The 72,089-nt window shown below is 39.0% G+C and overlaps 1 protein-coding gene across 1 annotated transcript; it reads left to right on the top strand.

Annotated features, from left to right (window-relative positions):
- The first annotated feature begins 32,902 nt into the window (after window positions 1-32,902).
- On the top strand, window positions 32,903-33,292 carry LOC138885388 (uncharacterized). The gene has a single exon (XM_070166333.1). The coding sequence runs from the start codon at window positions 32,903-32,905 to the stop codon at window positions 33,290-33,292; it is 390 nt and encodes a 129-aa protein (XP_070022434.1).
- The last annotated feature ends 38,797 nt before the right edge of the window (window positions 33,293-72,089 follow it).

Here is a 72,089-nt window from a genome sequence, read left to right on the forward strand (position 1 = left end):
TGTGTACAAGAACTCTTCATCATTAGTGTTCATGCTCGCTTTGCATACATTGTCGGAGCTAAAATATGTTCTTCCTTCGCTTGGTATCATTTTCAGAATTCTATCGCTCAACTCATGTACCATATCATTTTTTGGCGAGTATTATTTTTTCTTTCAGATATACTGGGTGATTATGATTTTTTAGGAGATGTAAATTGCTTCAACAATCGATCCGATTGGGTCGTTAGATTTTTTTTAAATACCCCACGATGGGAGCAGATTTCATTACCATGGAAAATAGAGTTTACAACATAGGTCATTTGCCTACAAAAAATGGACCGGAGGATCTATTACCTTCCCGTTAGACTATACCAATTTACATTAACCCACAAAAAAGTTAGCTTTATGGTGTCTAATTCTAACACTAGAAAGCTGCCACAAGTCTAGCTGGAAAGGTCATTTTGCCATCCTTGGAAGCTACTGCTAGTTATAGAGTGAGGTTCTGTGCTATCGGTTGCATGTTTTGCCAAGCCATCATCCACCTGATTGGCTTCCCTATAGCAATATGTTATTGTGCAATTCACTCGGTGTAAGGTCTGAGAAGTATCTTCAATTGCTTCCTTCAACTTAAGGAATCCAATTCAAGAATGCAATCCCAATATCCATGTTGCATACATTCTAACCCAAACTTGGCTACATAAGCTTCTGTCAGATTATTGTTATTGCATTCAACTAGAATTGAGAAAGCCATGCTCATGTTTCCACCAGTGTCTCTAACATTGCCCCCAATTCCTGCTTTATCCTAATAGTAACTCCCATCAGTATTTATCTTAACCTATTGCAAAGGATGTTTAAGCCATTATATTAGATGACTTCATATATACATCAGGAGGCAATTTTTATGAGCTCCTTGTTAATATCATTGTAAAGGATCCATTTCCAACCTGTAACAACCATTTGTCAAAAGTATCAATTTTAGTAGCCTCGTAATCACTTACTTTTCCATTGCAGAGTCGCATATTTTGCTTCAATTCACATACTGTGAAAAATGGCTACAAATAAGAGGAGATTAGTGATGCATCAACAATATCAGCTCGAGTACCCTTTTGAATAACACGTAATATTTGATGAAAATTACCATCACATACGACTGTAAGGCCTCCAAAAGGTTTGTCAGAGCTATTTTCATACCGGACTTTAAGGATATCTCTCAACGTCTTATCTAAGGCTTCAAAACAGAACTTATTCGCCATTGGGGCTTCATCCCAAATGATTAAAGAAGTGTTATTGAGAATACAGCTAACTGGGCGCCTTGTTTTATTTCACAAGTGGACTCTGCAGTAACGTCCAAAGGAATATGGAAGCGTGAATGAGCCGTCCTACCATTTGATAATAACAAAGCTAATATTCCAGAAGTATCAACGAGAAGAACTATTTTTGATTTTGATATGATTTTTGGAATTATTATATTCCATAGAAATTTCTTGCCAGTACCACCATGTCAATTTATAAAAAATAATCGTCCTTGTTCATTCTCAACTGATATTATTATTGCATCATAAGCTGACTTTTGGCAATTATTTAAGACGGAAAATGATTTGTCATGCATTATCTTTAGCTCCTCTTCGTCATAGTCTAGCTCCTCATTGAGCAGACGATTTCCCAGCTTATCAATCTTCCTGGTCTTGGAGTTTAACTCGGTGTTTTTAATCTTGGATTGGAGATTATCATTTTCAGCTTTCATAATGCTAATTTTGGAATCAAGCTCAATGTTGGTGGTCGAGTGAAGTTGATTATGCTTCATGACCCTTTTGAGCCTTTCTTCCATTCTTTCTCTCTTCTCTTTGGCAACATTTGACTTCCTCGGGTTTGGAGGATAAGTTAGCCTTCCAAGTTATTAACTTGCTCCTGAAAGCAGACTCGTGCTCGACAACAGTAGTCACGGTGTCATGCAGTTCAACCTACTTAGCCTTTGTATCTTTAAGGACTTCATGCAACTGAGCGGCCTCTTGATTGTGGGCCATTCTATCTTGCTCGGATTGCTACAAGCAAGCCTCGAGATCATCCACTTGAGTAATTTTTGCTTACAACACCAGGAGGCGCTCGACAAGCTAACTTCGTTCAGCTATAAGTTGATCTCGTTCTGTAGTAAGTGTTTGTTTATCCAAGATTAACTTTTGCAGGCCTTCAGAAGCAAGAAGGTTAGCTTGAAGAGGTTAAAGCTAAGGTTATTAATTCAAAATATAACAAATGAACAATGATTGGAGATACTTATATTGATACCTATGCTGACCAGTGCATGCTGTTGTTTAACTGACACTCCGTAGAAAGAGAGTCCATTTTTCTCCAATCTTTTTCTGTGGCTAGCGGCTTCAGATATTGGCAAGTTCCACCGGCTTGGAAAGTATATAACACTCATTCGAAACCAAAAGGATGACGTTTCGTTTTCCATTAGGGTCTTGAGTGGGTGCCAAGTACGTGTATTTCCTAATTTTTCATGGTCGGGTGACCATGAGGAAGAAGCATCTTCCATTTATTCGAATTGGCACCGGTGGAGAGGTAGCTGGTATAGAAGGAGAAGCAGTTGTTATCGACTCAAAATTTGGTGGTGAAGAAAGGTTAGGGATGGAACTCCTTTGACCAGAGGCGTGACAGGAGTCGGAAAACTGGAATCGGCATTTTCAATCAAATTCATTTTTGTAAAGAGTCTCTGAACTTCCCCCGGTGGTGGTGTTCGATGTCTCCGAGATGAGCAACCAGTTGAACTGATGAAGGTCTTTTTCTTCTTTGAATGGAAATCACTTCATCATCGGTCTCTTCGTCATCAAGGACAGTCTGGTTGGTGTTTCTTTCATTTTCTTCTCCCGAGTCCCAACTGAGGAGGTATGTTTCCTCTTTGGTTTCTAGTTTTTGGGATCATTCACTAGAAGTGAGAGCATATTCACGAGCTCTCCGCCGGTTAAAGATATTTTGCAGTACCCGTTCGGCTTCCACCAGGTCATTGAGAGCCTCGATGTAGGGGCAAACAACAGATCCCTTCGGAAGTATTGTGTGGTACAAAAGGATAGTTAGTAAATTAATTATAAGTTATGTTGAAAGATTAAAGAAAAGGGAGGAAGAACTTTCGTTTACCATAGCTTTTGGCTTTCCGCCCAAGTTTGGGGGTCATTTTTTCTCACCTTCGGAATTTCGGTATAGAGATATTCAAATTTTTTTTACCTACTAGGCCAGGTCTTGAACCCCGGGTGGTTTTCAATGAATATCTAAAATAAGAAAAATGCAAAGTTAACAAAGGAGAAAAATCATTCTAATTATGAAAAGGAAAGGATATCCAATAACTTACGAAAAAGGTTCCAAGATTCAGGAATAGTAGGTGTTGTTGTCGGTTGGATGTCCTTGGTAGAAATAACAACGAACCGTTCCATCTACCCACGGTCCTTGTCGTCATCAACACTGATAAGGAGGGCATGATGATTGCGTATGCTAAGTTTTAGCACACCCCCAACGGAAATTCTTTGGGGAGTAGAGATTCATCATGTGTGCAAGAGTTAAGGTTTCCCCTATCTCAGAGCACAATTGACAGAGGCAAGCCAGCGTGCACCACACTAATGGGCATGCTTGTACCAAACAGATTTGGTACCGATGACAAAATTTTAAAATTACTGGGTCGATTCCTTTACCTACTCCCAAAGTGAAAGGGTATATATAAGCAAACATGAACCTTGGTTTGGAGAAGGTGACCCTCTCTACTTCACCAGGGGCGAGAATTTCAATATTATTCCATTCGCAATCCTCCTTCACAATAGAGATGCTAGAAAAATGAATGAAAGAAGGATACTTATTAACAGGCCAATGTCTGTCACTTTTGGGATTCGTGGGTTCCTTTTGTTCTTGAGGTCAGATTTGGTATTAAGTTGAAGGGGTATAATTGAGTTCATGGTAGGAGGTTCAGACTCGACATCGTCTTCCTTTGTTTTGTTCTTCTTTGGGCTTCCACCGAAGAGAATGTCAGAGTTTCCGAGGGCAGAGTTGTTAGAAGACATGGTGGTAAGAAATTTTGTGAAGAAAGATTTTTACTGAAAAAATTGATGTTTGCAGTAGGTTTATAAGGTAAATCAGAGAATAAGAAGAAGTTATAAGAGTAGAGAGTAAAAGTAATAGGTAGTGAAGAAGTTTACATGCGCTAAAATTTTGGTCATGATCACCTCGAAAATTAGCAAAAATATTTGTCAAATCATGTGATAACACGTGTTTGGGTCATTAAATGCAAAAAGACGTGCGTCCTTTCAAGTGTCAGAAATTGTTCAGAAACTTGCCCGCTAAGGAAAGAGGTTTTCTCTATTCCCCGGTAATGCTAAAGTATTTTCACCGAAAAGTAGGAGGACTATCTATATGCGGTGAAATTGATTAGTGACAGTCGGACAAATAAGAAGGTGACACGTGAAACTGAAGACATGTAAGATGTGAGTCAGCAAATAGTCGATACCGATTGCAAGCGTGTGATCGGTGGTGGATGAATCCCGAAGGCATGGTAATAGATAACAAAGTTTTGAAGAATTGATGTCGGATATCATTCAATGAGAAGTCGTTACAAGAATATATGTATTCACTACTGGAAAATAGGCCTATGGCAACGATAGGTAAACCGTTGCAATTGATAGACCTACCCTTGCCATAGCTGTATTGAAATGGTTCAGGGACCGTGACATCCGCTCGCGTGCCAATAGATCTACAACAACGGTTATGGCAACGGTTGACCACACCGTTGCTATAGATCAAGCTATCGTAACGGTTTTCCTTCTGTCTGAAGCAACGAGTGTTCATTTCAACTGCAACGATTGAAAACAGTTACCATATAGTTTATGCAACGGTTGTAAACTGTTACCATATTTTTTACTACAATGGTTGGAAACTGTTACAATATAGTTTATTACAACGGTTATGTATGCTATCGCAACGTTTATTTACAGCTATTGTAACGGTTTCATTGCGCTACCGTAACAGTTTTGTTTCTATTGCATCAGTTTCAATTGCCAATTGCATCGGTTTGTCACACTTTATGGAACGGTTTGCAAGACCTATCGGAACAGTTTAGAATGTCTATGGCAACGACATTTGTGCTTATTGCAACGGTTTTATTAGGCTATTTTAAACGTTTAATTGACATTACTACCTGAAAATATTTGTAATTATAACCTGGAAATTATATAAATAAAAATATAAAACACTTCATAATCTTTCGTATCCAATAAGCTAAGAATAACGATAATAGCAAAATATTTTAACCCAATTACATAAGTTTTACAGTTCAACACTTCAAAAGTTAAAGTTTCAAATGTTATAACAAAAGACTCCAAGAATATTGAGAACTCAAAGTTCTTCTTAAGTAAGGTCTATCTTCACTATCTCCATCTTCCCTTTCTTCAGTTGCTCCACCTTCTCCATCTTCCCTTTCTTCAGTTTCTCCACCTACAAAAGAGAATAAATAAAGTCATTAAATAAGAATGGGTTATAGTACAATTTTCTCTAATTGTAACTTTGTAAGTAGAGAATGGGTTGGTCTCCTGTCACATCAAAGGTGAGGATGAAGATGGTGTACGAGAGCTCAAAAGACAGATTCAAGAGAGAATTAGATGGAATTCAAGTTGAATTACAAGCAACGGATCCTAGCGAAATGAGCCTTGAAATTATAAAGTCACGAGCACTTTGAATCTCATCATATATGTTGCAGCCTCCCCTCATTAATGTTAGCTGTTGTATTTTAGTGTTTTTAATTTCCTGTGTTGTTTGATTATGTTCAAGTCATACAGTAAACTTGTGATGGCTTACTAAATTACCTTGCTATGTAATTTGTATGTATGCTCCAACAGCTCAATGTAACTTGTGTCAATTTCATATTTTCAGCAGCCTGATCATCTCTGAATATCATATTCAACTTCTCAATCAAATTTTACTACACTAGAAATGTATCCTGGACTTTTGTTTCTGTCTTTCTTTTTTTGGGTTATAAATGAAGTACTAGTTCTTGGTACCAACCATATACTAGCAACAAACTGCTGCTGCAAAATAAATGCTTGAAATTAAGATACTCCCACCCAGGGAAGAGAATAAGGTTCAAAGATCATTAGATCTACTAAACTAGTTTGTACAACCACCAGGGTGCAACTACTAACGTGCAGCAGGCATTCTTTCAAGTTCTATTGAATAAAAGTACAAGAAGAGCTCCAAAAAATAACCACAAAAATTAGGGTCCCCTTATAGCATAAAGATTTAGTTTTGGGGTAGAACTAATCTATTGATCACGCCCAATTATGCCTTTTAAAAAAGGACTAAGCGTTGCAAATATAATCTAATTTACAAGTCCGAAATCGAATCCCAAGGGAATTAACCTACTAATCACGCCAACTAGTTTCACAAGAATTCAAGTAATCAAGTTGGAGAATATTAAAACATAGTATTCTTTCCATTTCCAGGCCATTGCACAACCAAACACTCTGCCCATGCACCAAGAAAAACTAAAAGATCTCAAATTTAACCACATTGGCTGAACATTATAATAAAAGAATTTAGCCAACACCACAGCAGGCTACACAGAAAAACTAAAAGGCTCTCAAATTTAGCCACATTGGATAATATTAAATCAGGAAAAATAATGAGCACTTAGCCTCACAACAAAATTGTATAGAATAATGCAATACTTTCACCAAAAAAAAAGAACAAGAAATTTCATCAACTAGCTCGGTTAAAAGCCTTATCAGAGAGAGCAGTGGCAGAAAAGCAACAGAAGGAGAAGAAGAAGAAGGAGGAGGAAGAGAAGAAAAGTACGTACTGACCTCGATTATTACTCTCAGTGGACAAACGATTGATTAGTTGCACAGCAGCTTGTTGTGCAGAGGAAGCATCTCCAGAGAAAGCATCTCCAAGTGAACGAGCATTGAAAGCTAGCATGCTGGGATCAACCTGTAAGTCTGGATTGAGACGCTTAAGTTGTGAAATGATGTTAACTACAACTTGTAGTTCCATGGCATCTTTTTGTGCATTGAACTTTTCATGCATTCTTTGTTGCATCCTTTCTTCCATTTCCACCATTTTTTTTTCCAGCATCTCATTGGTAGAACTTGAAGAGGTTCCAATATCTCCCACTTTTCTTTTTAAGGAAGTCTTGGTAACCCTACATCCGTACAATCTTAGGCGTCCTGGATACTCAGGTCCCATGACGGATGCAAACGCGTCAACTGATTGACTGTCATCTTCAGTTTCTTGTGTTGATTGTATTCTATCCATTTCAGCCTACAAGACCAAATTGAGTCAATTTTAGATTAGAAAGTATGTAAAATTGAGTCAATAACTAATAACAGACAAATGATATCTACAAATTTTAAATTAGTAACTCGTACAATTTTATTAAGAGTATCTGCATACGAGGCCTTGTATACTGGATCGGGCTTTCTTTTTCTTGTAGCCACAAATATGTCCTTACTTGATAGAGGTTCAGAAGTTTCTTTTTTTTTTCCTGGTTACATAAAAAGTGATATAAAATTGTTCAGATTATGCCTAGCAAGTTCATATTTAAAAGAATAATAAGAAAAAAATATCAAACCTCGCATATTCTAGCAAAACTTTTTTTGCCAGCAGTGTGTGGATATCACAACTTTTTGCGATTCTCAGTGTTGGTTTCTTTCATTTTCTGCAACAAAAAAGAAACATTGAGGATACTATCGAATATACACTGTAAGTGTCTAGCCAACACTATGATGAGATGATGCTATCATGCACGTACTGTCAAATATACACTCAGAGTGCTATCATGCACATTCTGGCGCAAACACTATGATGAGATGATGCGCATTATTTCTTTTCCTATTCATAGTGACAACTTGATTGATACACTAAGTCAGCATCAATTAAAGCACAAAATGAGAAAGGCAATAAGAACTAAGAATAATATATAACTGGGCAGAATCTGGGCAGAATTTGGGCAGAAACGGGGCAGAATTTTTCTGAAAAAAATTCGCCAACATTCTGCACTTTTTGGACGTTTAGAAAGAAGAAGAAGAAGAAGAAGAAAAAGAAGAAGAAGAAGAAGAAGAAGAATGAAAATAAAAACATACCTGTCGAAACTTGAAAGTTGTTTTTGAGGAAGAAAAGGCTGGTTTAGAACCCTAGTTTGCTGCTGAAGAAGTGTCTAAAACAGAAGACTTAACGATTTGGGTCTTATAATTGAAAAAGACTCATTTTTCAATAATTAAGCTGAAGAGCAACTATATTTCTCGCCTAAGAACATGCTTTCTAAATAAACAAAAATCAAACATTTTAAACAAATCATGGAACAATATTCAGATTTATCTTGTAGGTATCAGAGTTCCAATATCTAAGAAGTTCCCTAAATTGAGAATCCGGAACATTAACCGGCCTATTCTCCATTCGAAGCTCGTCATTCTCATAGGGTTCAAAATAGTTTTTATATAACTGATTTTTTACTTTCTCCAAGCATTTGAAATTGATTGAAGAACCCATTTTTTTGCACCTTCATGAATGTCATATTTTCCCTACAAATTTAGAGCAGTTAGGTTGGTGTAAACAATATGAAATATCCACACACACCTATTGAATATTGCCAATTTCAAACCTTGACATATTTCAACATATCTTCTTTTGTCTCAAGTTTCCTCCAATTAAACACATTAATAGGACAAAAGGTTGCACTCCTTGCCAATGTACCAAGGAAGCTACCCAACTCATTTACATCATCATTAGTAGGACCTATATGGGTTGATTGTTCTCATTTAGCACAATTTGCTTGCGCTCTTTCCTACCATGAACACTTTGCATCTGAGTTTTTCCCCTTTTTCGTTTTTCGGCAGAAGGACCTACATTAATATGAAGTAAGAATAATCACCAAAAGTCACTACGTTATTGAATTTGATGATTGAAATCTATATGTTCTTGACTTGTTCCTCGGATTGCTCGTTTGTTTCATGATTGGAAGAATCTTCAACTTGTTCTTGTACCGTTTGTGAAGTATGAGGGGTGGAATCCAATGGTAGTTGTTGCAATTGTTTACGTACTGCTTGTGATGCAAGAGAGGGAGAGTTCAGTGGAATTTGTTGCACTTGCTCATGTATTGTTTGTGCTGGTGCAGAAGTAGAATGCAGAGGCAGCGATCCACCTGTAGAAGTAGAATGCTGCAATTGTTCACGCACTGCTTATGATGCAGAAGATGTAGAGTTCAGTGGCATTTGTTGCACTTGCTCTTGTACTGTTTGTGTTGGTGTAGAAGTAGAATGCAGAGGCAGTGACCTTGTAGCTTTAATAACTCTGTTTGTTTTCAATGACGAAACCTTTAGGTTTCTCAAAGATGCAAGTGATCCAGCTGCAATGCATTTTGTTAATTTTTTATTTTTACTTGAGCGCCCTTCCTGATTCATGATCCGCTTTCCTCTGTTCAAAATTAGATACACATGAGAGCCAAGAAGTATTTGAACACAAACAATAGAATCAATTGATCATTAAAATGTTTTTCTTTCCTAATCTGCAGCCTTAAATGCTATTCCTAGTCGCGCCCGTTTTCAAATAATTAAAAGGAACAGAAAAATGTGAAGGCATAGAAGCTTTGGTCAAAGACAAATGACAGGTCTTTATCTTTTAAAGTGAGGCCAACATACTAGTAAAAATCGTTACTGAGGACCAAGACCACAGAAAGCTCAAATGCAAAAGCTATCCAATTTAACGTATTAACAGGTTTTCAAGAAGAAATGAAAGCAAATAAAGCAGGTAATCACATAGCACACAAGCATGAAATATACTGAACTTATAACTAGAGCCTAGGAAATTAACTAAACTTCAAACTTTGGCAGACTCCTCATAGACTCTTATGAGCTTTCCTAATCCCCCTGTTACCCAAACTCAGGCTTGAAGAGTTGAACTTTGGGCAAAACTATCAGGTCTAGGCCCCTGCAACCGAACAGAAGCAACAAACACACCAAGAAAGCAGACAACTTGGACTATTTTCCAAAGAATTTTTTTTGCTATTATTAGTTAAATCATTATCTTCTAAACACATAATGTATAGGTGAATATGTCCAAGTTAAAGCAAGTCAAGGAGAGAAACAACAATAGAAACTTCAGATTTGTAACAGAAGAATGAATGAATGGCGTAGGTCCTAAAAATATGGTATTTAAGTGATTGAATTGAACTCAAACATCCCAGCTTGTAGTATTCAACAGCAAGTAAATTCTATTAAGTATAAAGTCATGATATCTAAATGACTAAAATCCTAATAGTTGGACCTAAGAGGTGACTTCTAATGTACAGCGAATCGGGGATCCATATGAGGGGCACAACACATAGGGGTTAAGTGACGTACCTTGGTTATTATATTGGCATAATCTCAATAGAGTGCCGCATGGCACTCAGCATCTCGTCATGGCCAATAGTTTTATAGAATACAAAACTAAAGAGAGGGACTAGTCTATTCTAACAACAACCAACACGTTAAGGAATCATAATGCGTCGTTCAGGAAACTAACCGGTTTGTGGAGTACCAAATTCATAAAAGAAACCAAACTTTTCTTTGGCTTGCAACAAGCAAAGAAGTAGCCGAAGAGCAATGAATACAACATATCACAGTAAAAGAAAAGTTATGGTAGCGATGAAGAGCAATGATCAAAAGTCCCCCTTTTAGCTCAAAATTTACAAGTATTTATACTTGTAGAAAGTTAGCACTCAAGTAAATTAGTAGAATATAATTTAAGGCTGCAGATTAGGAAAGAATAGTGTCTACTAAATTGGATCATTAAAATGCTTTAGGTTGAGGAATTTGAGAGCAAACACTTGAATACTGATCTCAAATTAGAAGTATTATAACACGATAAGAATGTAACACGACAAGTGTTATAAATGTTATTAGTACCTCAATTATCTATCAATTCAAGCCTCGACCGGTTGCTATCAACAAGTGCAACAATATCACAAGATCCAGATCCAAAAATCCTGCAAAATTGAAGCATCAGAATAAAATGCTAAAGGAAAAAATAAATACAAATATATTAAAAAGAGCAGTATTAGAAACAAAAGTAATTATAAAATATTGGTAAAAAATATTATCACTCACTCAAACTAGAATATATTTAAAAGAATTTCAGAATTTCCCTCTTTAATCATTTGATTCCATCCAGTCCCAATCAGTATCGTCAAACTCATCCTCCTCTTTCGATGTTTCTATAATTGTATCATTTGAATGTTGTGCATTAGATGGAATATCAACGACATCAACGGATACGTTGTCTCTAGACCATCTAACGTCAGCATCATCTAATCCACTTAAGGAACCAATGTCATCATTAGGCTCTCTCCAAAATGCGTCTTCAATATTAGGGCAATTCTCTTCTTTTAAATCATACAAATCAACAGGGACTTTATTCCTTGCATAATAAACATCTTTCTCAACTGGATCCTCCACATAAAAAACTTGATAAACTTGTGATGCCAACACAAAAGGGTTATCTGTACTACATAATTTGTTAAAGTATACACGAGTTAACCTATATTCATCTATTTTGTTACGAAACCAATCACATCTAAATAGTACAACGCTAAAACAACCCCAATAATCAATCTCAATGATATCCTAAATAGCTCCATAATAGATAACCTCACCATCGATGGGATTTTGGTCCCTAGAGCTAGCAAAGCTATTGGTTGTTGCCGATAAAGTCACTACACTATTTTGAGTCTTGCATCGGGAATCCCATTCTATGGTATGAAATCGGTATCCATTAATAAAATATGCAATATATCTTTTGGCGATCGTATTAGGCCCTTTAGCTAGCCATCTTAAATAATCGGGTTCTTCAATATTTTTAACTTTTTCTGCAAATCAATTGTTGAATTCCCAACTATGCTGCCTTGCCCTTTCCCATGCATTTGATCTACTGTGACTACCAATTAAATTCTTATGTTCCCTGTAATCATGAATTTTATAAAATCAATCATATCATAAAAAAAAGGAAACATAGAAATTAAATAATCTAATATAATTTATCTTATTCGATAAACTTTTCCACTTGTTCATCTCTAGTATTGAACAAAGTATACCGATGGGCTTCATAACTGTGGATCCATGAGAAAGATATTTTTCTTCTTACTTCCAATTGAATGTCCTATCATAGGGAATATAGGTGACAAACTTTGAGGGCATTAATCATCCACAGTTGTGTATCTACTGAATCTTGTCTTCACGCCATCATGTAGGTATCTCGAACAAAAATTCAAGCACTCTTCCGCCAAAAATCCCTCTGCTATTGATGCTTCTGGACAAGATCGATTACGAACAAATGCCTTGTAATTACATAGGTTCCTCTTAATGTAATACATCCAACGAAGATGAGCCGAACCCCCAAGCTTAATTTCATTCACCAAATGAATAGGCAAATGTGGCATTATGTCAAAAAATGTTGGATGAAAAATCTTTTCAAGCTCACAAGTTATTTCAACAATTTCAGACTGCATTTTTTCAAGATCTCTTCGCCTTATGACCTTACTACATATGGCTCTAAAGAAATTGCCCAACCTAATCAAGGCCAACGAGACGTTCTTAGGCAACGCCTTTCTAACAACAACCTGGAGCAATTAATGCATTATAAATGAGCACCATGACTCTTGTACCCTGATATTTTCATCTCCTTCACTTGCACGCGATTTGAAATATTCGAAGCACACCCTTTTGGTAACTTGGCATTTTTCATAATGGTGCAAAACAAATTTTTCTGTTCTGGTTTCATGTAGAAACAAGCTTTAGCCAAACTCACACTACCATCATCATCTTCTCTTGGTTGTAGCTCCTTTCGTATCCCCATTTCTTGTAAGTCATGGCAAGAATTTACATGATCCTTTGACTTTTTTTCTAATTCCAATAAAGTCCCAAGTAAATTGTCACATATGTTTTTCTCGATGTGCATCACATCAAGATTGTACCTCAATTTATTATGTGCCCAATATGGCAAGTAAAAAAAAATAGATCTTTTTTTCCACGGACCCTTGTTATCCCGAGGTCTTTTCCTTTTTCCCTTTCCAAAGACATTGTTGAATTCACGGAGCTCTTCAAACACTTCCACACCCGACAAAGGAGTAGGTGCATGTCTATGCTCCTCATTACCATCAAATGACTTCTTATCTTTTCTCGATGGATGATCAAGAGGCAAAAATCTTCGATGACCCAAGTAACACATCTTATGACTATGTTTGAGATATCGTGAGCATGTGTCGTAATTACAAGTGGGGCATGCCAATCTACCCTTGGTGCTCCAGCCTGAAAGCATTGCTAAGGCTGGAAAATCAATAGGGGTTGCAAAAAAAGTTTTTTATTTAATATGTATATTATTAAAATTATTAAAAAATAAAATGAATAGGGGTTGTTTTGGCGGGTTTAATAAAATTCACGAGGGAGGGGGGGGGGATAACCATTCCAATAGAAATTTTTACAACGAAAGCGTTCCCGTAAAAAGTTTTACTGGGACGGTTCATATAACCGTTGCACCAGATGAATCTATAGCAACAGTTGTTTTACAATTGCAACGATTCTATAGTTAAAGTGTGCTGATATCACCTAAATGCTACTGTAACGGTTATAACCGTTACCATACAGGTTCTATGGCAACGGTTGTTGAACCGTTGCTAAAATAACTGTTGCCATAGGCACATTTTCTGGCAGTGATTTATAGCCAACCGTTATGCAGCCATCAATGACGATTTTATTCTCATTCAAGAGGAGCTTGATTTGGGGATCTTATCTCCCTAAATATAGTTATAAATATGAGAATTTATATCTATTGTAGGACATGAAATATTCTGTACATAAAAGCTTACATCAACTCTCATTTTATAATACTTTTCTTTGACTTTATTCCTAAGATTGTTCTTGCTTATGTTACCGAAGAGGCTAAGTTCATAGCCAGACTTGCATTTCCTTATAATTTATTTTATAATTTTATTTCTGTTCTTGTTTATTTCATATTTCTGGATCAAATTAATTCATGTATCTATAAACCACGTTACAAATTTAACTGTATCATTTTTACGGGTAAACAACAGTAACACGGAATTTGGAAGTGGTATTCCATCTATGTCTTTCAAACTTTTTCCCATCTTTAATAGCATGGTTTCAATCTCAGATAACGTATATACTTCTACTTATTTTTCAGTTAACTGTAAATCTTTCAATCGAAGGCTCTTCCTCTGCAATGATAGCTTCAATAATCATTCTGTTTGCCTCCATAATGAATTGGCTAATTCAATAGAAGCGGCAAATGTCTATCTACATTAAGTTTCTCAGTGCAAAGCTAAAAGAGATAAAAAGATCTATTACTCTGATAATCTTGCTACTACACTAGAATATAAGACATAACTTTAGAAGAGTTAAAGTGCAACAATTGTGTGTGGGTGGGTCATGAACTTGTGATGAAATGGTGTTAAACTCTTTCCTCCATCAAAAATTTCCACTACTTAATTTCTTGGCGAATTTATTACGACCGATGACAAGGAGACAAGTGATGGATTTAGGAAGTTCAAAGATAAGTATAGGTAAAACTAGAAAGTTGAATCACTCCTAACTTAAATATATCAATAATTGGCGATGACAATGTGTACACACTGGAAACGCACAAAAGAATTGAGGTATTATATATATAAAATTGTAAACTGTCCTAGCTAGCTAGCCTACCACTGTATTGCATGTACAAAGTACAATGCATGCATGTCAGACAAGGCGAAATAAAAACTTTCAAGAACTTGAAAATTAAGCTTGCCACTAATTAATGGCCGATACCCTTTCTACCATGGGGCCAGAAGCTAACGTGTACATTCTTTGATTCTTCGTATTATTATTATTATTGTTGTTTCTGTTTTTCTTTCTTGTACTAGGGTACGATTTAGACAACTTAGCGTCATTATATTTATTGCAGTTCCGGCACCATGATAGACTTCGGAGCTCTCCACCTTTTCGTTATTCTTATAAGCCGAAGGGGCATATAAGAGAACTCTACATTCAACCAGACTCCAAAAGGTGGTGCAAAGCAGCAGCATCAGAAATATCACCAGAAAAGAAGAGCATTTCATGGTTTTAGCCAATTTTCCTGCCAACCAGAAATTAAAGGAGGGATGAATAAGCTGAAAGTGTGTATAAGCTCTGTGTTAATTAGATTAATATGTTGGAATATAATGTTGCAGGAAATTAGGAGTAGAAAGCTGGTATTTGGAATGGCATGGTTGTGGCAAATACTTGCTACTTGGAGCTTATATATATGTTGAATGGCAGAAATCCCACATCGGGTTGGTACTTTACCCTATAAAAGGAGGCCTAATGTTTAGGATTTATACAAACCTCTTATTTGCCTTTTTATTTTCTTAAGGTATTTGTATCTTCTCTCTTTAGTATTATTTCACTTGTATTTTTGGAGTGGAATAAAATATTGGTTGTGTCCGAGGAGTAGGCAAAATTGGCTGAACCTCGTAAATTCTGGTGTTTCTTTTATTATTGCTTTATTGTCTTATTTATTATTTAGTGGTTGTCATAATTTTTGGTATAGTAGTTGTGACTTATTCACACTATATACATTTGGCTTCCGCAACAATTGGTATCAGAGCCAAGGTATTGTCTAAGTATGCTCTGTGGTTGCAGCTTAGTCTGATCTTCCACACCAGAAAGAAAATAATCTTGATTTTTGTCGTCAGCTATTAAATAATATTTGTGTCAAAGATGGGAGACAATAAACAAGAAGAATCTACTTCAAGTGTCAACAATACGTCATCATTGACATCTTCGCTTATGACAAGAATTGTGTCAAAGGCGAAATTTGCGGTAGAAATTTTTGACGGATCAGGACATTTTTGGATGTGGCAAGGCGAGGTTCTAGATGTCCTTTTTCAACAAGGGCTAGATCTTGCCATTGAAGAAAAAAGACCAGATGTTATTGGAGAAGAAGATTGGAGAATTATCAACCGTGTTGCTTGCGGTACCATTCGATCCTACCTTGCTAGAGAGCAGAAATATCCATACACAAAGGAAACTTCTGCAAGTAAATTATGGAAAGCACTGGAGGATAAATTTTTGAAGAAAAACAGTCAAAATAAATTGTACATGAAGAAGAGACTGTTTCGCTTCACCTATGTTCCTGGTACCACAATGAACGAACATATCACCAGTTTCAATAAGTTGGTCACAGATTTGCAAAATATGGATGCAACTTTTGATGATGGTGACTTGGCCTTGATGTTATTGGGGTCACTTCCTGATGAGTACGAGCACCTTGAAACTACTCTACTCCATGGGAATGACGAAATTTCTCTCAGAGAAGTTTGTTCGGCTTTGATAGCTATGAACAAAGAAAGGGAGAAAAACAAAAGGGCGGAGAAGGAGAAGCACTGGTTGTGAGGGGTCGTCCTCAAAATCAAATGAGGACAAAGAAGGGAAGATCCAAGTCAAGATCTAAACTCAGCAAAGATGAATGTGTCTTTTGTCGAGAAAAGGGGCACTGGAAGAAAGACTGTCCGAAGTTGAAGAATAAGGCCAAACATAACAATGGAAAGGCTATTATGGATTCAAATGTAGCTGATTGTGATGATTCATACTTCTCATTAGTTACAACAGAGTCATCAACATCATCAGACGTATGGTTGATGGATTCGGCTTGTAGCTATCATATATGTCCCAACAGGGACTGGTTCGTGGAATTTCAAGAAGGAGAATATGGAGTCATCCACACAGCGGATAACAACCCTCTTACCTCATATGACATTGGTTCAATACGATTAAGGAACCATGATGGAATGATCAGAACATTAACAGATGTTCGATATGTACCGGATTTGAAGAAGAATCTCATCTCTGTGGGAGCCCTAGAATCAAAAGGGTTCAAAATCATTGCAGAAAATGGAGTGATGAGAGTATGCTCCGGTGCACTAGTGGTAATGAAGGCTAATCGGAAGAATAATAATATGTACCGCTATCGTGGCAGTACAGTTATTGGGACAGCGACAGTAACATCCAGTGACGACAAAGAGGCAGAAGCAACCAAGCTATGGCACATGCGCTTGGGACATGCTGGAGGAAAATCCTTGAAAACTCTATCAGATCAAGGATTGTTAAAAGGAGTAAAGGCTTGCAACTTGGAGTTTTGTGAGCATTGTGTCAAAGGGAAACAGACAAGGGTTAAATTTGGTACAGCGATCCATAATACTAAAGGCATTTTGGATTATGTACACTCTGATGTTTGGGGTCCTTCCAAAACACCTTCATTGGGTGGGAAGCACTATTTTGTAACCTTTGTTGATGATTTTTCTCGAAGAGTGTGGGTGTATACAATGAAAAACAAAGATGAAGTGCTGGGAATTTTTCTCAAATGGAAGACGATGGTGGAGAATCAAACAGGCAGGAGGATCAAGTGTATTCGCACAGACAATGGAGGTGAATACAAAAATGATCATTTCAATAAGGTCTGTGAAAATGATGGCATCGTCCGACACTTCACTGTTAGACATACACCACAACAGAATGGAGTGGCAGAACGTATGAACCGGACCTTGCTGGAGAAGGTATGGTGTATGTTGTCCAATGCTGGTTTGGGCAAATAATTTTGGGCTGAGGCAATTACATATGCATGTCACCTCATTAATCATCTACCATCTGCTGCTATTGATGACAAGACACCATTTGAAAAATGGTATGGAAAGCCTGTTGTAGATTATGACTCTTTGCACGTGTTTGGCTCAACTGCATATTATCATGTGACAGAGTCAAAATTGGATCCAAGGGCAAAGAAGGCTATTTTTATGGGAATTACTTCTGGAGTCAAAGGATATCGCTTATGGTGTCCTATGACAAAGAAAGTAATATTCAGCAGGGATGTTACCTTTGATGAATCTGCTATGGTAAATAAGGTAACAGAAGATACCAAACAAAATGAAGGTGCTTCTAAGCAGGTGGAGTTTGAGGGAAAATTTATTTTTCCTACACAAGAAGCAGAGGAGGAAACAAATGAAGATTACCCTCTGGAAGGAGAGCCAGTAGAGGAGATTCCAACTCAGGAACCTCAACAACAACTTGAATCAATAGCAACCAGCAGGCCAAAAAGAACAATAACGAAACCTGTTCGTCTCATAGAGACGGTTGCTTGTGCAACCTCAATTGTAGCTGATGATGTTCCTACTACTTATAAAGACGCTGTCCAAAGTTCAGAAGAAGATAAGTGGAGGATTGCCATGAATGATGAAATACAGTCCCTTCATCAGAATCATACATGGAGATTGGCCAATCTCCCGAAGGGAAAGAAAGCAATTGGGTGCAAATGGGTATTTGCAAAGAAGGAAGGATTTCCTAACCAAGTAGATGTTCGCTACAAAGCAAGATTGGTGGCCAAAGGATATGCTCAAAAGGAGGGAATTGATTACAATGAAGTGTTTTCTCCAGTTGTAAAACATTCCTCCATTAGAATTATGTTGGCTTTGGTAGCACAATTGGATTTGGAACTAGTTCAGATGGATGTAAAAACTGCGTTTTTACATGGAAACTTGGAGGAGGAAATCTACATGACTCAGCCAGAAGGATTCAAAGTTGCTGGAAAAGAAAATATGGTGTGCAAACTTGAAAAATCGTTGTACGGATTGAAACAATCTTCTAGACAATGGTACAAGCGATTTGACGAGTTTATGTTGCGGCAAGGGTACAAGAGAAGCAAATACGATCATTGTGTGTATTTGCACAAGCTTAAAGATGGTTCCTTTGTATATCTTCTCCTATATGTTGATGATATGTTGATAGCTTCCAAGAATTTGGAAGAAATTGATAAGTTGAAGATTCAACTGAAGAAGGAGTTCGAGATGAAGGATTTGGGTGAGGCAAAGAAAATTCTTGGCATGGAGATAATTAGAGATAGACGTTCAAAGAAACTCTGTTTATCTCAAAAGGAATATTTGAAGAGAGTACTTCAACGTTTTGGCATAGATGACAAGACTAAGCCAGTTAGTACTCCACTTGCTTCCCATTTTAAGCTAAGTACTACTATGTCGCCAATGGATGAAGCTGAACGAGAGTATATGTCAAAGGTACCATACGCAAATGTTGTTGGTAGCTTGATGTATGCAATGGTTTGCACAAGGCCTGACATTTCACAAGCTGTTGGAGTTATTAGCAGATATATGCACAATCCAGGGAAGGAGCATTGGCAAGCTGTGAAGTGGATTCTACGGTATATTCATAATACTGTAGATGTCGGGTTAGTTTTTGAGCAGGAAGACAATCAGTCTGTAGTTGGATATTGTGACTCAGATTTTGCGGGTGATCTGGACAAACGAAGATCAACTACTGGTTATGTGTTTACTTTTGCAAAGGCACCAGTTAGTTGGAAGTCTACTTTGCAGTCAACAGTTGCTTTGTCTACAACAGAGGCAGAGTACATGGCTATTACAGAGGCTGTGAAAGAGGCAATTTGGCTTCAAGGATTGCTAAAGGAGCTTGGTGTTGAACAAAAAGGTATCACAATTTTTTGTGATAGTCAAAGTGCTATTCAATTAGCGAAGAACCAAGTTTATCATGCAAGGACGAAGCACATTGATGTTCGGTATCATTTCGTACGAGAAATCATAGAAGAAGGTGGAGTCACGGTGAAGAAAATTCATACTACAGAGAATCCTGCTGATATGCTGACAAAAGTGGTAACTGCGGTCAAGTTTCAACATTGTTTGGATTTGATCAACATTGTTGAACACTGAAGATTGAAGATGAAGACACAACTAAAATTTTGTTATTGAGAGAAAATTGAAGATGTAAAATTTTGCCAAGGTGGAGATTTGTTGAATGACAGAAGTCCCACATCGGTGAAGTACCCCTATAAAAGGAGACCTAATGTTTAGGATTTATACACACCTCTCATTTGCCTTTTTATTTTCTTAAGACATTTGTATCTTCTCTCTTTAGTATTATTTCACTTGTATTTTTGGAGTGGAATAAAATATTGGTTGTGTCCGAGGAGTAGGTAAAATTGGCTGAACCTCGTAAATTCTGGTGTTTCTTTTATTATTGCTTTATTGTCTTATCTATTATTTGGTGGTTGTCATAATTTTTGGTATAGTAGTTGTGACTTATTCACACTATATACATTTAGCTTCCGCAACAATATAAGAGCTGATTTTGGTTTGGTTGGTTATTTGATGGACTTTTTTGACTTGGAATTTTTGGGTCGGTGGTGAGATTGAAAAGTATAGGTGATCATATGGTCGCTGGATTTATTTCACATTTGAGGTTTCTCCAAAAGCTTAATGCGTTGTCTTGAATTCAAGTTGTCTTGCGTGGCCTGGCTGGTTGGTTCAGGATTAATCATTCCAAGGGTGAGTGTGACAAACTAGTCATGTGTTTGATATTCATATAGTACTGCATGTATCTTATATTTTTGTCAAAACTTGCTGACTTCGTTAACTGACAAAATTAAAATGCTTGTTGAAAGCAACTAAAATGTGGACAACAAAAATTCCTACGGACCGGAGTATTTCCTAACAACCGCGCCGATCCTTGAAATTTGTGGACGGAAGAAGCTCCTGTACCATACTCTGTTTCTCAAAGTGCCACTTGCATTGTCCGATAACTGATGTGGGCCGGAAGGAAAAATAAATATGCATGGAACACGAAGAATATTAATTAAACAGTTAACAAAGTTGTTACAAATCTAATCATATATGAAGTTGGTGACCTGGATTCTTACAGGCCCTTTTGGAGCAAATTGAGAAGCAGATGGCTGATCAGAGAATCAAGCTGGAGTATATCTTTATCTGGGATATTTCAGAAGAAATATGAAATTGATCATTCTTGGAGTAGTTAAATCTTTAATACTAACAATACAATTTCAGGAAGTACTGTACATAATAGTCAAATACTTCTTGTGATTAAAAAAGAAATGAAATAATAATCAAATAAGTTTTGTGAGTAAATGGTTAATTAGCAATTAAAGCAACGTAACTCGGCTAAACTGTATGGCTGCTCAATATTAGTATTCAACTATGAAAGGCACGAGTTTCTCCCTAGTACTGATAATAGCCTAACATGTTGAAATTAAACTACCAAAGCCGAGGTGGTTGTGGCGTGGAATTGTTGTTACACATGTAAAGAAGTTGACTAAAACCTGAAGTTCTCCAACTAAAATCGTTTTTCCAAAATATTGGAAGTCAAACTTTAGTTTTGTCTTAGTGGCAGTTGAGGAAACAGTAAAGCTGGCTGTCATGCCTTGACCATATTTTTTGGAAAAAAAACGATATCTAAAGTTTGTTCTACTTGGCGACTCCTCAAGAAACTGCCGGAAAGTTCCTACTTTTGAGTTTTGATAGTAAACCAATTCATCTGACGTCATATTACTCACTTCATTTGAATAATGTGATTAGCCTCCTTCAGTCCTTTGCCTGGTCAAAAGACTAGTCTCCTCGTTAACTAGTACTAGTATAAATTGGGTTGAATCACCAAAGAATATCACCACATATCTTATAATAAGCAGCTCAAGCTCTCTCTCACTATCTCTTTCTCCGCTTGAACAGATTAAATGGCTATTACAAATAGATGCGCGAGCTTCGTTTTGCTGCTTCTTTTGTCTATTTCAATTAACTTTTTGGTCTCGGAGGCACGCCCTCTTGATATCTTGAAGGTTCAAGGTTCTGGCTTTGGCAGTGGCGGGGCTTTTAATTGGTTAAATTTGGGTGCTGTCAAGAATGGCCTTAATCTTGGAATCGGCCATAAGTTTACTAACAGTCAAATGTTTCTTGGAAACAAGAACTCAGGTCCAAGCCCTGGCGAGGGACACAAGGTTACCACGGGCAATCATCAATAGTTACCATGATCTATATATCTTGTTATTTGTGGCATTCCTTCCTTATATTCTTTTATTTGCCCGAATTTAGCAAATAGACATTATTTGCATTCGCGGTTTCATTTTGTTATTAGTACTAATTTTAGGATACGTGATTTGCTCGTCAATAAAAATTAAAGGAAAGAGTGTAAATTCCTGAAAGTAATGAATGTTGATTTCATTTGGTTAACTTGTCACGACCTAAACTTCCACCACAAGCGTCGTGATGGCACTTAGTCTTTAAGATTAGGTAAGCCGATTATAATTACATTCAAGCCTTTTTTTTTTTATATATATCCAACACAAGTGTCGAAACCAACAACAAAAATATTCAAACAACCTCCCAAGATTGGTAATACAGAGTCACGAACTCTAACTGAATACATACAAGGGCCTCAAGGATCGAATATACAATACTGTTCGAATAAAAGTTGACAGTACAATAAAATGGAAAGACTCCAAGAGACTGCGACGACTAAGCAGCTCTACCTTGAATCCTTGCAATCACACTCTAACTCTGTCCGAGTGCGATATCTCCAATACCTGGCTCTGCACAAAAATGTACTGAAGTATAGTATGAGTACACCACAGTCGGTACCCAATAAGTATCAAGACTAACCTCGGTGGAGTAGTGCCGAGGTACAGTCAAGACACTCACTAGTCTAATAACCTGTGCAATATAACGTACAAAAACGAAATAAATAGCAATAATAACAACAATAATCAACCAGTGATATAAATAGCAAGACAGCAAGAGCACCATAAATATTGCCCAAACGAATAATGAACACAAGCACAACCACTTAATCAAGTCCTTCAAAATATACATCTTTCATCTATAAGTTTTGAAATAACAATCTTTACAATATAATCCTTTCAATTAAATATCCTACGAATATAATTCTTTTAAATAAATATCTTTCGAATATAATTCCTTCAAATAAAATCTTTCGATTATAATTCTTTCAAATAAAATCTTTCAAATATAATTCCTTCAAATAAAATCTTTCAAATATAATTCTTTCAAATAAAATATTTCGAATAAATTCCTTTCAAGTAAAAGTCACCATGTGACACCTCATTTCATGTTCATAAAAATTACGGGTCTTGGCCCACTTCCATATTTTTACGGTACCTCGTGCTCATATCTCTATCACAACTGCACGGACAACTCACGTGGCAGAAGACAAAATAATCTATATCTATATTATATTAAAAGTAGGAAACCCTTAAGTAAAAAGTTGAATTACCAAAATATCCTTCTTAAAATCTTAATTACCCTATTTATAGAAAATTAAAAATATAATAGTAATATTTTTAAAAAGAAAAAAAACTAATTTATTTGAAGTGTCCTTTCTAAAAAATTGTGACTTTTTAATAAGTAACTAAATATCTTTATTAAATGTATTCACGTTGCTTCCTTGCTAAGAGGAAAAGCCTGTTTCGGACAAATTTGTATGAAAATGGCAGCACAAGTAGAGGGGAAAAAAAAAAGATATTATCTTTGGTTTGATCCCTGCGAAGGGTTTCGTCGTTCGACATATCATGGACCAACAAAATATCATGTCAGTTTATAATTTCTTTCGTCCATTTTAAGAAAAGAACAAGCAATCATATGTTTTACTACCGTTTGTTAAATTTTTTAAATTTGCGACTGCTTTTGATTATTTGATTTTTTACTTCAACATAAAATTCCGCTTAGGGAAGAAATAGGGTATATAGAAATTTTACTTTTATCCATGGATATTGTATAATACATAATAGTTTCCAGATTAAATACTAGAATAGATCATTTGAAAGGTAATTAATATAAGGAATTACATAAAATAATTATAGAATTAACAAGTTAAACTTCATTGACAATATTTTTTTTCCAGATAGTAAGTTAAATTCCTATAAGTATTGAGCATTCATGATTGAAAATTAGAAACTTGAACTATAATCTGGAAAACAAAATAAAAGAACATAGAAATTATGGTGACAATATTTCTGAAAAGTAGATAGAGAAATACAAGAATGAAAACTAATTGATTTAAATGTCATTTCTTGAAAAAAAAATCTTTCTGTTTAAATGATTTTCTTACCGCCAATTAGTGACCTAAAAGAATAGTTATTTCCTTTTAAGTTTTTCATAGTTCTTTTTCCCCGGCTGTATAAAATAATATGTCATTCTCCTTAAATAACCAATTCTCCTAGAGTTAAAGAGTATATTGCTATTATTTTTAATTCAATATACTATTTCAATTTTAGAACTCATTCTTTTTATCGGGTTGAATAAAATCACCTACATGTATACGTATAAGTATGTGCATGCACATGTATATAAAATTCAACGTTAAATTGACGGATCTTCAATCCATTATTTCCCATTCGTTTTTCCGAAAGAATAGAATAGGCCAATTGTTTTATCTCCATTCTTTCGCATATAATCTCATATGACCATTATAAATACCAAATCTTACCGTGATAAATTTAAGGCAGACAAACAAATTGAAAGAAAGATATCCAACATGACATGTTCGATAAAATCGCCGATTCACCCTATAATTCTTTTTCTTTCTAATACCCTAAAATGTTCATCGGTGGGAATGAGAGATGCTATGCTTGTTTGTTAGATCAAATTTGATGAAACTTTATTTTATTTTTTTACCTCGATAAAATTTTATATTTACAGTATGAGAAATATATCTGATTGTGAAAGTGAAAATTAGTGCTACTTATTCTTATTTTGGCTGTTGAAAAATATCTTGTCATACAAACATGCATGTATTAATTTACAACTGAACCATCCCTTTAATTTTCCTACTGTATGGTTTAAGAGATATTCTAAAAATCCTAAAAATTGGAAGAGGATTTCTTTAAAGTGCTAATAGTTAGGTTTTTCTAGGCACATGAAAATTTAAATGCAAAAATGAAACAATAAAAAAAGTTTCATTCAATTAAAATTCCATTGATGAGCTTTGGTGCAAAATTGTAGAATATATCACTTTGTTCTTAGGCATATTAGTTTTAAAATGATGTCACACAAAATATATATTATCCCTTACAAAATTAGACCATCTAAAGGATTACATTAAATGATGTCATTCATGAAATTTGAAATATTGTTTTAGGGCGTTGTTTAAAAACTTGCTATGTCCCTATACAAGCGCTCATGAAGAAAAAGTAACTTCTCAATATTTTATTTTGTTCGGAGATGTTTGGCATTGTTTTTTAAATAAAAACTTTCTTCGGCACAAACTTTCATTTGAAAATTGTTATTCTATTTATTGTAAATTTAATATTACATCCAATGTAAATTTGTGTTCTACACTCTCTTTTTTTTAACAAGTTACTTGGATTACTAGGTCACATAATTGGTAATACTTTTGCTTTTAATTAATTGATATATTTTAATATACTAACTAAAAAATAATAAATACCGCCATCACAAGATGTTAAATTATTTTAATTTATTGTCTATCTCAAATAAGAATGTTTATCATGATTCACGTAGAAAGTACAATACCTATATTATATAGATTATTGCTATTGTTGTTATACTTCAAATAATATATATATTCTTATTAACAAATCACAAAATATATCCAAGCAACTTCGTTTACACAATTTAGTGAAGACACTATCTTTGGTAGTTATTTATAGGATTTATGAATTAGTTTTGTACACAATTAATTAGTACTTATTACTAATTTTTTTAATTATCTCATATTTTTTAGATGTAATTTGCATGTACAAAGTACAAATGAAAAGTGGATTTAAATTACACACATGAAAAATATTTTGATGTACAATATAAAATTAGTTGAGATGCTTCATTAGATTGCACCTCACAAAATTAAAATAAGTAAAATTATCATATGTATCTAATTAAATTTTGATTGTTCATATTTGTAGGTTCAAACAATATCCAATCACTTTGACATCGACAAAGAAATTTCCACACGGCGAACTATAGTGATTTTTCACAAGAAAATTGTACGTTTTTTTAAAATATTTAATCATTTACTCAAATCATTATTTTAATAATATTTATAGTATCTGGAAAATTATGTACTACATAGTTCGGCATATACGTGCAACACACGTATCGAGAAATTAGTATAATGAAATGGCTGAGAAGTGAACAATGAGAAATTACAGAAAAATGACAACACCACAGATAAAGGTAAATAACAGGGGTGCTCCCGAAGTTCTGCCTCGTAGTCCCAAAAGTAAATACGCAACAGGGGAGCTCCCGAAGTACCGTCTCGTTGTCCCAAAAGTAAATATGCAACATGAGAGCTCTCGAGGTACCACCTCGTAGTCCCAAAAGTAAATATGCAACAGGGGAGCTCTCGAGAGACCCCCTCGTAGTCGCAAAAGTAAATATGCAACAGGGGATCTCTCGAGGAACCGTCTCGTAGTTCCAAAAGTAAATATGCAACTGGGGATCTCCCGAGGAACCGCCTCACAGTCCCAAAAAATAAATATGCAACATGGGAGCTCCAGAGGTACCGCCCCGTAGTCCCAAAAATAAATATGCAATAGCAGATCTCCCGAGGAACCGCCTCGTAGTCCCAAAAGTAAATATGCATCCACAGGTTGCACTACAAGTGCTCAAATATCATAACATTTCACAAGTTACACCTCAAGTGCTCAATTATCACATTATATCACAATTTGCACCTCAAGTACTTAGATATCACGACTTGCCACAGAAATTAACAATAATATTATTTTCCACAATAAGGAGCCCACGACTCGACCATAATGTGCACAACATCTTAATAAAATATTCGGGAGTGAACAACTGAATCGAATAATATTTCACCATTTAGCACTTTGCCTCAATATGATTCACGACCTTTATAATTCAATACCAAATTTTAACAACATAAACTGAAAAGTAATTCATCAAGGAACAACACCTCTTTTAACTCAGAACTTCAACAAATAAATAGATTTATTCATCTTATTGACTGAATTTTCCATTTGAATTATCTATAGAAAAAATCAATAATGAAAGTATTTTCCATAAAAATGCAACCAAAATAAACGCAGAGTTCACATAAACGTCAAGTGGCAATCACATCAAATTATCATATAAAACAACCTTGGCAACAAGGAATGAAGCATGATAAATAAGGTATTTAATAAGTTTTAATAATTTTCTAATTTAATATATACGGGTGTCTCCGAATTTTAACCGATATAATTTGCACATATAAACCAAGTACGTACTCGTCACCTCACGTACATGATTTTTAATCATACAATTTCCACATAAGACTCAATGCCCAAGGGAAAATTCTCTCACACAAGGTTAGACAAGATACTTACTTTTACGGGGTTAGGCCGATATTCCAAAACCGCCTTCTCATTTGAATTGACCTCTAGACAGCTCAAATCTATCCAAATTAATTGTATAACTTCATTAAAATTCATCGGAAACAATTCCAGATAATAGAACTCCGACTTAAAATTTCACATTAAAAAGTCAACCAAAAGTCAAGTCGGGACCCGCCTCTCGAAATCCAACATAATTTTCACGAAATCTGAACACCCATTCCGATATGAGTTCAACCATACCAATTATATCGAATTCCGATAACAACTTGACCTCCAAATCTTAAATTTTCGTTCTTGGAAAGTTTTATAAAAATCTTGATTTCTTCCATTTAAATCTGAAATAAATAATGAATATAACCATAGAATCGTGAAGTATAATCACTTTCGGATATAGAATACTTACCTCAATCCGCATGGTGAAAATTGCCTCAAAATCACTTCCATCCGAGCTTCATAGCTCCAAATATGTTAAAAATAGCCGAAACCTTGAAATATAGCTACTGCCCAGGCATTTACTCTGCGCGATCGCGAGCACAAATTTTCACAGCCCAAAATTTGCCTTTCGCGATCGCGGAAAATGCATCGCGATCGCGAAGAATAGGTGTCTAGCTCTTTCAGACAACCTATATTATAATGGTCATAACTTTTTGTACAAAATTTCAAATTGCAAATGTTAACTTTCTGAAAACTAGATACCAAGAGCTACAACTTTTATGTTTTGCTCATCTTGCAATTCCTTATAGATTTCGAGATATAAGCTGCCAAAGTCAGCCCTATGCAACACAAATTTCTTCTTCGCGATTTCCAAACTCTTCCCAGGTAACCTGTAGTATATCAACCATAACTTTTTGTACACAACTCCAAATTCGAAATGGTTATATTTTCTTAAAACTAGACACAAAGGACTACAGCTTTTATTTTTGGATCATCTCCAATTCCTTATAGATTGCGAAATATAACCTTCTGGGTCAGTGCAACAGAAAGTTTCCTCTACGCGACCGCGAAAGGCCTCCCTCGATCGCGAATCACTGGCCAATTTTTCCCATTTTACTCATCGCGATCGCGGCCAATTCCATGCGATCGCATAGTACACTGCTGTAGCCAAAGACCAGCAACTACAAATGGCCTGGAAATGATCCGAAACCACCCTAAAACTCACCCAAGCTCCTCGGGACTCCATCCGAACATATCAACAAGTCTTAAAACATATCACGGACCTGCTCGAGGCCTCAAATCACATCAAACAATATCAAAACTACGAATCGCACCTCAAATCGAATTATTAGTTTATGAATTTTTCAAATTCTATAATATGCGCCGAAACGTATCAAATCAATCCGGAATGATTCAAATTTTGCACGCGAGTCTTAAATGACAAAATGGAGCTGTTCCAGTTTCTAGAATCGAAATCCAACCCCCATATTAGTAAAGTGAACTCCTGGTCAAACTTTTCAATTTTTTTTATTTTCCAACTTTCGCCAAAATGCGCCGAATTGTCCTACGGAATTCCAAATCTAATTCCGGACATACGCCTAAGTCCGAAATCAGCATACGAAGCTATTGAAATCATCAGAACTCCATTCCGGAGTCGTTTGCTTAAAAGTGAAACTCCGATCAACTCTTTTCATTTAAGCTTCAAAAAATGAGAATTGTTTTTACAATTTAATTCCGAATCTTCTGAAAATCAAATTCGACCGCACACGCAAGTCATAATACGTATTAAGAAATTGCTCGGGACCTTAAATCGCTGAATGGGGCGTTAATTTTTAAAACGACAAGTCGGGTCGTTACATAACTCAATAAAAGAAGAAATCTTGTTCCACATAGAATGGTCAAATGACTGCTGGGGTTCAATTGAAATATCTTAAGAAATCTCAAGGATTCAAATGTTTAAATTCTTGTGTCATGTGATAACGCACTGTATATTCGCATTCAAAGAGAACAAACACACAAAAAATATAAATCTATCAGTAGTTAACTAACAAATACCAATATAAATTAAACAAAAGACTGGATTTATTACCTCTTCATGGCAACATATGCTTCATTTTTTATGGTTCTAACCAAATGACATCTGTGATATCTTTGGAGCATGAAACATTTGCAATACATGTCGATTTTAATCTAAATCTATAAAAACTTGCCCTACATAGAGTTGAGAATATCATTGATGAAGGATTTAGGATTTAATCTACTCCACAAAAAAACACGACCAAAATATTGAATATATAAAGGACACACAAAAGAAGTTTTTGACTTGCACATTGCAAAAACTTACACCAGAAAACTATACACGTACAAAACAATGCAATAGATCTATAAAGTTAAATCAAAATCCATTCAATCATCAAGTGATACAAAACGACCAATTCATGCAGCTCATTCAATGAATTCAAAGAGGAGACTTTATTTAGTCGGCTTCTAATAACAAAACTCATGATGGTCTTAGGTCTCTTTGATTTTGAAAAGGATATATATATACAATTTTATTCCTCCTTGAAGAGTGCCAATCTCACGTCATAATTTGAAAACAAATTAGTACCTGAAAGATTCTTAGAATAAAATTTCCTTTGTTTATTTAGGTAAAAATAATCTAGTAAAGTCAATGTGGTATTGATAGGTTACAAGTACCTTATTTTATGTTTTGATGATCTAATAAACTTACTGTCAGGAACCAAATAAGGAACCGGTTACATATCCTTAAGACCTTAAGATCGAAAGTTTCCAGCTTGGAATATACTTCAACTCTTCAGAGTCAGAGGAACAACAAAAGGATTAAATAACTATCATTTCCTAAGGAAACTATACAAGGCAATTGCCCCAACTGTAAAGTTGCTGCATGCACATGCTACAGTACAGAAACAGTGTAGCAGTCAACTTTATGGGGAATGTCTTTACCTACCTTACTTACATCATCCTAAGTGATGTCACAAATGTATTATTAAAATCAAGGAAGGTAAAACAAAGGACTTGTTCACTTAGATAATTCATTCAAGCACTCTCATGGTCATTGATCATCAAGCAATCAATTCTCAAGTGCATCAAGAACAAAGAACAACTCTACTACGGACCAGTTCCCACAATAAGTCATTGTATGTAAGGTTGAGTTGTAACTTTGTAATAGTTCTTCAATTGTAATTCCTACTTAGCTTGTTTAGAAGTATTCTGTAGGAAACTCTTTGTAAACCTTAAACCTTTGTGTTTGAGTCTTGGCTAGAGTTAGTCGACTTATAAAGTCTTTATAATAGAGTTTTTACAAAGTGGCTTGTAATAGAGTATTACAAGTTAGTGAGAGATTAAGAGGTTAATTCCTAGATTGCATAGATTGTAATCTAAAAGTTGCTCATTAGTGAAGTTGAAATCCTACAAGGGTAGGTCATGGTTTTAACTCCCATTGAGCTGGGAATTTTCCACGTAAAATTCCTCTTGTCATTTACTTACTGCTATGTGCATGTGTTCTAGTGGCACCGATAGAGAACCTGGTTCTCTATAGAGTTTGGTGGACCTTTATATTCTATCAATTAGTATCAGAGTATACTCTTTCTATCAAGTTAAAACCTAGAAATGATCCTCATGGCTGATCCTCCAAACTTCGAAGAAGGCCAGTCTACTTACAGACCACCTAGGTTTAATGGACGGTATTATGGATAGTGAAAAACTAGAATGCACGACTTCATCATGGCTGAAGATTCTGAGTTATGGGATGTCATATGTGACAGATCCTTTGTTCATACCAAGAAACTTGGCGACCCAGTTGTAGCTATTCCCAAGACAAGGAAGGAATTCAATTATGCTGATCGAAAGGCGGTAGAGAAGAATTTTTGTGCAAAGAAAATTCTTGGTATTGGCATTGGGCCTGACGAATACAGTAGGATATTAGCATGTCAGACAGCCAAGGAAATTTGAGAAGCCCTTCAAATAGCTCATAAAGGAACAACACAGGTGAAGAAATCCAAGATCGACATGCTCACAACTGAATATGAGCTCTTCAGGATGAAAGACGATGAATCCATCCAAGATATGCATACTCGGTTCACCTCTATTATCAATGGGCTTCACTCCCTTGGTGAAATCATTCCAAGAAACAAGCTTGTCAGAAAAATCCTTAGTGTACTACCCAATTCTTAGGAAAGCAAAGTGAACGTTATTACAGAGGTGAAGGACTTGCAGGAGCTAACCATTGATGAGCTTGTTGGCAATCTGAAAACATCTGAAATGAAGAAGAAGAAGGAAAATGAAAGAAGAGAGCCGAGGAGGGAAAAGAACCTGGTCCTCAAGACGGACAACAATGATTCAAGTGGTGAGGATGGTGATATGGCTTACTTGACAAGAAGATTCCAGAAGATGGTTCACAGGAATGGAGGCATTCCAAAAAAGGGGACGTTTTAGCAAGCCAAAAAATTATAACCTCTGTCATAAATGTGGCAAGTTAGGACACTTCATCAAATATTGCCCTCTCCTAAAACAAGATCAATACAAAAACAACTTTGACAAAGCAACCAAGAGGAACCCAGTTCCTGATAAACGCTTCAATAAAAAGAATGATACTGAAAATGTTGTAAATCAAGCTCTTGTTGCATGGGGAGGCTCTTCCAGTGAATCTAAAAAAGAAAATGATCATGGTAATAGTTTAATGATGGCAGTGGAAAGTGAAGCAACTGAGTATGATCAATCTTTGCCTTGATGGCCCAATCTGATGATGACGAAGATAAGGTAAATTTTCTAGATGTTCAGAGAAATTTAAAATCTTATTCTCCTAAAAAACTCATGTCATTGGCAAATGTGTTAATTGATGCTTATCACAGCCTTATAAATGATAAAAATGCTTTAACTTTTGAGTTAGGAGAAGCAGAACAGACCAGAGATGACCTTGTAGTCGTTGTAGTTGATTTAAAGGAAATAATTAAGAACCTGAAGAAAAAGAATGATACCTTAGATAAAAAAATTGCAAATATAGAACATGAAAAAGATGATCTAACGGTAGTTGTGGTAGACCTAAAAGAGACCATTGAGTGTGTAAAAAGGGAAAAAGAATTCTTATCTGAGAAAGTTACTAACCTTGAGCACGAGAGAGATGACCTATTAGTGGTGATAGTGGATTTGATGGAAACAATTGGGGAACTTAAAATGGAGAGTAGGCCTGAAAATTCTAAAAAGGGAAAGGAAGTTGCAAGCATGGCACACATTAAGCTTGAAAGTGAGTTAAATTCAGTGAAGTCTAGTTTGTGTGCTGAGCTTGAGAAAAACAAAAAACTTCAGGTAGAACTAGGCAACATGAAGAGTGATCTTGAAAAGTCACTCAAATGGACTCGGTCCTCTGATGCTATCACTGCCATGTACACCAACAATGGGAGAAACAAGCAGGGGATTGTGTTTCAAAGGGAAAAGATTCCCTACAATCCTCATAGCAAGTACGTTACTGTATTTGACAATTAGCTTTGCACTCACTGCGGTAACAATGGGCACTTTAAAGAAAATTGTATGGCTAGATTTCAGTCACAGCAGAAAAACAAATCTTTTGCTAAAAAAGTAACTAATGTTAGAGAACCTGGTCCCTCATATAAAAAATACATGATGCCTGCATGGACCAAAAGATCCCTCATTCATCCTTTTCCTCATTATAAGGGACCCAAACTAGTTTCGGTTTCTAAGTCTAACTCCTGATTTTCTTGTGTAGGGAATAGTGAAAGGAAGCAGCCTACAATAGTACATGGATAGTGGATGCTCAAAGCATATGACTGGAAGTACAAACAATTTCCTTTCACTTAAGGCCTTGCAAGGAGGGAGTGTATCCTTTGGAAATCGAAAGAAAGGATACATTCTGGGAGTTGGAAGGATTGGTAAGTCTCTCTCACACTCAATCGAAAATATGTACTATGTGAACGGGTTGAAGTACAACTTGCTAAGTGCTTCCCACATCTGTGACAAGGGAAACATAGTGGAATTTGTGTCAAAAATCTGTACAGTCACAAACCTAGTGATTGGTGAGGTGGTTCTAGTCACAAAAAGATACAAAAATATCTGTGTTGCTGAGTTTGAGTCTCTGCAGAATGGTGATATCAGCTGTCTAAGTGTTATAGATGATGATGCTGAACTATGACATATGAGGTTGGGTCATGCAAGCTTCACATTGCTGAACAAATTGGTTAGGAAGGACCTGGTTCGTGATCTGCCTAAGTCAAGCTTCACATTGCTGAACAAATTAGTTAGGAAGAACCTGGTTCGTGGTCTTCCTAAGTCAAGCTTCAAGGATCACAAAGTGTGTGACGCATGTGTAAAAGGCAAGCAAGTCAGATCCTCATTCAAGCCCAAAAGGGAAGTCAGCACCTCAAGGCCACTTGATCTCCTTCACATGGATCTATGTGGACCTATGAGGGTGCCAAGCAGAGGAGGAAAGAATTACATCTTTGTGATAGTTGATGATTGATCCAGATTCACCTGGACTTTATTTCTCAGGACCAACGATGAAACCTTTGAAGTGTTCGATTCTTTGGTCAAGAAGATCCAATTGAAAATGGGTAATAAGGTAGCCAGCATTAGGTCTAATCATGGGACAGAGTTTGACAATGCTAAACTTGATGAGTTCTGTACCGAAAATGGTATCACTCACAATTTCTCAGCACCAAGAACACATCAACAAAATGGTGTTGGAGGAAGAATAGAACTCTTGAAGACATGGCAAGAATAATGTTGATTGACAGTGGGATTCCAAAGAACTTTTAGGCAGAAGCTTTCAACACTGTCTGTTATTTGGTGAACAGGTGCATGATCAGGTCCCTTCTGAACAAAACTCCATATGAACTGCTGAATGGAAGGAAGCCCAAGATAACACATCTAAGGACTTTGGGTGTAAATGCTTTGTTACAACAATGGAAAGGAAGCTCTTGGAAAATTCGATGCCAAAAGTGATGAAGGAATTTTTCTGGGATACTCATCTCAAAGCAAAGCTTATAAAATGTACAACAAAATAATGTGTAGAGTAAAGTATACATGTGATATGTGATGAATCTCACTTCTCATGCGAGAAAGATAGACATATTGATCAAGATGGAGAACCCTTATCTATTCCAGGAGAAGTCATTGACATGGCAAATGGAAAAGTAGACATGATGAGTCATGTAAAGGAATCCAGTGAAGATGACGCATGTGTACCTCTATTTGTTGAAGAGGAACCTGGTCCTATGATCATATCAACTAAAGCTGAAAATAGAGTTGTTGATGCAGTCCAAGGTACTCCACTTGCTGAAGTAAGAAGCACCCAAGAACCTCAATCAAACATACCTGGGTCTTCTACCAATGAGATTTAGGTGCCAAATTGGAAGCACAAAAACTCACATCCTCTTGACAACATAATCACCCCTTTTGACTTAGGAGTTCAAACCAGATCAAAAGCAACAAATTCACTTGCCTTTTCAGCCTTTCTTTCTCAAATAGAGCCCAAAAACATCAAAGAAACATTGAAAGATGCAGACTGGATCACAGCCATGCAAGAGGAGCTGCATCAATTTGAAAGAAACAATTTATGGCACCTAGTTCCTCAAACTGCAGATCGAATTATCATAGGAACCGGGTGGGTATTCAGGAACAAACTTGATGATTTTGGAAATATAACAAGAAACAAGGCAAGGCTTGTAGTTTAAGGCTACAATCAGGAAGAAATGATCGATTATGATGAAATATTTGCTCAGTAGCTCGAATGGAAGCCATTAGAATTCTTATTGCATTTGCATCTCATATGGAGTTCACACTGTTCCAAATGGATGTGAAAAGTAAATTTCTAAATGGCTATCTGAAAGAAGAAGTCTATGTTAAGCAGCCTCCTGGTTTTGAGTGTCACTAGCATCCTGAGCATGTGTTCAAACTGGACAAGGCATTGTATGGGCTAAAGCAGGCTCCCCGGGCTTGGTATGAGAGGTTATCAAAATTCCTTCTAGAAAATGGATTTATAAGAGGGAAAATTGACAACAGTCTTTTTCTGAAAAAACGAGGGAGGAACCTGCTCGTTGTTCAGGCATATGTTGATGATATCATCTTTGGAGCCATATCTGACTCTCTTTGTGAAGAATTTGCAAAACTCATGGGTAGTGAGTTCGAGATGAGTATGATGGGAGAATTAAATTTCTTCTTAGGACTTCAAGTGAAGCAATCTTAGAAGAGAACACTGATAAGTCAACAGAAGTACATCAAGGAGTTGCTAAAAAGGTTTGACATGGAAGCACCAAAAGTCATCGACACTCCTATTTCCACAGCTACCCGTCTAGACATGGATAAACATGGTTCCCCTATAAATCAGGCCATGTATAGAGGGACCATAGGGTCACTCCTGTATCTCATTGCAAGTATACCAGACATCGTTTTCAGTGTGGGTCTTTGTGCAAGATTTCAATCCAATCCAAAGGAATCTCATATGAAGGATGCCAAGAGAATATTGATATATCTCAAGGGAATGTAGGACCTGGTTCTCTACTATCCGTTAAGCAATATCTTTGATCTTATTGGGTATGTTGACGCTGATTATGAAGGATATCTGGTGGATAGGAAAAGCACATCTAGAATGGCACATTTCCTGGGTTCTTGCTTTATCTCATGGGGTACAAGGAAGAAGAACTCAGTGGCACTCTCAACTACAGAAGCGGAATATGTAGCAGCTACCCCTTGTTGTGCTTAACTACTATGGATTACGCAGCAGTTGGAAGACTTTGGAGTGTTCTTAGATTGTGTGCCTCTCTTATGTGATAACACAAATGCACTCAATATGGCAAAAAATTCAGTTCAACATAAGAGGACCAAGAACATTGATGTACGCCATCACTTTCTCAGAGACAATGTTGAAAAAGGGCTTATCTGTATGAAATTCTGTAGCACTAAAGATCAAATTGCAGATATATTCACCAAAGCCCTGAGTAGAGAATACTTTGAGAAAAATCGCCTGGCACTGGGGTTGATGAAACCCAACTGAGAACCTGATCCCTTAATGATTGGTTATGAAAGAAATGTTCAGGTAAATTTAGCTAAAAAGTATTTTCTGGCAAAGTCTAACTCACCTCTATACCTATCATGACCCCGATTTCCCACCCTCGGGATCGTGATGGCGCCTAACTCTTAGAATGCTAGGCAAGCCAACAGATAAAGATCTAACACGCTAATCACTATTCAAAACATTAAATAACAATAATTTAAACTAGAACAAAATAGGAAGTGCAGAAATTTAAAATAGACCAGACACTATTACCCGACTACCCAAAATCTGGTGTCACAATCCATGAACTTCTAAGAGTTACTACAAATACTGGTTTAAAGAAAATACATCTGCTCTCAAAATGAAAGAAAATAGGGAGACTAAGATAAATGGAAGGGGACTCCAGGCTATGCGAACGCCGATAGATCTACCTTGGGTCTCCTGATGGACTAAAGGCAGCAACCCTACTCTGATCAACGAGGTCCAGTACCGAAATCTGCACAGAAAGTGCAGATTGTAGCATCAATACAATCGACCCCATGTACTGGTAAGTGTCGAGCCTAACGTCGGTGAAGTAGTGACGAGGCTAGGATAAGACACCATATAAAACTTGAACAGTATAATCATGCTAATGGCAAAAACGGTAAATAAAGAAACAAAGCAGGAATAATGGGGAGGGGGCATGCAATGGGGGATCATAATATAAGGAGTGAGAAAATAATAGAAAGACACAATTTTAAACAGAAATCCTCAATTAACTTAAGCAATAAGGACAACAAAGGAAAACTGCATGGACCCGTCGTGTTTTTACTCTCAACCTCACCAATATATAAATAGAATGGCACGACATCACCCTTCATGCATTAAACCTCACATAATATACACGGCATCACCCTTCGTGCTCCATCACTCTCATATCATGTCACAACATCACCCTTTGTGCTTTAACTCACATATCATGGCACGACATCACCCTTCGTGCTTTATCACTCTCCTCACAAATCAAGAATTAACAACAACGGATAAAGAGAAGTATCACAAAGAAACCAGTATTTCATCAATGATTAATTCCACAAATTGGAAATTTCAACCTTGTATCAATGTTCAAAATTATCAACCTCAGTAGAACCGGATATAAGTCTTCCCACATTTGCAATAACAACAATAAGCATGGATAATAAGATTTAGGACTACAAAATCTGTAAGAATGAATTTCACTCGCATGCTATGACTCGACCACAACGCATAGGTGCTCGTCACCTCACCTATACATCATATTCAACAAAAAAACATGTAGCAAGTAATCACACAATACCCATTCCCTCAAGCTAAGGTTAGCCACGACACTTACCTCGATTCCACGACTGACTCAAGCTTCAAAACATTGCTTTTCCCTTAGTTTCCACCCCCGAACCACTCGTATCTAGTCATAATTAACTTATTAACATCAATTATTGCTAAAGAAATCAATTTTAATGCATAATTATAGATTTTCCAACATTTTTCCAAAATGTCAAAAATCGACCTCGGTCCCGCTTGGTCAAAACCCGCAATTCGGACCAAAACCCAATTACCCCATTCACACCCGAGATCGGATATATAATTGGTCTTGGAAATTGACCTCAATTTGAGGTCTAAATTCTCAAATTTCGAAATTCTTAAGTTCTGCCCAAAATCCTCAATTCCACCATGAAAATCCTAGGTTCTAGGATGAAGTCTTGTAAAAAGAATTAAAAGAGTGAAAGAAATGAGTTAAGAATCACTTACTTATGATTTGGGGAAGAAGAAGTTCTTGGAAAATCGCCTCTTATGTTTAGGATTTTGAAAAAGACAAAAATGGATGAAAAGTCTCATTTATATAGAACCTCGGATCCTCACTACGCGGTCTGCTGAATTCCGGGCGCGGCCGCTAACCTCCACCGCGGTCCGCAAAATTATGGGGGCGGCCGCGAAATTGAGCATTACCCTACCGCGTCTATTAAGCCCCCCACCGCGGCCGTGTTCTTCTACCCGCGGTCCACGAAGTTTCCACTGTAGCCGCATTCTTCTACCGTGGTCTACGAATCTCACTCCGCGGCCGCACCCCTAAGAGCTGAGACCTGCAATCTCTGCAGCTATCCAACGCCAGGTCTTTTCCTAAGTCTAGACACTTCGTAGCCTATCAAAAACTCACCCGAGCCCTCGAGGTTCCAAACCAAACATGCACACAAGTCTAAAAGCATCATACAGACTTGCTTGTGCGATCAAATCGCTAAAATAACACATAAAACTAGGAATTTAGCATCAAATTCAATAAAATTCTCAAGAACACTTAAAGTTTCTACTTTTTCAACCGAGGTTCCGAATCATGTCATATAAACTCGTTTCTCACCAATTTTCACAGACATGGTTTAGATATTATTACGGATCTGTACCGGGCTCCGGAACCAACATATGGGTTCGATACCATCAACATCAAGCATAAATCATATACTTTAAAACCATAATTTTTTCTCAAATTCAATCTTAGTCAAAAAATTCATTTCTCGGGCTATGGATCTCGGAATTCGATTCCGGGCATACGCGCAGATCCCATATTTTACTACAGACCTTCCGAGATGGTCGAAACACGGGTCTGGATCTGTTTACTCAAATCGTTGACCAAAGTCAACAAAAAATTATTTTTATAGGCAAAAATTATTATTTTCTCAAATTTTCACATAAAGACTTTCCAGAAATGCTACCGGACTGTGCACGCAAATCGAGGAGCAAAAGGATGAGGTTTGAAGGCCTTGGAACCCCGAATTGGGTCCTAAAATACGAGATGACCTTTTGGGTCATCAAAATACCGTTAAATGTAGACACACATGATGATTACATAGAAAATAGGCAATTGATGCAGTACGCGCTGGTAAAAAGGGTAAACCTTACAGATGCAAGATTACTCACTGAATCTGGTTCTCCTAACACATGCTAGTAGTTTCTCTATTCTCTCATGCACAATTTCGAACGGTTAAAACAAGTGCCACGTCATTAGTATGTCAATTACTTTTCTTTGCGTCCTTTGAACCCAAACGTCTCACCCATTGAGAATCGACCCAATTCCCAAAACTGCCGCCCTTTCTTAACCGATCCCTGGTCTATTATAAATACATCTATCACTATCACAACTCTTCCCATCAAATTTCAAAACCCCATTCTTCTGCCTCTCTTCAAACTACCAAATCCCTTCTCTTCTTCTCACCATGGCTGAAAATCAAACAACCTCGAGTGTTCCAAGCAACATCCCTATTGAGTCCTCACCTATTGAAACACCGATATTAGACTCCTCACCCCAAACTACTGCTAGCCAAAAACCCTAGGACAAAGTCACCCCCACATTCTGTCTCCTCTCCTACCCACTCGAGTTCTGGTTCTTATAGGAGTCGCAAAATCTCGACTCCCAAAAGATTTGTAGCCTAGAGACCTTCTCCTACTTTATCAGAAAAAGGGGATGAATAGAGTACTACTGACAAAGAAGAAAATTAAGAAACTTCAAGTTTACCTATGAAAAAAGGGCCAATAGTAGATCAAATTGATGGTTTCAAGAAGGATGACTCAACAAAGACTGATCCTGATCTTGTGTCCACAGGTAACACTCCTTTCTCTACTGAGTTTTCCATGGATGTCCAAGAGAAAGAGGCAATAGAAAACATGTTGTCCATAACTAATGAAGGGGTTGTTATAGAAGATAGTGATAATGGTTTTGGGACTCAGGGGGAAGAATTTAAGACTGTGAAAGAAGGTAGAGAGTTTGTGCATGTTGAACAATCGGCACAGGATAATACTACTAGGGTACCAAATAAGGGACCTGATCCCTCCCAGGAGGATCTAAATCAGGGGTCCTCTCAAGAGCCTCAGGTCAGTATTGACCCTGCTCCCTCTCCTCATTTTGATGTTGAGCCTTTGTGTGTGGTGATGCCTAAGGAAAGATCTGTGTCCAGAGAAGAAAAAGGTGATAGTGAAGAGGATTCTGATGATTTGCCAATAGCAAGCCTGACTAAGCGGAGACCAATAGATGCTCAAGAGTCTACTCCTAAGCGACCCACTACTAGGTTGCAAAGTAAGGAGGCTCTTGAGTCTGCTCTTAAGAACAACCAAGCTAAGTCAAATAGAAGAAAGTTGGTAAAAGATGGGAAAGTAGTGAATGAGAAATCAATGCCGGTAGTGAATGTGGATGAGTAAGAAGCCGAGGAGCCTGGTTCTTTGACTAGAAAGCTCTCGCAGAAGCATGGTCTCCCAAAGCAAAAAGAGGATCTTCCGTATCTACTGAAAATCTGAACAAATCTGATGATTTGTGTCTAGTGATAAGTCTGTGGAAGAGTCTGATGATGGTGTGATGGAAGAGTTGGGTGAAAGGTCTGTGAAGTTTGCTGCAAAAAGGAAGAATACTCGGAAGTCTGCTAAGAGAAAAGTTGAAACAGATGAGGAACATGGTTCCTCAAAGAATGCCAGAGTGGGTGATCTAAGGAGTGCTGGGAAAGAGAGGTTACGAAGTCAAAAGGTGCTATGGGGCGCACATTTGCCCCTGATATCTTGGAGGAGGCTGGTATGAGACAATTTGTTAAGATCTGTGAGTTCCAACAGTGGACACATTTGTTCACAAATGATGCTCCAATGGTATATAAGGAGGAAGTTCAAAGTTTCTATGCTGGTGTAAAGGATAAGATCCAATGGAGTCCTGTAGTTAGAGAATCACATATAGCTTCATGCTTTTAGCAAATGACGAAAAATCAAAGAAACATCTAACAAATATAAGAAAAACAGAGAAGAAAATTTCCATGGAGCCTCAAGTTATAATAATAGAAAATTGTAATATGCACCACAACTGTTGTAGTGAAAAAAGTTCTTATGGCCACCAACTCTGCGCAAAAGATAATATTCTAATTAACAAACTTCCAAGCAGCAAAGTATTAGTATCAGATAAAGCTACCAATGCACGGAGATATATTGTAGTATTTATCTATAACTTATCTACAACTTTTACACATTATTTTTACCCAGTTAAATACAACTACAATAACATATAACTTCAATACAAATTTTACACAATATGTCTTTTGTATATTTTGTATCTAATTTATACATAGTAAAAACAAATTTCATACAACTAATTATATATTATACAACTTATTTACAACTTATCTATAATTTTCATACATTATTTATACTCAGTTATATATAACTACAATATCATACAACTTAAATAAAATTTTCATACAATATTATTCAACTTTCATACAATAATTAAATAAATAATATATAAACAACAGAATACAATTTTTCTACAATTTTACTATAATTTCGTGTATATAATGTATATCATGTCTTCTTCTTCTTCAATTTGAAATTCAGCCAAAATCAAGTCTATCTTCACCAAAACACCCTCAAAATTGAGATATAAACTCCAAACCATATTCCCAATTATTTGCAACAACATCCAATCTAAACAACTAATGGTTTTTGAAAACCCAAATTCGAATTCAAAGTTTTAAAGCTTTTTAATGGTTGTCAATGGTGGAGTTATTGCTCTCTTTTCCTTTGCTTTACATTACTGAAATTAGGGATTGAGAGATAGAGAGAATTCTCAATTCTTTGCAACAACCCAATTCAATCAAATAATATTTTTTGAAAACTCAAATTCGATTTCAAAACTTCAAAGCTTTTTAATGATTGTCAATGGTGGAATGATTGCAAGATACGACGGGAGGGGGGTGGGATGTGGAGAGAGAAACATGGGGGGAGTGAAAGATACGGTAGATTTATTTTAGGACACTAATTATTATCATTAATTCCCTTAAAATGTACATAAATGATAATTGGGTATATAAAATATAATTATAGGAAAAGTTGAGTAGGGAGGGTAATAAAGTTTCCAATAATGTATATATATGTAATGTAACGACCCGGCCGGTCGTTTCATGAGTTACCGCTCCGTTTCCCCCATTTCTGCTTATTATTGCCTTGTTTAGTTGTATTATGTGTTATCAGGTTGGTTGGCTCGGGTTCAGAGAGGTTTTGGTAAGGTTTGAGTCACTTGTCTCTTTTGAGTAAGCTTAAGTTGGAAAAGTCAACCGGATGTTAACTTATGTGATAAAGGGCTCGAATGTGAGTTCTGATGGTTCGGATAGCTTCGGGAGATGATTTAGGACTTAGGAGTGTGATCGGAACGTGTTTTAGAAGTCCGTAGTAGGTTTAGGCTTGAATGGACGAAATTGATATTTTGGCGTTTTCCGGTTGATGGGTGAGATTTTGATATAGAGGTCGGAATGGAATTTTGGGAGTTTCTGTAGGTCCGTTGTGTCATTTGGGATGTGTGTGTACAATTTTAGGTCATTCGAACGTGGCTTGATAGACTTTTTGATCAAAAGCGAAATTCGAAAGATTTTGGATACTTAGACTTGAATTCGATGTGGTTTAGTTGATTCGATGTTGTTTGAGATGTTTTGAAGATTGATATAAGTTTAGATAGTAGTATATGACGTGTTTGTGCTTTTGGTTGAGGTCCCGGGGGCGTCGGGGGATTTCAGATCGTTGGCGGGAGATTTGAGTTGGGTTTTTAGCAGTTAGAGTTTTAGGACTGCTATCATAACCGCATCTGCGGTTGGGAGGCCGCAGGTGCGACCCCTGCAGATGCGGAAGCAAGCCGCAGAAGTGCCTAAGGAGGGCATCAGCTGGAACCACAGAAGCGGTTAAGGAAGCGCACCTATGCTATCGTAGGTGCGGGATTTGCATCACAGATGCGAGACTTGGACTTTAAGTGAAAATCGTAGGAGTGGTGGTCGAGACTACAGAAGCGGTATTTGGACCGCATGTGCGAAAATCCTGGGCCAGAAAGTATAAAAGGTTTCCTTCGCAATTTTTGAGTTATTCTTCATCATTTTCATGCGGGCTTGAGCTTGAGAGAGCTATTTGAAGAGGGATTTCAAAGGGGTTTCATAGAGGTAAGGTTTCTGGACCCTAAACTTGTTTCTATGGTATTATTTCACTGATTTGACTTGAAATTAATGGGAATTAAGGGTTAAAAAAAATTGAAAATTAGGGCTGGAGATTGGAGACCTTTGAGTAAGGGTTTGAAGGGTCATTTGTAGTCGGATTTTGGTACTTTTGATATGTATGAACTCGTGGGGAGATAAGGAGTTGATTGATATAAATTTTATCGAATTCCAAGATGTGGGCCAGGGGGTCGGTTTGGTTAATTTCGGGATTTATGTTGTAATTCGATTTCTTTCGAGTGGACCATGTTCCCTTAGCATATTTTAACGGTTATGTACTGATTTTGGTTAGATTTGGAGCATCCGGAGGCCGATTCGAGAGGCAAAAGCATCGCGGGCTAGAGTTTGGACCAGATAGACGTGAGTAATGATTGTAAATGTTGTCCTGAGGGTATGAAACCTCGGATTTCACATCGTTGTGCTATGTTGAGGTGACACACATGCTAGATGACGAGCGTTGGGTCGTGCACCGTTGGGGATTGTGACTTAGTCCATCCCGAATGACTGTTATACTGCGTATTGGATTGAAAAATGTTTGCTATCATCATGTTTTGAGCTGAATGCCATATTTGGGCCTCGTGCCAACTGTTTTGGACCCTTAGGGGATTTTTACTATTATTCCTCACTTTTTTGACTTTATACTTGTATTCAGTCATGCTATATTTTATTGTTTTTATAACTCAGCCATGTTTATACTATTTTGATATCTTAAATGATATTTTGAGCTGAGCATCATATTTTACTGTGCCCGAGTGGCTTTTAGAGATTTCTGACAGAGTAGGGCCAAGGGCCTGTGTTGTGAGGTTATTATGGGATCGGGCTGCGCGCCGTAGCATTATTGAGCTGATTCATGATTATGAGGCCTAGGGCTTGAGTTGTACGCTACAAGGTGGCTTGATATGAGGCCGAGAGCCTATTGATTATGCCACGAGATGGCTTGATATTGCACTTGGGCCGTAAGGGGCCCCTCCCGGAGTTTGTACACCCCCAGTGAGCGCGGGTACCCAGTGTGATATGTGATATAGCCCAAGGGGCTGATATTGTTTCATGTTATTGCCCGATGGGCTGATTCTGTTGATATTGTGCCCGAGGGGCTGGCTTTTTGTGTTTAACTTTTCCCGTTGCTCTTCATTCACTTTTTTAACTGTTAAAAGACATTTTAAAGAGGTTTTTACTGAATTGAGATATTTTTACAAGTTTTTCACTGTTCTATTGCATTGTACTGATTTTATACTACCTTTTCGTAGCATTTTGCTGTGTTTTACGTATTTTCTTATCGCTCAGCTGCCTTTACTTTTATTACTCACTGAGTTGGCGTACTCACATTACTCCTTACACCCTATGTGTAGATACATGAACCTCGGGTCCTGCTAGCGAGGGCTAATTGCTTTTAGCAGGGTATTTCGGAGTTCACTAGGTAGCTGCTCGGCGTTCGCAGCCCAGTATTTCTCCCTCATATATTTATTTTTCCTTGTACTAAATTATGTAATAGACTGTGTAGTCCTTTCCCATACTCCTAGACTTATGCTAGATGCTCACGACTGGTGACACCCCGATGTCAGACTGTGTTTATTCTGCATTTGTCTTATTTTACCTTATTTTTGGGATTACCATCTGTTAATAACTTAAATTAAATTATTATAACTGTTAAAAATGGATTGGGAGTTTGTGTCGACTGGCCTTGTTTCATAATAGGCGCCATCACGATCGGGTTTGGATTTAGGGTCATGACAAGTTGGTATTAGAGCCTAGGTTACATAGGTCTCACGAGTTATGAGCAGGTTTAGTAAAGTCTCGCGGATCGATACAGAGACGTCTATATATATCCTCGAGAGGCTGCAGAACCTTTAGGAAAACTTCATATTCTTGAAATTCTTGTCGTGCAAATCTGTTGATCCGAGTACTAAACTTCTGTTATTCTATTCTCTCATAGATGGTGAGGACATGAGTGATCGGTTAGGAGGGACGACCACCAGTACCACCAGCTGTGGCCACTAGAGGCCGAGGATGCGGTCGAGGTCGCGGTAAGGGCAGGGGTGTAGCCTGCATAACAGCTAGGGCAGCACTTGTAGATCCACCAGCCGCCCCAGTTCAGGATCAGGTCCCAGTTGTGACGCTCCAGCAGCACAAGCTCAGGCACCAGCTGTGCCATTGTGATTTCGGTTCTTTAGGAGGCCCTGGTTTAGATTCTATCGGTATGCACTAGCCTAGCTCAGGCGGTTTCAGTTACTACAGTTGCAGCTACTTTTCAGGCCGGGGGAGGCACTCAGACTCCCGCCGCTCGCACACCTGAGCAGGTCGTGCAGGGACTTTAGACACCAGGGGAATCCAGCCCAACTGGTTGCAGCTGCTCAGGACTATGTAGCTCCTGCCATGCCAGAGGACAAGCAACGCAGGTTAGAGAGGTTTGGTAGACTTCAGCCTCCAACTTTCAGTGGTGCAGAGGGCGAAGATGCCCAGGGTTTCTTGGACAAGTGTTAGAGAATTCTTCTTACAATGGGTATTCTGGAGACCAGCGAGGTCGCTTTCACTATTTTTCAGTTTTCTGGAGCTGCCTTCACTTGGTGGGAGGCTTATGAGAGGTGTAGGCCTGTTGGTGCAACACCCCTTACTTGGAAGCAGTTCTCTGTTCTCTTTTTGGAGAAGTATGTGGCATAGTCTCGTAGAGAGGAGCTGTGCAGGCAGTTCAAGTGGTTGCATCAGGGAGAGATGATTGTGACGCAGTATGAGATGAGGTTCTCAAAGTTAGCTCGTCATGCTGTTTGGTTGGTTCTGACGGAGAGAGAGAGGATTAAGAGGTTCGTTGATGGCCTCACATATCAGCTTCATATTCTCATGACCAGGGATAGGGTGTATGGTGCTACCTTTGAGGGGGTTGTAGACATTGCTCGCGAGATTGACTCAGTTCGTCGCCAAAAGCGAGATCAGAGGAAGGTTATGGTGGTGCTCCTTCGAGAGGTCAGTTTCAGCACTGCAGAGGCCGTCCATTCAGGTATGCTCAGCCAGCTCGCCCAGGTTATCGTGGGGAGTCATCAGGTCATGGTTCTCATAGTTCTCATCAGGGCCAGTCATCACTCAGTGCCCTTCCAGCCTAGAGTTCGTCCCGTGCTCCATCAGTTCAGGGCTCTTCTATGCCAGGTGCATCTGCTAGTCATTCCGATGCTAGAGGTTCCCTTCAGCCCTCATCTCCAGCACTCGGGAGTTGATATGAGTGTAGAGAGATGGGTCATATGTGGAGGTAGTGTCCTCGTCGTCTTGGGGGTTCATCTTAGCAGAGGAGTCAGCCATCGGCTTTAGTGCCCGTTACTTCACCACCACCCACTCAACCAGCTAGGGGTGGAGGTCAGTCAGCTAGGGGTCGCCCTAGAGGGGGAGGTCGATCAGGTGGCAGCCAGGCCCGTTTCTATGAACTTCCAGCTAGACCCGATGCTATTGCTTCAGATGATGTGATCACAGGTATCGTCTCAGTCTGTCGTAGAGATGCCTCTATATTATTTGATCCCGGTTCCACTTATTCTTATGTGTCATCATACTTTGATCGTTATTTGGATATACCCCGTGAGTCTCTTGTTTCATCTATTTGTGTATCTACTCCGGTGGGCAATACTATTATTGTACACTGCGTGTACCAGTCATGTGTGGTTACTATTGGGGGTCTAGAGACCAGAGTGGATCTTTTGTTGTTATGTATAGGAGACTTTGATGTTATATTGGGCATGGAGTGGCTATCTCCGTATCATGCTATTCTGGACTGTCATACTAAGACCGTGATATTGGCTATGCTGGGTGTGCCACGGATTGAGTGGCGAGGTTCGACTGATTATGTTCCCAATAGGTTAATTTTATTCTTGAAGTCACAACATATGGTTGGGAAGGGTTGTTTGTCTTACTTAGCCTTTGTAAGGGATTTCGGTGGAGAGACTCTTAATATTGACTCTGTACCTGTTGTGAGAGATTTTCCCGACATATTTCCTACAGACCTGCCGGGCATGCCACCAGACATGGATATTGATCTGGTGCCGGGCACTCAGCCCATTTCTATTCCACCGTATCATATGGCACCAGCGGAGTTGAAGGAGTTAAAGGAGCAGCTTCAGGAACTCCTTGATAAGAGGTTCATTCGGCCTAGTGTGTCGCCTTTGGGGTGCATCTATTCTATTTGTGAAGTAGAAGGATGGCACTTTTTAGGATGTGCATTGATTATAGGCATTTGAACAAGGTTACAATCAAGAACAAGTATCTTTTGCCTCGTATCAATGATTTGTTTGACCAGCTTCAGGGAGAGAGAGTGTTTTCCAAGATTGATCTCTGTTCAGGTTACCACCAGTTGAAGATCAGGGACTCAGATATTCTTAAGACAGCTTTCAGGACCCGATATGGTCATTATGAGTTTTTGGTGATGTCTTTTGGGCTGACCAATGCCCCAGCAGCGTTCATGCATTTGATGAACAGCGTGTTTCAGCCTTATCTTGACTCGTTTGTCATAGTCTTCATTGATTATATTATGGTGTACTCGCGTAGTCAGGAGGAGCACGCAGAGCATTTGAGATTTGTGTTGCAGAGATTGAGGGAAGAGAAGCTTTATGCAGAGTTCTCCAAGTGTGAGTTTTGGCTCAGTTCAGTGGCTTTGTTGGGGCACGTGGTGTCCAGCAAGGGTATTCAAGTTGATCCAAAGAAGATAGAGGCGGTTCAGAGTTGGCCCAAACCGTCCTCAGCCATAGAGATTCGCAACTTTCTTGGTTTGGCGGGTTATTACCGCCGGTTTGTTCGGGGATTATCATCTATCGCATCGCTCTTGACCAATAACTCAAAAGGGTGCTCTATTCAGGTGGTCGGATGAGTGTGAGGAGCGCTTTCAGAAGCTCAAGACTGCCTTGACCACATCTCTAGTGTTAGTTTTGCCATCAGCTTCAGGTTCCTATACCGTGTATTGTGATGCTTTGAGAGTTGGTATTGGGTGTGTATTGATGTAGGAAGGTAGAGTTATTACTTATGCTTCTCGTCAGTTGAAGCCCCATGAGAAGAACTACCCTGTTCATAATTTGGAGTTGGCTGCCATTGTTCACGCGTTGAAGATTTGGAGGCATTATTTGTATGGTGTGTCTTGTGAGGTGTTTACTGATCATAGTAGCCTCCAACACTTGTTCAAACAGAAGGATCTCAATTTGAGGCACGAGATGGTTGGAGTTTCTAAAGGATTATGATATTACTATTTTGTACCATCCAGGGAAGGCCAATATGGTGGTCGATGCCTTGAGCAGGAAGGCGGTGAGTATGGGGAGTTTGGCATATATTCCAGTTGGGGAGAGACCTCTTGCAGTGGATGTTCAGGACTTGGCCAATCGGTTCGTAAGGTTAGATATTTCGGAGCCCAGTCGGGTATTGACTTGTGTGATTTCTCGGTCTTCATTATTTGACCGCATCAGAGAGCGCCAGTATGATGATCCTCATTTGCTTATCCTTAAGGACATAGTTCAACACAATGATGCCAGAGATGTGACCATTGGTGATGATGGGGTGTTAAGGATGCAGGGCCGGATATATGTGCCCAATATAGATGGGCTTCGGGAGTTGATTCTTGAGGAGGCCCATCGCTCGCGGTATTCCATTCATCCGGGTGCCGCAAAGATGTATCAAGATCTGAGACGACATTATTGGTGGAGGAGAATGAAGAAGGACATTGTGGAATTTGTAGCTCGGTGTCTCAATTGTCAGCAGGTGAAATATGAGCATCAGAGATCGGGTGGCTTACTTCAGCAAATGGATATTCTAGAGTGGAAGTGAGAGCGGATCACCATGGACTTTGTAGTTGGGCTCCCACGGACTTTGAAGAAGTTTGATGCTATTTGGGTGATTGTGGACCAACTGACCAAGTCTGTGCACTTCATTCCTGTGTGTACTACTTATTCTTCAGAGCGGTTGGCAGGGATCTATATTCGGGAGATTGTTCATTTGCATGGTGTCCCAGTTTCCATTATTTCAGATAGGGGCACTCAGTTTACTTCGCAGTTTCGGAGGTTTATAAAGCGAGAGTTGGGTACTCAGGTTGAGTTGAGCATAGCTTTTATAAGGCCCCGTAAAATAATTTGCTCAAAACCCGAGATCTCGTAATCCTAGTTAGGAATATGTGTTAGAAATTCATATTGGAATGATATGCATTAAAAAGTTAAGGAATAATGTTTTTCAGAAGAGCGCGTTTCTGTGGTCCATTATGCGGTCGCATAGTAGCAATGTGGACCGCATAGTCGCCGCAGAGTGAGGCAGTTTGATGATTAATTTTGAGGTCAACTATGCATCCAATTATGCAATCGCATAATCAATATGTGGGCCGCATAGTCATCTCATAATCTTCTTTGAATTTTGCGAGTGGCAGTTCTGCGGTGCATTATGCGACCGCAGAACAGGTATGCGGACCGCATTCTTGTCGCATACTCGGGCAGTTTGTTTATGTTTTGGGAGCCATTCCGCAGTCCCTTTGGCGGGCCACATGTTAATTATGCGACCGCAGATCTGTTCCGGGGCTCCAAATTTCTAATTTTCTTACCCGACCCCATGTCGATATATTATACACTACCCTTCATTTTAGGCCTATTTTCTGATGTATTTAGAGAGAGAGAAAGAGGGTCCTAAAGGGAGAAGGGGTTCCTCATCAACATTTCTCCTAAGATCTTGCTTAAACCTTGAAGATTTGTCAAGAAAGGAACCTAGGTCTTCTTCCTAAAAGGTAAGGTTCTATAACCCCAAGCTCTTAATTACTAGATATAACTAGGATAGACCATTAGAAGGGTAATCCATGAGGTTGGGAGTGGATATCTTGCATGCATGAGTTCTTAAAGTATTTGGTAAGGTTTTGGGCTAAGGATGGGATGAGGGATAGTAGTATCTTTCACAAATAGTTTTAAAAGCATAATGCGTGTTTGAAAATATGCTCAAATGAGCTAGAACTATGATCACCTCTCTAATTTGTGGTTCGGTTTGTCATGTTCCTAAGAGATTGACGTTGCTAAGAGTCTTGGAGTATAGTAAGACTTAAGGAAAGCTCAATCGAGGTATGTAGGCTAAACTTTCTCTCTCGGAAGTGAGTTCCATATTATTTTGTAAGTTTAAGTGTGATTTGTCTACCAAAATGGTATATCCTTGAGTCACATTTTAAATGAAGGTTAGTATACTAATCGGGTGAGAAGAATTCGATCTGTTTAATGCTCCTAGTTGCTCTTATGTGTACTAAATGCCTTGATTGAATGTGCCTATTTGTTGATAAACTGTAAAGATGTTTGGAAATAAATCGAATGAGAAAATGTGAAACAAATTATGACATAAGCCTCGACTCAACTCTTATGAACTAACTTCAAAAATAGAATGGCCTAAGGGCCTTGTACCTGAACTATGCCCATAAGTGGTTGTTTTAGATAACACTTTGCCTTATAAATACATTCAATGTAATGCTAGTCCTTACACATTTTGATATTGAAATTGTGCATTTGTCATGATGTGAAAAGGGGTAATTCAAGGATAATTGAGGTGATTGCTTGCTTATAACTTCAATGTGTATTTCAATTATTGGTTGGCATGTTCCCCTTTGGGAAGAATCCTTTGTGTTTGATGATTTTATTACTATTGACACCAAAAATATATGATTCCCGGAATATTCGGTACATTGATACTAGTTGGTGATCCTTGGAAATAAAGGAGATGGAAAATGTGAAAAAACAAATGCAGCCTTCGTGCCATGAAAGAGATGAATCTTGTGAAAGGCCCAAAGGGCCAAAGAAATACTGTTATCGAGAGAGATTGAGGACATTAATAAAAACAATAAAATGTGAAAGATATTGAGGTAAGCATGGTTGTGTTTATGCTATATTTGCATACTTGTATTTATACTACAATTGTCTGCAATATCAAATCAAATAAAAAATGTTTTTGGGAGTATCATTAGCAAAACCGAGGAAGGGTGGGTCATAAGGCTCACACCTGAAACTACACGTGTCGGTGTAGGGATGGATCGTGGTTATTCCCCTTAATTGGGATGAACTTGGTAACATTTGTAAATTGGTAACGTCAACCCACACGACATATGTGGTAAGGCAGCCTAGCCGATCGGACCGTGATCGAACGACATACCGTACACATGGTGGTATTGTGCTGGGAATCAAAAACTAGAAATTCAAAAACTTGAAATTGTGATTGTGGTACATGTCTCCAAAGAGACGGCCTAGCTGATCGGGTCATGATCGGACTCCGTGCTAACAAAGACGGTGGTATAACTCATATCGGTGTTAATGATCTCCCAACCAAAAAATTATATATATTATTTTCGTAAACTAGAAGACTTACATGTTTTAAATTGGATGCTAGTATATTGTTGATTTTGACTTACTGTTTTGTGGTTTCTTTGCTTGTATGGTTATTTTATTCTGAAAGAGAACTTTTGACTTACATACTAGTGCTATTCGACGGTGTTGACGTCTCTTTTGTTGGGTGCGCTATATCGTTTAATGATATAGGTGGTTCTATAGTGAGCGACATCGGCCAGTGATAGCGGTACTCTCTTCCCAGCAGTCTTGGTGAGACCCACTCCATCCCGGGGTCATGTCATGTATCTTTTGTTCATTTTCTCATCACATTTTGAGGTATAGCTGGAGCCTTGTTGCCGACATTTTCCTTTTACTCTTCTATTGTATTTAGAGGATCCGTAGATTGTTTGTGGGTGGTGGTTGATGTTGGGAGTCTAGACTAGAAAAGTTGGTACTTGATAAGTATGTTTTTCATTAAACTTGTAAACTTGTAATATTTTGTAAACTATGAATGAAGTCATTAATGGAAATGAAATGAAAGTTGCTAATGGAAGATTGCTTAGTGTGTTCATAAATGGGATAACATTCCCTCTTTATTCATGAACTAGCTTGGGTAGAATGAAATCTAACAAGCTTGCTCAGTCGGGTTTACTCGGTTGAGTGCCGGTCGCGTTCCACGGTTTTTGGGGCGTGACAGCTTTTCACCCTCTGACGGACGGGCAGTCCGAGCATACTATTCAGATATTAGAGGACATGTTGTGCGCTTGTGTCATTGATTTTGGAGGGTCATGGGATCAGTTTCTACTGCTTGTAGAGTTTGCTTATAGTAACAATTACTAGTTGAGTATTCAGATGGCTCCATATGAGGCTTTGTATGGGAGGCGATGTAGATCTCCAGTTGGTTGATTTGAGCCAGGTGAGGCTAGGGTATTGGGTACAGACTTGATGCAGGATGCTTTAGACAAGGTGAAGGTGATTCAGGAGAGACTCTATACAGCGCAGTCGAGACAAAAGAGTTAATGCTGACAGGAAGGTTCGAGATGTGTCCTACATGGTTGGTGAGAAGGACCTGTTGAAGGTTTCACCCATGAAGGGTGTTATGAGATTCGGGAAGAAGGGTAAATTGAGTCCTCGGTTCATTGGGCCTTTTGAGGTACTTCGGAGGATTGGGGAGGTGGCTTATGATCTTGCTTTGCCACCCAGCTTGTCGAGTGTGCATCTGGTATTTCATGTTTATATGCTTCGAAGTATATTGGGGATCTGTCTCATGTCTTGGATTTCAGCACAGTTCAGTTAGATGGTGATTTGACTTATGATGTGGAGCCAACAACTATTTTGGAGCGTCAGGTTCGAAAGTTGAGATCAAAGTATATAGCTTCGGTGAAAGTGTAGTGGAGAGGTCGGCCCGTGGAGAAGGCTAACTAGGAGACCGAGCGGAAGATGCGGAGCAGATATCCTCACCTATTTGAGGCTTCAGGTATGTTTCTTGACTCATTCGAGGACGAATATTTGTTTAAGATGGGGAGGATGTAACGACTCGGCCGGTCGTTTCATGAGTTACCGATCTGTTTCCCCCATTTCTGCTTATTATTGCCTTGTTCAGCTGTATTATGTGTTATCAGGTTGGTTGGCTCAGGTTTGGAGAGGTTTTGGTAAGGTTTGAGTCACTTAGTCTCTTTTGAGTAAGCTTAAGTTGGATCGGATGTTGGCTTATATGATAAAGGGCTCGGATGTGAGTTCCGATGGTTCTAATAGCTTCGGGAAATGATTTGGGACTTAGAAGTGTGATTGAAATGTGTTTTAGAGGTACGTAGTAGGTTTAGGCTTGAATGGGCGGAATTGGTATTTTGGCATTTTCCGGTTGATGGGCGAGATTTTGATATAGAGGTCGGAATGGAATTCTGAGAGTTTCAATAGGTCCGTTGTGTCATTGGGGATGTGTGTGAAAAATTTCAGGTCATTCGTACGTAGTTTGATAGACTTTTTGATCAAAGGCGGAATTCGGAAGATTCTAGATCCTTAGACTTGAATTCGATGTGGTTTGGTTGATTCGATGTTGTTTGAGGTGTTTTGAAGATTGGTATAAGTTTGGATGGTGGTATATGACTTGTTTGTGCTTTTGGTTGAGGTCTCGGGGGCCTCAAGGGGGATTTTAGATGGTTGATGGAAGATTTGAGTTGGGTTTTTGGCAGCTAAAGTTTTAGGACTGCTGTCATAAACGCATCTACGGTTGGGAGGCCGCAGGTGCGACCCTTGCAGATGCGGAAGCAAGACGTAGAGGCACCTAAGGAGGGCATCAGATGGAACCGCATAAGCGGTTAAGGAAGCGCACCTGTGCTATCGTAGGTGCGGGATTTGCATCGCAGATGTTGGACTTGGACTTCAAGTGAAAACCGCAGGTGCGGTGGTCGAGACCGCAGAAGCGGGACCGCAGAAGTAGTATTTGGACCGCATGTGCGAAAAGCCTGGGCTAGAAAGTATAAAAGGTTTCTTTCGCGATTTTTGAGTTATTCTTCACCATTTTCATGCAGGCTTGAGCTTGAGGGAGTTATTTGAAGAGGGATTTCAAAGGGGTTTTATAGAGGTAAGGTTTTTGGACCCTAAACTCGTTTCTATGGTGTTATTTCAGTGATTTAACTTGAAATTAATGGGAATTAAGGGTTAAAAAAATTGGAAATTAGGGCTTGAGATTAGAGACCTTTTGAGTAAGGGTTTGATGGGTCATTTGTAGTCGGATTTTGGTACTTTTAATATGTATGAACTCGTGGGGAGATAAGGAGTTGATTGATATAAATTTTACAAATTCCGAGATGTGGGCCTGGGGGTCGGGTTTGGTTAATTTCGGGATTTATGTTGTAATTCGATTTCTTTCGAGTGGGCCTTGTTCCCTTGTTATGTACTGATTTTGGTTAGATTTGGAGCATCCGGAGGCCGATTCGAGAGGCAAAGGCATCGCGGGCTAGAGTTTGGATCGGATAGAGGTGAGTAATGATTGTAAATGTCATCCTGAGGGTATGAAACCCCGGATTTCACATCGTTGTGCTATGTTGGGGTGAGACACACACTAGATGACGAGCGTGGGTTCGTGCACCGTTGGGGATTGTGACTTAGTCCATCCCGAATGACTGTTTTACTGCGTATTTGATTGAAAAATGTTTGCTATCATCATGTTTTTGGGTTGAATGCCATATTTGGGCCTCGTGCCAACTGTTTTGGACCCTTAGGGGATTTTTACTATTATTCCTCACTATTTTGACTTTATACTTGGACTTAGTCATGCTATATTCTACTGTTTTTATAACTCAACCATGTTTATACTGTTTTGATATCTTAAATGATATTTTGAGCTGAGCATCATATTTTACTGTGCCCGAGTGGCTTTTAGAGATTTCTGATAGAGTAGGGCCGAGGGCCTGTGTTATGATGTTATTATGGGATCGGGTTGCGCGCCGCAACGGTATTTAGCTGATTCATGATTATGAGGTCTAGGGCCTGAGTTATACGCCACAAGGTGGCTTAATATGAGGCCGAGAGCCTATTGATTATACCACGAGATGACTTCATATTGCACTTGGGTCGTAAGGGGGCCCTCTTGAAGTCTGTGCACCCCCAGTGAGCGCGGGTACCTAGTATGATATGTGATATAAGCCCGAGGGGCTAATGTTGTTCCATGTTATTGCCCGAAGGGCTGCTTCTGTTGATATTGTGCCCGAGGGGCTGGTTTTATTTGTTTAACTTTTCTCGCTGCTCTTCATTCACTTGTTTAACTGTTAAAAGACGTTTTAAAGGGGGTTTTACTGAATTGAGGTGTTTTTACAAGTTTTTCATTGTTCTATTGCATTCTACTAATTTTATACTACCTCTTCATAGCATTTTGCTGTGTTTTATGTGTTTTCTTATCGCTTAGCTGCCTTTACTTGTATTACTCACTGAGTTGGCATACTCACATTACTCCCTGCACCATGTGTGCAGATACAAGAGCCTCGGGTCCTGCTAGCGAGGGTTGATTGCTTCCTGCGGGCTATTCCGGAGTTCACGAGGTAGCTGCTCGGCGTTGGCAGCCCAATGTTTCTCCCTCCTATCTTTATTTTTCCTTGTACTGGATTATGTAATAGACTGTGTAGTACTTTCCCATACTCTTAGACTTATCTTAGATGCTCATGACTGGTGACACCCCGATGTTGGACTGTGTTTATTTCCGTGTTTGTCCTATTTCACCTTATTTTTGAGATTATCATCTGTTAATGACTTAAATTAAATTATTATAACTGTTAAAAATGGATTGGGAGTTTGTGTCGGCTGTCCTTGTTTCACGATAGGTGCCATCACAACTGGGTCTGTGTTTAGGGTCTTGACATGTAAAAATCCCTTTAAATTATGGGCATCTTATGATTTAGATGATTTAGCACCTTTTTGTTTCTTTGAGTTTATGGAAAAAGTGGAAATCCTATGTTGAAGAGAATATTAACATATGAGTAGCATACAACTCTGAGCCTTACCTGTTTTATGGCCATGGGTTGAACTATTTCTTGAATTGGTTTTTTGTTAATTTGAACTTTCTTCTAGTTTTGGACGTTGGGTAATATTGTTTTCCCAAGAACTTTAATTCTAATTCTTTAGTAGATTTTTATAATTTTTTGTTAATTAATTCACATTACCTATCCCACAATAATCGTCCATAATCCATGTGTGATGACCCAAAAAGGTCATCACTTGATTTAAAAGTCAATTTTGTGTTCCGAGACCTTAAAACCTCCTTTTGTTTCACCTCAATTTGCCTTTAAAATTGAATTAAGTTAACTTTGGTCAATATTTTAGATAAACGGACTCGGACCCAAGATTTGACGATCCCGTAAATTCCGTAGAAAAATATGGGACTTGGGCGTATGCCCGGAAGTGAATTCTGAGGTCCCTACCCCGAGAAATAAATTTTTGAAGAAAATTATTAAAGTGAAAATATAGGAAGTTGTGAAATTGAATAATTCTTGAATGTGATGGTATCAGGTCCGTATGTTGGTTTTGGAGCCCAGTACAGGTCAAAAATAATGTTTAAGTCTAATCTGTGAAATTTGGTAAGAAACGGACTTGATTTGATATAAATTGGACCCTCGGTTATAAAAATAGTAATTTTAGGTGTTCTTGAGAATTTCATTGATTTTGAGGCTAATTTCATAGTTGTTGATGTTATTTTGATGATTTGAGCACAAGAGCAAGTCCGTATAATATTTTTGGACTTGCGTGCATGTTTGGTTTGGAGCCCTGAGGGCTCGGGTGAGTTTTGGACAGGCCACAGAGTGTTTTGAACTTAGGAGCAGCAGATGGTGTGTTGCAAGTCTGCAGGCTTCACATTTGCGAATAAACATCACATTTGCGATGACTGGGGGGAGGGGGGACCTTCGCATTTGCGAAGCTCTATGTCGCAAATGCGACTCCAAAAGTACGAAAAAATCAGACCAAGCCAACCTTCGCAATTGCGAAGCCTTGGCCACATTTGCGAACCTGGCATCGCAAATGCGATATCTGCGCTTGGGTAAATTGGAACTTAGACTGGATTTTCTTCATTTTTCCAACTCTTTCAAACCCTAAGCTCTCTTGGGCGATTTTTTCAAAGAAAGGTTCTTCCCCATATCATAGGTAAACAACTTTTAGCTCATTTCTTTCAATCTACTTTATCTTTTTACAAGATTTCATCACAAAATCTAGGGATTTTCATGGGAATTTGGATGTTTTTGGGTGAAAATTGGGAATTTTAAAATTTGGGGATTTAGACCTCAATTGAGGTCAGATTCCAAAACTAATTGCATATCCGGGATCGGGGGTGAATAGGTAATCGGGCTTTGGTCCGAACTTCGAGTTCTGATCAAGCGGGCCCGGGGTCGATTTTTGGAAAAAATATTGGGAAAATTATAATTAAGCATTGAGTGCGAGTTCTTTAGCATTTATTAATGTTATTAAACTAATTATGACTAGATACAAGTGAATTGGTGGTGAATTCTAGAGGGAAAGCAATAGTTGAGGCTTGATTTATGGTCGTGGAATCGAGGTAAGTGTTTGGTATAACCTTAGCTTGAGGGACTATGTGTTGTGCCTTATTTGCTATGTGTTAGTGTAGTGTACGACGTATAAGTGTGGTGACGAGTATCTATACGTCGGTGTCAAGCATGCCCGTAAGTCTTAAATTGTGATCATTGTGATTCTTGATAAGTACTATAAATGCCTAAATTGTTGATTACACATGTTGAGTAAGACTTATGATCATTTCTCGTAGTATTTGTCTATTGTTGAGCATTGGCTCTAGTTGAGGTTCATTTGTAAAGTAAATTGTTGGAACAAGATTGGTTATAGTTGATTCCCTTGCCGGGATGTATTTAATTCTTATTGTTGATTCCCTTAGAAGGATGTATTTATTCTTAAATATTGATTCCCTTGTCGGGATGTTGATTGTTACTATTGTTTGGGTGAGGAAAGAGTGATAAAGCACGAAGGGTGATGTCATGCATATTCATACTTATGCATATGGTGAGAAAAGAGTGATAAAGCACGAAGGGTGATGTTGTGCACATTTACATTGATATTGATGCATATGGTGAGGAAGAGAGATAAAGCACGAAGGGTGATGTCATGTACATTTCTAATATTCATTTGGTGAGGAAGAGCGATAAAGCACAAAGGGTGATGTCATGCACATTTTCTTTATTGATTGCATATTGAGGATTGACAGTAAAAGTACAAAGGGTGATGTCGTGCACATTTTCTTTGTTGATTGCATAGTGCGGATTGAGAGTAAAAGCACGAAGGGTGATGCCGTGCATTCTTTGCCTACTTGTTGTGATTTCTTGTTGCTATTGATTCAAGCGCCTTAATTGTTTCATTCCGTCATTTCCATGTTCCCTTATGTTGTTATCCCCTAAAGCATGTTGCCCCTTCCTGTTACTTTTGATTCGCTTCTATTACTGTTATTATGTTAGATATTGTCTAATTGCAGGTTGTGTTGTTTGTTGTGTCCTAGCCTCGTCACTACTTCGTCGAGGTTAGGCTCGACACTTACTCAGTACATGGGGTCGGTTGTACTGATACTACACTCTGTACTCTTTTGTGCAGATCCTGGTAGTGGAGCATACAAACCTTAGCTAGGGGTTGCTGCCTTTAGTCCATCGGAGACCCGAGGTAGTCCCGCAGGCGTCCGCATGCCTTGACTTCCCCTTCCTATCTAGTTTCTTTCTGTTCTTTTCTATTTCAGAGATAAACATGTATTTTTTTTGTTCAGACCCTATTTGTAGTTTTCATAGATAGTCTGTGAGATTGTGACACCAGTTCTGGGTGGATTGTTATTATGGGTTTTGTATTGGTATTAGTTAAACTGTTAAAATTCTATTCTTCCACAATTCTATTTTTGCTGTTTACTTAAATTAACTTGGTAAATTGATAAAGATAAAGGAAAAAAGATATAATAATACATAATGTTGGATTACCTAGTGGGTTCAATGTTAGGCGCCATCACGGTCCCGTCGGTGGATAAATCGGGTCATGACAAGTTAGTATCAGAGCTCTAGGTTGCTTAGGTCTCACAATTCACGGACAAGCTTAGTAGAGTCTGAGGGATCGATACGGAGACGTCTGTGCTTATCCCCTAGAGGCTACAGAGTTAGGAATAGTTTCACTTCTATTCATCTTTGTTGTGCAGTTTGGTTTCTAAATGCTAATTGAATTTCTACTCTGTTCTTTTGCAGATGGCGAGAACACTTACCGCTTCAGCATCTCGAGCCCCCAGTAACAGCTCCTACGAGGGGCAGAGGACGAGACTGAGGTCGTGCTAGGGGCCAAGGCAGGGGCAGAGCTCAGCCTAGAGCAGCAACACCAGTGGCGGAGCCTCAGGTAGAGTTTGATGATGGGGTTCTGACCCAGACAGTTCCAGTGGGCCCAGCTCAGGTCCTAGAGGGGTTCATTGCTTCCCTGGTACTCCAAGATGCTCTGGTCCATCTAGTGGGCCTTATGGAGAGTGTCACCCAGGCAGGCTTACTTCCTGTAGCACCAGCCATCTCTTAGGCTGGGTAAGGAGCACAGACTCCCGCTACCCACACTCTGGAACATATGGCTCCCCAGTTTCAGACTCTAGCAGTTCAGCCTGTTAGAGCAGTTCAACCGGGTATAGTAGCTCAGACCGGTGATAGAGCAGTTATGTCTGCCGATGCTTTGTAGAGGTTGGACAGGTTCACAAAGATGTTCACTACTACTTATGGTGGTACATCTTTAGAGGATCCCTAGGATTACTTAGACAGTTGTCATGAGGTTCTTTGGAACACGGGGATTGTGGAGACCAATGGGGTCAACTTTGCTGCTTTTTGCCTGTGAGGTTTCGCCAAGAAATGGTGGAGAGATTATTGTTTGGCCAGACCAGCTAGGTCACCATCTCTCACTTGGGACCAGTTCTCACAGCTATGTTTCGAGAAGTTCCTTCCCATCACTTAGAGAGAGGAGTACCGCAAACGGTTCGAGCGTCTTCAGCAGGGTTCTATGACCGTCTCCCAGTGCGAGATGAGGTCTATTGATTTGGCTCATCATGCTCTTCTGATACTCCCTACTGAGAGAGAGAGTGTAAGGAGGTTTATTGAGGGACTCGCTCAGCCTATTAGATTGCAGATGGCTAAGGAGACAGGTAGTGAGATTTCTTTCAAGGATGCGACCAATGTGGCCAGGCGGGTTGAGATGGTTCTAGCTTAGGGGAGTGGTCAGGGGTCTGATAAGAGGCCTCGTCATTCTAGCAAATTTAATAGTGCCACATCTGGAGGCAGAGGTTCCTTTGGTAGAGGCCATCCTCCCAAGCCGTTTCAGTCAGCACTTCTAGCTTCTCATAATGCTCCAGGGGGTCGTGGTTCTCATGTGCAGTATTTTGATCAGTTTCCCTATAGTGCACCACCATCCCCTATCAGTGCACCTCCACTCCAGAGATTTTAGGGTGGTTATCTGGGCCGCCAGAGTCAGTTTCAGGGTCAGCAGTCTCAACAACCCAAGTCTTGCTATACTTGTGGCGATATGAGGCACATTGCTAGGTTTTAACCTCGAGCCTCGAGCAGTTCTCAGCACCAGGGTTCTCGTGCTATGGTTCCAGCACCGAGTGTTCCACCACCCACTTATCCAGCTAGAGGTAGGGGTCGAGGTGTTAGAGGTAGAGGTCAAGCCGTTAGAGGTGGAGGGCAGGCCGCTAGAGGGGGAGGCTAGCCAGCAGGAGGTCGTCATAGGGATGCAGTTCAGATTGGTGGGGCCCAGCCCCAATGTTATGCTATTCCATCCAAACTTGAGGCTAAGGCCTCCAATGCAGTTATCACAGGTACGGTTTCAGTTTATAGTGGAGATGCCTCAGTTTTATTTGATCCAGGGTCCACATATTCTTATGTATCATCTTATTTTGCCCTTTATCTGGTTGTGCCTCGTGATTCTTTGAGTGCTCCTGTATATATGTCTACATCGGTGGGTGATTCTATTATGGTAGATCGTGTTTATCGTGCTTGCATGGTCATTATTGGGGGTCTTAAGACTTGTGTAGATCTCCTACTTCTCGACATGGTGGATTTCGATGTTATTTTAGGATGGACTGGTTATCCCCTTATCATGCTATATTGGATTGTCATGCCAAAATCGTGACCTTAGCATTACCGAGGTTGCCTCGTTTGGAGTGGAGAGGGACTCGTGGTCATTCTACCACCAGGGTTATATCATATATGAAGGCTTAGCGTATGATTGACAAAGGATGTTTGGCCTATTTGGTGTATGTTCGTGATTCCAGTGCTAAGGTTCCTTCTATGGATTCTGTGCGTGTCGTTCGTGAGTTTTCAAAGGTATTTCCTTCAGACCTGCGGGGGATGCCACCCGACAGGGATATTGACTTTTGCATTGATTTGGCTTCGGGCATTCAGCCCATTTCTCGCCATATCATATGACCCCGCCAGAGTTGAAAGAATTAAAAGAACAGTTGCAAGACTTGCTGGATAAAGGCTTTATTAGACCGGGTATCTCTCCTTAGGGTGCACCGGTGTTGTTTGTTAAGAAGAAGGATGGGTCGATGAGGATGTGCATAGAATATCAGTAGTTGAACAAAGTCACCATAAAAAACAAGTATCCATTGCCGATGATTGATGATTTGTTTGATCAGCTTCAGGGTGTCAAGGTATTTTCAAAGATTGATTTGAGATCTGGCTACCATCAGTTGAGGATTAGGGCATCTGATGTGCCTAAGACAGCTTTTCTCACTCGGTACATGCATTATGAGTTCTTAGTGATGTCATTCGGGTTGACAAATGCCCCAACAAATTTTATGGATTTGATGAACCGAGTGTTCAAGCCTTATTTGGATTCCTTCGTGATTGTCTTCATTGATGATATTTTGATCTATTCCCATAGCCGGGAGGAGCATAAGTAGCATTTTAGAGTCATCCTTTAGACTTTGAGGGACAGTCAATTATATGCTAAGTTTTCAAAGTGTGAGTTTTGGTTGAGTTCAATTGCATTCTTGGGTCATGTTGTATCAGTAGAGGGTATTCACATGGATTCTAAGAAGATTGCGGTAGTTAAGGACTGGCCTAGACCCACATCAGCTACAAAGATCCGGAGCTTCTTGGGTTTGGCGGGCTATTACCGCCGATTTGTGGAGGGGTTTTCATCTATTGCAGCCCCGATAACCCTGTTGACTCAGAAGGGTGCCCAGTTCAAGTGGTCAGACGAGTGTGAGGTGAGCTTTCAGAAGCTCAAGATAGCTTTGATTACGACACCGGTGTTGGTATTGCCCACAGGTTCATGGCCGTATACGGTATATTGTGATGCATCTCGTATTGGGCTTGGTGCGGTGTTGATGCAAAATGGCAAGGTTATTGCATATGCTTTGCAATAGTTGAAGATTCACGAGAAAAAGTATCCAGTACATGATTTGGAGCTAGCAACCATTGTTCATGCGCTAAAGATTTGGAGGCATTACTTATATGGCGTGTCATGTGAGGTGTTCACAGATCACAAGAGTTTGCAATACTTGTTCAAGCAGAAGGAGCTAAATTTGAGGCAGAGGAGGTGGTTGGAGCTATTGGAAGACTATGATATCACCATCTTGTATCATCCTGGGAAGGCCAATGTAGTGGCCGATGCTTTCAGTACGAAGTCAGCCAGTATGGGTTGCCTTGGAAATATTCTGATCGGTGAGAGACCACTTGCTTTGGATGTTCAGGCGTTAGCCAATCAATTTGTAAGGTTGGATGTTTCTAAGCCCAGCCGTATTCTAGCTTACATAGTTGCTCGTTCTTCATTATTTGAGCATATTCGAGATCGGCCTCATCTGCTTGTCCTTAGAGACACAGTGCAGCACGAAGGTGCCAAGCAGGTTACAGTCGGAGATGATGAAGTTTTGAGGATGCAGGATCGTGTTTGTGTGCCTAATGTAGATGGACTTCATGAGTTGATTCTAGATGAGGCCCATAGTTCCCGGTATTCCATTCATCCGGGCGCCGCTAAGATGTATCAGGACTTGCGGCAGCATAATTGGTGGAGGAGAATGAAGAAGGATATTGTTGAGTATGTAGTTTGGTGTTTGAATTGTCAGTAGGTAAAGTACGAGCATCAAATACCCAGTGGTTTATTTCAGAAGATTGATATTCCTGAGTGGAAGTGGGAGCATATCACCATGGACTTTGTTGTTGGACTCCCACAGACTCAGAGGAAGTTTGACGCAGTATGGGTTATTATGGATAGGCTGACCAAGTCAGCGCATTTCATTCCTGTGGTGTTTTCCTATTCTTCTAAGCGATTGGCAAAGATTTATATTCGGGAGATCGTTCGCCTTCATGGTGTGCCTGCGTCTATCATTTTTGATCGGGGTACGCAGTTTATCTCGCATTTCTGGAGAGCAGTTCAACGTGAGTTGGGTACGCGGGTCGAGTGAGTTGGGTACTATTCAGATTTTGGAGGATATGCTCCGAGCATGTGTTATTGACTTTGGAGGTTCTTGGGATCAGTTCTTGCTATTAGCAGAGTTTGCCTACAAAAACAACTACCAGTCGAGCATTCACATGGCTCCCTGTGAGGCATTATATGGTAGGCGGTGTCGATCGTTGGTTGGGTGGTTTGAGCCGGGAGAGGCTCGGTTATTGGGTACAAATTTAGTTTAGGATGCTTTGGATAAGGTTAAGATAGTTCAGGATAGGCTTCGTACAGCTCAGTCCATGCAAAAGCGTTACGCCGACCACAAGGTTCATGATGTGGAATTCATGGTTGGAGAGTGAGTGTTGCTTCAGGTATCGCCCATGAAGGGCGTGATGAGATTTGAGAAGAAGGGCAAGCTAAGCCCTAGATTCATTGGTCCTTTTGAGATTATTGATCGAGTGGGAGAGGTGGCTTACAGACTTGCATTGCCGCCAAGTTTATTAGTTGTGCACCCAGTGTTTCATGTGTCCATGCTTCAGAAGTATCATGACGACCCATCCCATGTGTTAGACTTCAGCACTGTCCGGTTGGACAAGGACTTGACCTATGAGGAGGAGCTGGTGGCCATTCTAGACCGGTAGGTCCGTCAGTTAAGATCGAAGAATTTCCCTTTAGTTCGTCAACTGCAATATCATACAACTTAAATATAATTTTTATAAAATATTGTTCACTTTCATACAATAGTTAAATAAATAAAAAATATATAAACAATAGAATACAATTTTTCTAAAATTTTACTACAATTTCGTAAATATAATGTATATCATGTCTTCTCCTTCTTCTTCATTGAGTTTCAATTTGAAATTCAGCCAAAGTCAAGTTTATCTTCACTAAAACACCCTCAAAATTGAGATATAAACTCCAAATCATATTTTCAATTGTTTGCAACAGCACCCAATCCAAACAAATAATGGTTTTTGAAAATCCAAATTCGAATTCAAAGCTTCAAAGCTTTTTAATGGTTGTCAGTGGTGGAATTGCTGCTCTCTTTTCCTTTGCTTTACATTACTAAAATTAGGGATTGAGAGATAGAGAGAGACGTAGAGAGAATTCTCAATTATTTGCAACAATACCCAATTCAAACAAATAATATTTTTTGAAAACCCAAATTCGAATTCAAAACTTCAAAGCTTTTTAATGATTGTCAATGGTAGAATTGTGGGTGATTGCAAGATACGAAAAGAGGGGTGGGATGTGGAGAGAGAAATTTAGGGGGAGTGAAAGATACGGTAGAGTTATTTTAGGACACTAATTATTATCATTAATTCCCTTAAAATGTACATAAATGGTAATTGGGTATATAAAATATAATTATAGAAAAACTTGAGTAGGGAGGGTAATAAAGTTTACAATAATGTATAGGTATGTAAAAATCCCTTTAAATTATGGGTATCTTATGATTGACATGATTTAGCACCTTTTTGTTTCTTTGAGTTTATGGAAAAAGTGGGAATCCTATGTTGAAGAGAATATTAACTTCTGAGTAGCATACAAGTCTGAGCCTCACCTGTTTTATGGCCATGGGTTGAACTATTTCTTGAATTAGTTTTTAGTTAATTTGAACTTTCTTCTAGTTATGGACGTTGGGTAATACTATTTTCCCAAGAACTTTAATTCCAATTCTTTAGTAGATTTTTATATTTTTCTGTTAGTTAATTTACATTACCTCTCCTACAACAATCTTCTATAATCCATGTGTGATGACCCAAAAGGTCATCACTTGATTTAAAAGTCAATTCTGTATTCTGAGGCTTTAAAAACCTCCTTTTGTCTCACCTCCTTTTGTCTCACCTCGATTTGGGTGGGCAGTCCGGGCGTATATCCGGAAAGCCCTTATGTGAAAAATTTGAGAAAATGCTAAATTTTGCCTTTAAAATTGAATTAAGTTGACCTCGGTCAATATTTTGGGTAAACAAACCTGGACCTAAGATTTGACGGTCCCGGAAGTTCCGTAGAAAATATGGAATTTGGGCGTATGCCCGGAATTGAATTCCGAGGTCCCTAGCCCGAGAAATGCATTTTCGAAGAAAATTGTTTAAATGAAAAATATAGGAAGTTTGGAAATTAAATAATGCTTGAATGTGATGGTAAGGGGACCGTATGTTGGTTCTGGAGGCCGATACAGGTCGAAAATAATGTTTAAGTCTAATCTATGAAATTTGGTAGGGAACGGACTTAATTTGATATAAATTGGACCCTCAGTTATGAAAATAGTAATTTTAGATGTTCTTGAGAATTTCATTGATTTTGAGGCTAAATTCATAGTTGTTGCTGTTATTTTGATAATTTGAGAGCATGACAAAGTCCGTATAATGTTTTGAACTTGCGTGCATGTTTGGTTTGGAGCTCCGAGGGCTCGGGTGAGTTTTGGATAGGCAGCAGAGTGTTTTGAACTTAGGAGCAACAGCTGGTGTGTTGTAGGTCTGCAGGCTTTGCAAATGCGAGCTCGCATTTGCGAATAAACATCGCATTTGCAATGACTGGGGGGGTACCTTCACATTTGCGAAGCTCCATGTTGCAAATTAGACTCCAACAGTAATTGCAATTGCGAACGATGGTTCGTATTTGCGAAGAAATTAGGCCAGGCCAACCTTCGCAATTGCGAAGCCTTGACCGCATTTGCGAACCTGGCATCGCAAATGCAATATCTGTGCCTGGGTAAATTGGAACTTAGACGGGATTTTCTTCATTTTCCACCTCTTTCAAACTCTAAGCTCTCTTGGGTGATTTTTCAAAGAAAGGTTCTTCCCCAAATCATAGGTAAAGAACTTTTAACTCATTTCTTTCAATCTACTTCATCTTTTTACAAGATTTCATCACAAAATCTAGGGATTTTCATGGGATATTGGGTGTTTTTGGGTGAAAATTGAGAATTTCGAAATTTGGAGATTTAGATCTCAATTGAGGTCGGATTCCAAAACCAATTGCATATCCGGGCTCGGGGGTGAATGGTTAATCGGGTTTTGGTCCAAACTTCGGGTTTTGACCAAGTGGGCCCGAGGTCAATTTTTGGGTTTTTGGGGAAAATGTTTGGAAAACTATAATTAAGCATTGGATGCGAGTTCTTTAGCATTTATTGATGTTATTAAACTAATTATGACTAGATACAAGTGAATTGGAGGTGAATTCTAGAGGGAAAGCGATAATTGAGGCTTGATTTGTGGCCGTAGAATCGAGGTAAGTGTTTGGTCTAACCTTAGCTTGAGTGAATAGGTGTTGTGCCTTATTTTCAATGTGCTAGTGTAGTGTACGACATATAGGTGTGGTGACGAGTATCTATACGTCGGTGTCAAACATGCCCGTGAGTCTTAAATTGTGATCATTGTGATTCTTGATAAGTACTATAAATGCCTAAATTGTTGATTACACATGTTGAGTAAGACTTATGATCATTTCTCATAGTATTTGTGTTACATCTCGCGTCTTCGTACGTTAAAAGTTTCATCTTCAGCTAATTGACATAGACTCGGGGATGAGATTATCCTGACATTAACGTACTTACGCTATTTATAACAAGAGATAAAGAAGTGTCATGAAGGATAAAGGGTACACGAATTAAAGAAAACAAGTTTCGTTGAATGTGGCCAATATGGGATAAAATACGGGTCGAGCGATAATACCCGATAATTATGGACTAGTACCATGCAAGGTACCATATGGCCGTGATAATATATATATATATATATATATATATATATATATATATATATATAGTATATAAAAAATGAATAGTATTTTTAAATAATTTGAGATAATTTTTAAATTATGTGGGTAATTAGTTAATTACTGGATAACAGAACATTACCCAGTTAACTAATAAGTGAATAAAGATTAATAATTTTCACCCTACTCCCCAAGTGGCATTAGGCCACTACTCAAGCATATGACTCATTGTCATATATGCTTAGTGGACCAAGTAACGTGTAAACCATTTAATGACTCGTTCTTATGAGTCATTTTTTAAAATCGTATATGTGAAACATTAGGAATTTCTTGTTAAAGATTAAAAGTGTTCTGCCTTTCGAGAATTCATTCTGCTTTTCAACAAAATCGTATATGTGAGTCATTTCTGTGTTCCCTTATGTTGTTATCCCCTAAAGCATGTTGCCCCTTCCCGTTATTTTTATTCGCTTCTATTACTGTTATTCTGTTATATATTGTCTAATTGCAGGTTATGTTGTTTGTTGTGTCCTAGCCTCGTCACTATTTCGTCGAGGTTAGGCTCGACACTTACTGAGTACATGGGTTCGGTTGTACTGATACTACGTTTTGCACTCTTTTGAGTAGATCCCGGTACTGGAGCATACAGACCTTAGCTAGGGGTTACTGCCTTCAGTCAATCGGAGACCCGAGGTAGTCCTGCAGGCATCCGCAGGCCTTGGTGTCCCTTTCCAATCTAGTTTCTTTCCGTTCTTTTCTATTTCAGAGATAGACATGTATTTTCTTTATTCAGACCCTATTTGTAGTTTTCATAGATAGTCCGTGAGATTGTGACACCAGTTCTGGGTAGATTGTTATTATGATTTTTGTATTGGTATTGTGATGACCCGACCGGTCGTCTTAAGAATTAACACTCGGATCCCCTATTAACTGTTTTCCCTAAGTTTATTTCTACTAATATGATTTGCCAGGATGTTCGGTTTTGAGTTTCATGGAGTAATGGGACACTTAGTCCCTAAATGAGAGCTTAAGTGTTGGAAAGTTGACCGTAGTCAGAACAGTGTGAAGACGGCCTCGGAATGGAAATCTGATGTTTCTGTTAGCTCTGTTGGGTGATTTCGGGGTTAGGACGTGTTCGGATTGTGTTTTGGAGGTCCGTAGCTAATTTAGGCTTGAAATACCGAAAGTTGAATTTTGGAAGTTTCCGGTTCGATAGTGAGATTTTGATCCGAGGGTTGGAATCGAATTCCGAAAGTTGTAGTAGCTCTATTGTGTTATTTGGGATGTGTGTGCAAAATTTCAGGTCATTCGGACGTGTTTTGGTTGGGTTTTTGATCGAAAGCGGAATTTGGAAGATTTTAGAAACTTAGGCTTGAATCCGATGTGTTTTGGTTGTTTTGATATTGTTTGAAGTGTTTTGAAGATTTGTACAAGTTTGAATAAGGTTTTAGGATAGGTTGATGCCTTTGGTTGAGGTCCCGGGGGCCTCGGGATGAATTCGGATGGTTAACGGAGGAAATTTTGCAGATGCGGCGCCGCAGAAGCGGCATAGAGGACCGCATAAGCGAAAATTGGGAATCTCCTCAGGAACCGCAGATGCGGTGAATTATCCGCAGAATTAGAACCGTTCCTGTGGTTAGAGTTCCGTAGATGCGGAAGCTGGGTCCTTAAGTGAAAATCGCAGATGCGACACTTGTTCCGTAGAAGCGGGACCGCAAATGCGGAAATCGCTGGGCAGAACATATAAATTATTGCCTTCGCGAATTTGAGGGATTCTTTCACCATTTTCATCCGGGTTTGAAGCTTTTGAAAGAGATTTTTGATGAAAACAAAGGGGAATCTCTTGGAGGTAACATCCTTGACTTCATAACTTGTTTTTATGTGATTAAACACCTAATTAATGGTGAGAAATTTGGGGAAAATAGGTAATTAGGGCTTGAGTTTAAGAGGCTTTTGAGGATTTGAGGGGCCATTTAGACTTCGATTTCAGTGTTCTTGTTATGTATAGACTTGTAAGAGTATGAGGTTTCTGAAAATGTAAATTTCACCCGATTCCGAGACATGGGCCCAAGGGGCATTTTGGTCATTTTACATAATTTTGCGTATTAGCTTAGAATTTAATTATAGAGTCAGTTACTTGAAGTGTTATTTACATTATGTGATTGAATTGAATAGATTTGAGTCATTTGGAGTTGAGTACTCGTGGCAAGAGCGTGGTGTTGGGTTAATTTTGAGCCGGTTTGAGGTAAGTGGCTTGTCTAACCTTGTGTGGGGGACCTTCCCCTTAGGATTAACATATTTGGTAATTGAAATGCCTTGTACGTGAGGTGACGAGTGCATACTTGTGCTAATTGTTGGAAATCCGGTTTTCTTTAAGTAATTACTAGTATGTTTCCTTTCCTGTTTCTATTTCTTGCACTATTAAGCCTGTTGTTAGCTCAGGAAAGCATGTCTAAGTGACTTAATTGATTTATCTGATTCAACCTGCCTTACTTGAATTCTGTGCAGCATGCTAGGCTAGAATCACTTAATTCCTTAATATGAAATTTTGCCATTTCTGTATATCTTCATGCTGTTGTTATGTATTTACATTTGGGACTACGGATGTGGGATTTCTGTTTCTTCTCCTTGTCTGTTTACTTTGGGACTACATGTTAGATTCCCGGTAGATCCCCCCGAACATTTACTTTGGGACTACGGGTTAGATTCCCGGTAGATCCCCCTACACAGTTATATGGAACTACGGGAATGTACCCGGTAGATTTCCCTAGTACTGGGTATTTACATTTGGGACTACGGATCAAGATTCCAGTATATCCCCACGCATTGATAGTTGTACTACGGGACGATATCCCGGGAGATCTACTGGACCGTTGTAATTGGGACTACAGGACGGTATCTTGGAAGGTGCCCCAGTTGTTATCTCTGTGTTGGGCTGTATTTCTTTCCGTGGCTTGTTTTATCTCTGTTCTAGTGTTGTTCTGTCAATCCTATGTTATTTTACTATTGTACTTATTTATACTATTCCGTTCAATATTGTTGATCTTTATATTTTATTTAACCTCAGTAGGGCCCTGACCTTCCTCGTCACTACCCAACCGAGGTTAGGCTTGGCACTTACTGAGTACCGCTGTGGTGTACTCATGCCTCTTCTGCGCATGTTTTTCATGTGCAGATCCAGGTACTTCTACTCAGGCCTACCATCCTTGAGGGAGGCGACTACTTAGAGACTTCGAGGTACATCTGCCACGCCCGCAGATTGAGGAGTCCCTTTCTATTCCTGTCTTTTTGTATTTAGACCTTTTGTACTTTCTGTTCTTATTAGACAAATTCCGGAGTTAGAGCTATGTAGTATTTCCTTTCTTAGCTTGTAATTCGTGGGTTTCCGGGTCTTGGATTTAGATATTGGTTTTGGGATCTATATAAATATGGTGTATGCCGAGCGACACATTTAACACTGTTATTGCCTTATATCTGTTCCTTCTGCAAGTTTTGGTTATCTTCCGCAAGTTTAGGCTTACCTAGTCGTAGAGACTAGGTGCCGACATAATGGTTCACGGAGGGCGAACCGGGGTCGTGACAAGTTGGTATCAGAGCTCTAGGTTCATAGGAGTCATGGATCACAAGCCGGTTTATTAGAGTCTCGCGAATCGGTACGGAGATGTCTATACTTATCTACGAGAGGCTATGTAACTGTTAGGAAAATTCCACTTCATTTGATTTCCTTGCCGTGCGATATTTTGACATCACAATTCTAAACTTTTGTCTTCTATTCTCTCCCGGATGGTGAGGACACGTGCTACCCGAGATGATCAGGCACCTGTGCCCCCTACTGCAACCGTCAGAGGCTGGGGCCGGGGTAGAGGCCGAGGACATGCACGTGGTGCAGCCAAAGAACCTGCGCGAGCTGCCGCCGGGGTACCACCAGCAGATCCAGCCAAAGTCCAAGCACCTGACACGCCTACTGCTACTACTACTCTAGCTCTTTAGGAGACTCTGGCACAGTTCATGAGCATGTACACCACTCTGGCTCAGCCAAGGTTGCTTCCCCTTGCTGCAGCTACATCCCAGGACGGGGGAAGAGCACAGGCTCCCGCCGCCCGCACTCTTGAGAAGCGAGTGAATGTTGAGCAGGTCCCTGAGATTATTCTATTACCGCCTGCAGTGCCAGTTCAGCCTAAGGACAGGGCAGCGGCTTTCGAGGATGAGCAGTTGAGGCTTGAGATATTCAAGAAGTACAAGCCCCCTGTATTTAGTAGTCTAGCATCGGAGGATGCTCTAGGATTTCTTGATGAGTGTTATTGCATTCTCCGTACCATGGGTATTTCAGTATTGAGCGGGGTTTCTTTCACTACCTTCCAGCTTCGAGGAGCCACCTATGAGTGGTGGCACACCTATGAGCTAGACAGTCCAAATGAGGCTACTTCACTGACTTGGACACAGTTTTCAGATCTGTTCCTCAGAGCCTCAGGGATGCATGGCGCACAGAGTTTGAGCATTTGCACTAGGGTGCTATGACTGTATTAGAGTATGTTGTCCGTTACACCAGTTTGGCTAGGCATGCGCTAGCCTTGGTTTCTACTGTCCGCGAGAGGGTTTGCTGGTTGATTGAGGGCCTTATTCCCAGCATCAAATCTAGCATGGCTCGTGAGTTAGAGATGGATATTTCTTATCAACAGGTGGTGAGCATTGCTAGGAGGATCGAGGGTATGCATGCTAGGGAGAGAGAGGAGAGGGAGGCCAAGAGGTCTCGAGAGTCGGGTCATTATTCTAGCGCCCGTGCCCCAACTTCAGGACGTCATAGTAGGGGTTATATGAGTCGCCCTGTTCATTCAGCTCTTCCAGCAGCCAGTAGTGCTCCAGCTCCTCCTAGGCCTCAAGAGTCTTATTATGCACCACCGGTATCTAGCGCGCCTCCTGCGCGGGGTGTTTTCAGAGGTCAGTCCAGCAGACCTAGCCCTAGCCAGTCACAACCACCACTTCCTTCCAGAGCTTGTTTTGAGTGTG

Source organism: Nicotiana sylvestris, chromosome 2 (assembly GCF_000393655.2).
Source record: "Nicotiana sylvestris chromosome 2, ASM39365v2, whole genome shotgun sequence".
In the NCBI taxonomy this organism is placed as follows: domain Eukaryota; kingdom Viridiplantae; phylum Streptophyta; class Magnoliopsida; order Solanales; family Solanaceae; genus Nicotiana; species Nicotiana sylvestris.

Excerpts from the sequence above, each read along its gene's own strand:
- LOC138885388 (XM_070166333.1), top strand. The coding sequence starts at position 32,903 with ATGGATAGTGGATGCTCAAAGCATATGACTGGAAGTACAAACAATTTC.